At 42.2% G+C, this 72089-nt stretch overlaps 1 protein-coding gene and 1 pseudogene across 1 annotated transcript; one reads left to right on the top strand and one right to left on the bottom strand.

Annotated features, from left to right (window-relative positions):
* Positions 1–2755: 2755 nt before the first annotated feature.
* Positions 2756–2950, bottom strand: LOC129400712 (small nucleolar RNA SNORA51; annotated as a pseudogene).
* Positions 2951–17415: 14465 nt separating this feature from the next.
* On the top strand, positions 17416–71015 carry KLHL15 (kelch like family member 15). Its single transcript, XM_004612241.2, has 3 exons — positions 17416–17543; positions 49040–49751; positions 65771–71015. The coding sequence occupies exons 2-3, from the start codon at positions 49047–49049 to the stop codon at positions 66878–66880; spliced, it is 1815 nt and encodes a 604-aa protein (XP_004612298.1). The 5' UTR covers positions 17416–17543; positions 49040–49046; the 3' UTR covers positions 66881–71015.
* The last annotated feature ends 1074 nt before the right edge of the window (positions 71016–72089 follow it).

Genomic DNA, 72089 nt, shown 5'->3' with positions numbered 1-72089 from the left:
ATCTCCATTGTGAGACTTGTTGTTACTATTTTGAGCATATCAAATATGCCACCGGTAGCTTGCCAGGCTCTGCCGTGCCAGTGGGATACTCTCGGTAGCTTGCCAGGCTCTCTGAGAGGGATGGAGGAATCAAACCTTGTTGGCCACATGCAAGGCAAATGCCCTACCTGCTGTGCTATCACTCCAGTCCATCAGGAAAAATGAAATCATGAAATTTGCCTATAAATGGATGGACATGGAGAGTATCATGCTGAGTAAAATGAGTCAGAAGGAGAGGGACAGACATAGAATTAATAGAATGACTGCATTCATTTGTGATATATATATGTATATATTTGAAAACTAATATCTATGGGGCTGGAGTGATAGCACAGCAGGTAGGGCATTTGCTTTGCACACGGCCCACCCAGGTTCGATTCCTCTGCCCCTCTCGGAGAGCCCGGCAAGCTACCGAGAGTATCCAGCCCGCACGGCAGAGCCTGGCAAAAACAGTAACAAGTCTCACGATGGAGACGTTACTGGTGCCCGCTTAAGCAAATCGATGAGCAACGGGATGACAGTGACCGTGAATATCTATGGGGCCCAGGAAAACAGGGGCTAAAGGACTGGTCAATGTTTGGAATCAACCGCAAATGTGTGTGGAGCGGAGGGTATGTAAGAGAAGGGTCCAGGATGACCGTAATAGCTGGAAATGATCACACTGGACAAAAACTGAGTGTTAAAAGTAGGTAAAAAAAAATAAAAGTAGGTAAAGGGATATTCCTGATCACCTTTCAAAATTTGTAATTGCAAACCACAATGCCCAAAAGGGAAAGCGCAAGAGCGAGAGTGAGAGACAGACAGACAGAGAAGAAAAGCACCTGCCATAGAGGCAGGTGGGGGGTGATGGGAGGGAACCTGGGGACACTGGTGCTGGGAAATGTACACTGGTGGAAGGACGGGTGTTGGAATACTGTATGACTGAAATCTAATCATGAACAGCTTTGTAAGGGTCTATCTCACAGTGATTCAACAACAACAACAAAAATTAACCCCCCCCCCAAAACCCATATATAGCCTTGAAAAATTTTAAGTTTTTCAAACTTTAATCTCATCAGCAATACTAGATCATTGATGTGTTTTGTGTGAACTAAATTAAGTTACACAGAAAATAAGCATCGGATACACTGAAATGTCTTGACCTTCATGTTTTTGTTTTTGTTTTTGGACTACAAACAGCTGTGCTTGAGGGTTACTGCCAGTGACACGTGGGGGACCATACACTGATTCCCAGCTCTTGCCTACATTTTAAATTTTTAGCAAGTACATGCAGAAGCCTCCTCTCTCAGGCCCATGTTATTGCCTGAGCCCATGTCTTGCTGGCTTGTCTCTCTGTCTCATCGGGGCAGCCTTGCTCTTCCAGGGCCCTGTTTACGTATCCCCTTGCTTGTCTCTAGGTCTCTTTGCTTGCCTTTGTCCACTCTAGAGAAGCCCATGTTCTCTCCTGAACACTTACTTCCTCTCTGTCTCTCTCCTTACATCTTTAAATATAAGATTTGCTGGATTGAAACTCTCTTGCTTGGCAGTGGGATGGGTGCTAGAACATTATATGTCTAAAAGTCAATATAAAGTGATTAACCACCACCAAACCAGGCAGAATCCCGCGCGGCAGAGCCTGACTAGCTACCCATGGCGTATTTGATATGCCCAAAACAGTAAAACTAATGGGCCTCATTCCCCTGACCCTGAACGTGACAAGGACGAAGGAGACGTTACTGGTGCCCACTTGAGCAAATTGATGAGCAACGGGACAACAGTGATACAGTGATACAGTGGACCACCACAGATTGACTTGTATTGATTTATTTTATGATAATTTGATTTGCCATTCTTTTAAGTTTTTTTTGACCAAGTAATATGAAATAAGTTTGTTAAATGCTTGCCAAGGAGGCAAAAAAATAAGCCTCATTTATGACAGGGCAGATAGGATAATTACCACAATAAGGTCCAAGTTCAAAATAAAATTTAATGCAAAATGTTTTAGGTACCAGAGTTGAAAACTTAGTTCTGTAAATGAGACTAGGCAGTAGACTACATTGTATTAAATAATTTGAATTTTTTTTGCCTTTTCAAGTTTTTATTTTTATACATTTTTTTGTATTAAAAAGAAAAGCATAATTACCACAAAGTACAAAGGACTAAAGCAGGACTAGGATAATGGATGAATCACTTCAGCCTGGAAAGCAGGTCCTCAATAATATTAATGTTATAATACAAGCTCATTCAACTATTTTACATTTCTTTTTTTGTCTTTTTGAACAGGATATTCTAGCATGAAAAGGTACAAGTTCTATGAGCAAGCGGCCCCCTCTTTTCTCCTGCGCACATGGGCTGCACGCTGCTGTCCTCTGTCCCGTCAGCAGCTGGCCACAGGGACAGGCCAGCCTAGGACCCTCCAGGAGACACGTGGGTCCCACTCACCACTCCCTGCCCAGGTTTTTGGCAAAATCCCACCCTCCCCAAGTTAGTCTCCTGGGCCCCACCCCACTTCCAGGGCCTTGAGCAGCTTTACTTTCTTCTGCAAAATCATCAGGAAAGGGGGAGGGGGAGCTACAATGGAACAAAACAGAACAGAACAACTCTGAGAGAGGGGTGGGGGTCTGAGCTTGAATTTTCTTATTTACAGAGGTTTAAATCATATAGCAATTAATCACTACAAATGAACTTCTGTTGATTTATCTTCTGATAATTCCAATTGCCATTTCTTTTTTTTTCTCCATGTCCCCCATTCACAATGTAGACCAGGCAAAGGGCCTGGGTGGGGGTGTACATGGGGCGGGATTGCTATGCTTGCTCTTTCTATACCAGTAACGTCTCATTCGTCCCTGTCACGGTCAGGGTCAGGGGAATGAGGCCCATTACTTTTACTGTTGGTGTAAAGAACACGGCCTGTGGTAAGCACCAGGAGACCCATTTGCCATTTCTTTAAGTTTTGTTGGAGCAAGCAATCTGAAATAAATTTGGTACATGCCTGCCAAAGGGGCCGGCTGAGGGATGGCAGGGGCCCTGGCGACACTGGTGGTGGAACTGGTGTTGGAACATTGTATGTCTGAAACAATTCCATTGTGAACAGCTCTGTAAATCATAGTGTCTTGATGAAAAATAAATATATATTAAAAATTCATAATAAAGCTCAACTATCAATAACTATAAAAACATTTTCAAGTGTGTGTAAAGTTGATGAATTTTATTAAGTTTTTTATTATTTTTTGGTTTGGGGGCCACATCCAGCACTGCTCAGGGCTTACTCCTGGTTCTGTGCTCAGGGATCACTCCTGGCTCTGTGCTCAGGGATCACTCCCGGCTGGGGATCAAACCCAGCTTGACCGCATGCAAGGCAAGTGCTCTACCCACTGTACTATCGTTCCAGGCCCTGATGAGACTTGTTTTTTTTTTGGGGGGGGGTCACACCTGACGACACACAGGGGTAACTCCTGGCTCTGCACTCAGGAATTACTCCTGGCGGTGCTCAGGGGACCATATGGGATGCTGGGAATCGAACCTGGGTCAGCCCCGTGCAAGGCAAACGCCCTACCCGCTGTGCTATCACTCCAGCCCCGAGACTTTTAATCTTAAGCCAGGAAGGTCAGAGCAAGCAGATCTGAATCTTTGAGGTGAGCAACAAGTTGTTTCTGATCCCAATTCCGGAACTCAAGGAGTAGAACTGTTTGTGGCTGAGCAACCATTCTGCATGTCAGAGAGCCTTGTCACCAGCTTCTCCCAGCTTTGTCGCCTTAGCCATTAAACGTCAAATGGGAGTCGCAGGTCTCCCTTTCCAGATGGGGTGAGGGAGGACCCTGTGCAATATAAAAATACCGTTTTACTTTATGGAATTAAAAATCACTGCCAAAAGCTGCAGAGATTGTTTAGTGGAGTAGCAAATGTTTTGCATGCTGGAGGCCTGGGTTTGATTCCCAGCACCTCATGAGGTTTCCCCAAGCACCACGATAAACAACTTGAAGAGTCTGAAATAGCTCCTCAGCACTTCTGAATTTAGCCCAAATTCCCAAACCCTGCTGCCTTCCAGATAAGATGATGCTTTGGGAGCCTAGAAGAATAGTGCAGCAGGCCAGGATCTTCCCTTGCTCACACTTATCCAGATCTGATCTCCGTGTGGAACCTGGAGTGATCCCTGAGCACAGAGCCACAAATAAACGCTGAGCATAGCCGAGTGTTGCCCCAAAGCCCCTAAAAATAGTAAAGTAATACTTGTGCGTCAACTAATACCTGGAAAAGGGCAGATGTAAAATGAAAAGGAGCAGAAAAAAAGGACCACCCCCCCCAAGAAAACCATTTCATTTTATAATCTGAATACTTCTTTCTCAGTCTCCCTCCCTCCCTCGGTCCCTCCAGTCCCTCCATGCCTCCCTCCCTCCCTCCCTCCCTCCCCCCTCCTCTTTCTCTCTGCTTTTGGGCCACACCCATCAGTGTAGGGTTTACTCCTGGTTATTTGCTTAAGGATCACTTCTGGAGGGCTCTGAAACCATATGGGGTGTTGGGGATTTAACCCGGAAGAATCACACGCAAGGCAAGCACCCTACCCTCTGTACTATTGCTTTGTCTCTGAAAATAAGTCTTTATTATGAGAATTATTAGTAAATGTTTCTCCCAATCTGTATATTGTCTTTTTATTTTAAAAGCATTTTGATTACTTTCTATTTATTATTTATTGGTGGGGGGGCCTTTGGGCCATACCCAGTGATGCTCAGGGACGTGTCCTGGCTCTGTGCTCAGAAGTGACCCTTGGCAAGTGCTCTGGGATCATATATGGTACTGGGGATTCAAATGAGGGTCAGTGGGATGCAAGGTAAGTGTCTTAACCCTTGTGATCTCTTTCGGATCCTATTTACTTTCTATTTATTTTTCTTAAACTAATGTTAATGCTTTTTATGTACAAAGTTATGCACCTCCACCAACATCAATGTGCCTAAAACCATTTTCTATTTTTGTTTGTTTGTGGGCCACAGCTAGTGGTGCTTAGGGCTTACTTCTGGCTCTGTGCTCAGGAATCACTCCTGGTGGGGTTCAGGGGGACCATATTGGGTTCCTGGACTCAAATCCGGATCAGCCACATGTAAGGCAAGTGCCCTATCTGCTGTACTATACTTCTGGCCCAACCATCCTCTTTTTAATGAAGTCTCCAAAGAGCAAACATTTTTAAAAAATATTGTTGATTTATTTTTAGCAACTTGGCAGTGTGCTTTTATTTCTCTTGGACCTTTTTTGGAGGGCTGTGAGGGACACAGCAGCGGTGCTCAGGGTTACTCTTGCCTCTGCACTCAGTAATTATTTCCGGCAGTGTTCAGGGCACATATGGGATGCCGGCTTTGAACCCAGGTAGGGTGAGTGCAAGGCAAGCGCCTTACTCGTTGTACTCTCTCACCAAGCCCAAAAGTGTTCTTTGTTTTTTGTTTGTTTGTTTGTTTTGGACCACACCAGACCGTGGTCAGGATTTTTAAAAATAGTTTATTTACGGGAGCAGAAGAGCGAGAAAGAGACACTCCTGTACTGTGGCAAGAGAATGCGGGTTTCTCCGGAGTGAAGTGGGTGATATGCAAGGCGCGGCGCCCCCTCCCCCTCGTTGAGACACAGACATGCCATTGAGAGCATGTGTACAAGTCCCTCTGTCAGACATGTTTTCTTTCTTTTCTTTTTCTTTTTTTTTCTTTTGGGCGGGGGGCGGTTACTCCTGGCTCTGCACTCAGGAATTACTCCTGGTGATGGTTGGGGGACTATATAGGATATCAGGGATGGAGCCTGGGTCGGCCCTGTGCAAGGTAAACGACCTCCCTGCTGTACTATCACTCCATCCCCCCCCCCCCCCCCGCAGGATTTGCTTATGTCTCTGTTCTTAAGGGACCACCTAGGGTGCTAGAGATTGTGGCTGGGTCCGCAGAATCCAAGGACCCCAGAGCTTTTTTTTCATTTCTTTTTGGGTTACATCCGGCAATGCACAGGGGTTACTCCTGATTCTGCTCCAAGGAATCACTCCTGACAGTCTTGGGGGACCATATCGGATACCGGATATGGAACTCTGCTCGGCCTCCCCCTACCTGCTGTACTATCACTCCGGCCCAACATTTTTAAGTTTAATGAAGCCTTTACATTTATTGTCTCATGAATCATGCATTTTGTGTTATGTTTAAGCACACTGCCTCACAAAGATCTGCTCTTATATTTTCTTCCTAAAGGTTTATAGTTTTAGCTCTTCTACTTAGGTCTATTTTGGCTTTATTTTGTGTGCAGTGTGAGGTTAGAGTTTAATGCTTTTTTTTTTTTTTAGCAAATGGATATTCAGTTTTTCCAGCAATATTTGTTTGGTTTTTGTTTGGGGCGGGGGCGGGGGGGTTCTAAGGAGAAGTGAGTTTTGTGCCACACCTGGGGCTACTCAGGCTCTGTGCTCAGGGGCTGTTCTCAGAGAGGCCGGGGAGACCATCATGCAGTGCTGGGGATCAAACCAGGATGGGCTCTGTGCAGGTCAAGAACCTTAACCTACTATTCTTTTTCTTGCCCCAGCACTGTTTGTTGAAAGACAGTTTTTTTCCATATTGAATTGCCTTGACACCTTTGTAAAAATAAATTGACCAATGACCAAAGAGATAGTACAGAGATTAATGCATTTGCGTTGCATGTGGCTGGCCCTGGTTTGATCCCCAGCACTGCATATGGTCCCTTGAACACTGCTAGGAGTGATCCCTGAGAGCAGACCCAGGAGTAAGCCCTGAACATGGCCAGGTACGACTCCCCAAAACATAAATGAATAATAAAAATTGACCAGAATTTGACCACAAAACGGTTCTATTTCTGGACCCTCAGTTCTGTTCCATTGATTTAATGTTTATTTTTATGCCAGTAATGTTTTTATTCCTGCATTTTTATTAACACTTTCATTATTGTTATTGCCTCTGGGGATAGAATCCAGGCCCTCACACATGCTAACCTCTTGTTCTTTCACTGAGATATGTATGTCATGAGTCCCCCAGGATTTTTGGGAACCGGAAAGTATACCTTCCTTAATTATAATTTTTCAAACTTGTTCTGGCACTTCTAAAGTCTTTACATTACTATCTAAATTTTAGGATAATTTTGTCAATTGGTAAAACAGTCTGTTGGGGGTTTTGATAGGGTTTGTTTTGAATCTATCAGTTTGAGCAGAATCACCATCCTGACTTCTTGCGACTTTTGATATTGAGGGCATCCTTCCTCACCTATGCTAAGCTTCCTAATTCTTCTCCCATGACAGTTGCTGCCTTTTCTCCCTAGTCATTGGTCAGCTTGAAGCTGATTTGTAAATTCAGCCTGGCCTGGCCTTTATTGTTCATGTGGGATCCCTTTACTTCCGTTCACCCACCTCCCTCTCCAAGCTGAAACAGCCTAAACTGAATGACCTACAGTTCCTTTCTGCCCTGTATCGAAAAAGACATTTTGTCCTGAGAGAGTTATGTGATTGCTGCATTTTTTTAAAAAAAAAACAACTTCATTTTAGAACCAATAAATAACCTCAGAGCCCAGATTCAATCCTGTCTCTATCCCCAACCACAGACCCCAAACCTTAAAGCTGTGTTTCTTGCAAGGGTGAATACTGAAGGCTTTTTCACGTCTTTCATGGAGCAAACACATATAGCAGCTCTTCACTGTTCCTCCTCACCTCAACGCTGGCATTCACACTGCATGTGTGTGTGTGCGTGTGCGTGTGCATGTGTGTGTGTGTGTTTGCCTGCACACCTTCTGAAATGCAGTGCTTATGAATATGAGGCTTGTATGTTGAGACTTCTAAAGTATAGTGTTGCTTTCATTGCTTTCTAAAGAACATAAAAATGATTAGCCCTGGTGGGAACTTTTCTTTTTTTAAAACAATTTTCATTTACAAAGGGGCATTGTTTACTTTGCATTTCAAAAGTAAAAGTAAAAGCATTAACATTTTGCATTATTTTAATCTTTTGTTGATAGAAGACTCTGAAAAACTAACAATACTTTTCTATCTGGCTAAATATTCCACATTCTGTTTCATATTTATCTCGAGGGTTACTCCTTGTTCAGCTCTTTGACATCTTCTCCAGGACAACACTGGAATCTCTCAGCACTCAGTCCTTGCTCTACTTACTTATGGAAAATCTCATAAACACTTCATGAACTCATTCTTTTTTTTTTTTTTTTTTTTTGCTTTTTGGGTCACACCCGGCGATACACAGGGGTTACTCCTCGCTCATGGACTCAGGAATCACTCATGGCAGTGCTCAGGGGACCCTATGGGATGCTGGGAATCGAACCCGGGTCAACTGTATGCAAGGCAAACGCCCTCCCCGCTGTGCTATCGCTCCAGCCCCCTCATGAACTCATTCTTTTCTTAACAAAGCATAATGCGATTTTTCAGTTACTTAAAATGTGTTTTTTTGGGGGGGTCACACCTGGTGATGCACAGGAGTTACTCCTAACTCTGCACTCAGGAATTACCCCTGGCGGTGCTCAGAGAACCATATGGGAAGCTGGGAATTGAACACGGGTCCGCCGCGTGCAAGGCAAATGTGTTCTTAATCGAAAACAAGGGCCAGAGATTACAGCGGGCAAGGTACTTGTCTTGCACAAGGCTGACCCAGGTTTGATCCCCACATTTGGTGCCCACAGCACTGCCAAGAATGATCCGTGAGCACAGAGACAGGAGTAAATCCTGACTACAGTTGGGTATAGCATCTCCCAGCAAAATAAAAATAAACAAGGCCAAGAGCAATAGTACAGGGGTAGGGTATTTGCCTTGCAAGCAGCTGACCTGGGTTCAATCCCCAACACCCCCATTTGTCCCCTACAGAGCCAGGTATAAGCCCTGAGGACCACCAGGTGTGGCCCCCAAACAAAAAACTAAGTAATTTTTAGAAGTTTTATTATCAGGGGAGTGGGTAAGTAATTTGGGCACTTGCCTTGCAGGGTACAGCCGTGAGTTATAACCCTTGCACTATGTGATCCTTTAAGATTATGGGGGAGTCGTGGATGCGGGGAAAAATGGACACTCTTTCAATGTTGGTGGGAATGATGACTAGTCCAGCCTTTTTGGAAAACAATTTGGACAGTCCTTAAATAACTAGAAATTGAGTTTCCATATGACCCCGCAATACCACTTCTGGGAATATATCCTCAGGATGCAAAAAAGCAGAGTAGAAATGACATCTGTACCTGTTCATTGCAGCTCTGTTCACAATAGCCAAAATCTGGAAACAACCCAAGTGCCCTAGAACAGATGACTAGTTAAAGAAACTTTGGTACATCTACACAATGCAATACTATGCAGCTGTTAGGAGAGGTGAAGTCATGAATTTTGCCTATAAATGGATAGACATGGAGCATATCATGCTAAGTGAAATGAGTCAGAAATAGAGGGACAGTCATAGAAGGACTGCACTCATTTGTGGAGTATAGAATGACATCACATGAGGCTGACACCAAAGGACAGTAGACACAAGGGTCAGGAGGATTGCCCCATAGCTGGAAGCCTGCTTCATAAGCAGAGGGAAGAAGGCAGATGGAATAGAGAAGGGATCACTAAGAAAATGATGGCTGGAGGAATCAGTCGGGATGGGAGATGTGTGCCGAAAGTAGATAATGGACCAAACATGTTGACCTCTCAGTGTTTGTGTTGCAAGCCATAATGCCCAAAAGTAGAGAGAGAGTATGGGGAATATTGTCTGCCATGGAGGCAGGGGGGTGGGTGAGAAAGGGGGGTTATACCAGGGATATTGGTGATAGAGAATGTGCACTGGTGGAGGGATGGGTGTTTGATCATTGTGAGACTGTAACCCAAACATGAAAGTTTGTAACTATCTCACGGTGATTCAATAAAAAAATTTTTAAAAAAGATTATGGGGAGTGACCCGCAAGCACTGAACCAGGAGTAGGCCCCAAGCATAGCCAGGTGCATCCTCCAAGTAAATAACATTAAAATGTGTTCGTCTGTTTTCATTTTCTTTTTTTTTTTTGTTTTTTTTTTTTTTTTGCTTTTTGGGTCACACCCGGCGTTGTACAGGGGTCACTCCTGGCTCATGCACTCAGGAATCACCCCTGGCGGCGCTCAGGGGACCATATGGGATGCTGGGATTCGAACCGGGGTCGGCCTTGTACAAGGCAAATGCCCTACCCGCTGTGCTATCACTCCAGCCCCCTGTTTTCATTTTCAAAGGGACTATTGTCAACACAGTATTTCAAGGTAAATATTTGTTAGAATGTGGACATTTATTGCAACTTTCATTGGTGGTGGGTGTTCAGCCACTTACACTGCCTGCCTATCCAGCTTGGAGATTCCCCACTGTTGTCTCTTGATTTAATTCTCCACCCTGACATGGCCCAAGGTTCTGTTCTTTATTTTTTTGCTTTGGGTCACAAAACTTTTGAGTCACAACCAGAGATGCATAGGGGTTACTCCTGGCTTTTCACTCAGGAATTACTCTTGGCGGTACTCGGGGACTATATGGGATGTTGGGAATCGAACTGGGTCTGCCGTGTACAAGGCAAACACCCTACTCGCTGTACTATAGCTCCAGCCCCTACTTTTTTTTAAAGACCTGGCTCTTGTACAATCTTTCTCCCTAATTCTCTTCAATAAGCTTGTTCTTCTGGAAGTGTCCCTAATTCAAGAAATGACAATTCTTTTTTTTTTCTTTTTGGATCACACCCGGTGATGCACAGGGGTTACTCCTGGCTCTGCACTCAGGAATTACTCCTGGCGGTGCTCAGGGGACCATATGGGATGCTGGGAATCGAACCCGGGTCAGCCGCGTGCAAGGCAAACGCCCTACCCGCTGTGCTATTGCTCCAGCCCCAAGAGAAATGACAATTCATTCTTCAGTCACTCAAGTCAGAAATCTTGGGGACAGTGACTCCTCTTTCTCCTTTGTTCCTACCCAGAACATTGTGTTCACTCTGCCTTCAGGATGTTTGAAGAAATCTGTCTACTTCTGATTTCGACACTATAGCACTCATTCTGTTGTTGGAGCAGTCTCATCACAGCTCTCTGCTTTCACACTCTTTAGTTTCTGTTTTCTTTTAAAATGTTTGTTTGGTTGGTTTTGGTATTCACCGGTCGTTCTCAGCTCCATTCTTGGGGGTCATTTCCAGAGATGCTTGGAGGAATCCTTGATGCTGGGAATCAGACCTGGGCCTCCCACATGTGAAGCATTTGCTCAACACCTTGAGCCACCTCTCTGACCCCAGCATTATATAGGATTAAGGTGTAGGACATAGAGACTTAGGTTGTGAAACAGTTACATTAAGTTCAGCTAATATTTATCACACAGATACAAGAAAAATGTCTTTGCTTGTGATTAATGATATATTATTCCCTTTTTTCTCTTTTTTTGGGGGGGGCACATCCAGTAGTGTTCAGGGCTTACTCCTGGCCCTGTGCTCAAGGATCATTCCTGGTGGACTTGGGAGGCCTTATGGGAAGGCAGGGATCAAACACAGGTTGGCCACATGCAAGGTCAATGCTCTACCCACTGTTTTATTGTTTCAGCCCCCTTGTTTTTGTTTTTGTGTCATATCTAGCTGTGGTTAGGGCTTATATTTGGTTTTGTGCTTAGGGATCACTCCTGGAGATGCTCAGGGGACCATAAGGATTTCCAGGGATCAACCCCAGGCTGGTCAATTGCAAGGTGGCATCTTACCCTCTATAATGTCTCTCTATACTATCTTAATGATATGTTATTTATACAGCTACTAGAGTATTAATAATATTATCATGTTCTCAAAAGTTCCCAGTTGGTCCTAAATTTTCAAAGGCTCAGGCGCTTACAATGGACTGTAAGGGTTTGTGTAGTCTCATCTCTTATGTTCTTTAAGTCAAATCTGAGGCTGGGTACAGTGCAAAAGACTGGAGGACAGGGTCGGAACAATAGAGTGGGTATGGCACTTGCCTTGCATGTGGCCAACCCAGATTCCATCCCTGGCACCACATATGGTCTCCCAAGCACTGGCAGGAGTGATCCCTGAACGCAGAGCCAGGAGTAAGCCCTGAAGCCCCAGGCACAGGCTGATGTAGCCCAAACACCAGAGAGAGAGAGAGAGAGAGAGAGAGAGAGAGAGAGAGAGAGAGAGAGAGAGAGAGAGAGAGAGAGAGAGAGAGAGAGAGAGCAGAGAACATGCCTAAAAGGCATAAAGCCCTGGGTTTGATTCCTGGCACTGTGTGACTTCCTGGGCCCCACTTGGTTTAACCCTTGTGGCCTAAGCATCACTAAGGAGGCCCAAATCCTAAAAACAAAAAAACTAAACTGACATCTCACACCCTGACCATATCAATTAAAATCAGGACGGTCTTTCTCCTATCCTTATACTAAAATCTTTACCTGGTTTTATTATCTCTCATAACACTCACCATGTTCTAACAAGTCATATGATTGGCTTGCTTATTCCGTTGATTAGCTTATTTAAGAAGGAAAGGATTTGTGTATGTTTCAGTTACTGAGATCTCCTGATCCTCCAGAACAGGACTTGGCATGTAGTAGGCACTCATTAATATTTATAGCATGAATAAGTAAATTAGTGGAGGTTACAAGTGAACAATTTACAGACTTCAGTGGGAATGCAAATGAGAGAGTGGTGGTCATTTAAGATGTTAGTATAATAGCATGGTGCAGGAAAGAGTGGAGAAGGGAGGCAAGAGGCTACACAGGATTCAGCCCTGACTGCCACCATCTATACTCAGCTAATTTTTGCTCTTTTTGCTTTCCCCTTGCTTCCTGCACTGTAACCCGACTAACTTATTGGTGGTTTTCTAAATAAAGGTGCTTTGTGGTCTCTCCCAGACCTGGAATGCACTGCCCTGAGTGTGTCCTTTACTCTCCCCAGTTTTTCCTCTTCCTTCCTTCGGACTCTCCTTGAAGGTCTTTCCTTTGTAAGGGCCTTGCTTGACCCCCATCTCCACCTAGATTCCATCCCACTCTTATGCCTGCTCACATGTTATCTAAGCCTGTCTAAATACATGGGGGATGCAGAATCCAAGCTTGAATGTTTCTGAGCCCTTGATCACTGGCAGCAGGCAGAAGGCAGTGATTTTAACAAGCCCTACCAGAGAATTGCTTGCTGGGGGCTTTCAGCATTGAAAACAAAAAGCATTTGGTTGCTAGAAAAATCATATTGTGTGTCCTCTTGGCCAAAGAGCTATGCTATCAACTAGTTTTCCTTGACATCATTCCCCACATTTTTATTGTGAAATAATGCTAATGTTTAAAACTGCGCATTCTGTTCAGGGGAAAGTATCCTTTCAAGTTTGTGTTTGTTTGTGACTGTTGTAGGCTTGTTTTGCACATACATCCCTCTGCCTGGGATGTTTAGGATTTGGTGTTCTTTATCCTCTAGCTGAGCTCAGGGGATGTGTTTAGAAGGGCTCATGAAATGGGGGAGGAGAGGAGCTGGGAAACAAATTGTGCTGTTTAGGAAAGGTTCCCACCAAATGACAGCAGATCTGACTTAGAGATGATCAGTTAGGATGTCTCTGTGTAGGGATTTCTAGAATCTGTGACCTGTTTCAGAAGATTTAGGTTTCCTTGCCATAGATTTAGTTTTTAGTTTTTGCTTATTGGGGAAGTGGGGGGAGAGAGAGAGGGGAGAGAGAGAGAGACAGAGAGAGACAGAGACAGAGACACAGAGAGACAGAGAGACAGAGAGACAGAGAGAGTCAAAATCTAAATTAGAAAGTGACAGAAGAGAAACTCAGAGCATCCAGTCTAAGTGACAGGTGATGAGCCATGACCAAGATATGAAAGCATTAACCATGACTCCTCTGACATTCATTAAGACACTGATTTCGAGTTTGGCAACATGAGGGCTCAAGTTACAGGTATTAGCCATGAAATAGAAATGTACTTGAAAGGTTGGAAAATTTGGGGACCCTCAGATTTTATTTTGAAAGTTTCAGCTGGGTTCGGGAACAAGCTTCTTTTTTTAAAAAAACTTATTTATTTAGGGGCTGGAGTGATAGCACAGCGGGTAGGGCGTTTGCCTTGCACGCGGCTGACCCGGGTTCAAACCCAGCATCCCATATGGTCCCCTGAGCACCGCCAGGGGTGATTCCTGAGTGCATGAGCCAGGAGTGACCCCTGTGCATTGCTGGGTGTGACCCAAAAAGCAAAAAAAAAAAAAAAAAAAAAAAACAAACCAAAAACCTTATTTATTTAAACCTTAACTAGGTTTAAAATTGGCCTTGTGGACTTGTGCTAACATTTTTACTTGGTTTTATCATTTCTCATAACACTCGTTGCATTCTAATAAGCCATACAATTGGCTTGTTTATTTCACTGGTTAGCTAATTTATCTATAAATAAATATACAATATACGTTATCCTGCACCATGTCTTCCTAAGATAACAGCAATCATGCTGTGTCCTTTAGAATGTGTCCATATACAAGTCCTGGTGTGGGCCTCCAGAAGTTTATACTGATTTGGGGGATGCTGAGGTGGAGTAGATCCCACAAAATACTTTTAACACCTTGAAAGGTTATAGAGCAGCAGGCAAAAAAAGTTTTCAAACAGAAAGAGAATGCATACACAGCTTTAACTAGAGTTTGCTGAAGGCATTTCTTTTGTTTGGGAAAGTGATTTGCAAGATAATCACTGCAAAACCCTGGAGTTCTGTATTGCCTCAATTGATTCAAAACTAGAAAAGAGAAAGAGAGGGGTGTGTGTGGTGGGGGAGGGGGAAGTGGAGGAGGGTATGTAGTATCCTAAATTCCCAGACTCCCTGGGTAGGAACTTCCTTCCTGCTAGCGTCCTCCCCTCCCTGGCCTTGGGAGAGCTTGCCCAGCCCATTGCTAACCACAGGATTTAAGGGCTGATCTCGAATACTTAGGCTAGAGGGCTAGGAAAACACCACCTCTATTTGCCTCCCAGGGTTTTACCAGTGTGAAAAGATGCCTTCAAGGTATTTAGGAGCTCCCATTACTTTCCAGTAATTGGTGGGAAAAAGAATTGAAGATAGTAATTATCTGGAGGCGTGAGTTTATTTAAATGACCTGTTTTTACTTTTCTTGGTCTTGGAGAAGCAAAATAACTCTTACAGCACTAAATCTATTAATTTTTTTTAAATGGGAGTGAAAAGAACATCACAAATTAAAGTTAACTTTTTCAGAAGTGGAATCTACTTAATATAAAGATTGGTGAAAAGTCGGTTTTGAAACTGTAAAAAAGTACTGTAAGAAAAGCTGTTTTTGTCCAAAATGAAATGTCACATGCCACTAGCTATCATAAGAAATGGTATGATAGAGTGATTCATTACATCACTCATTGCATTTATTTCTACTGCACAGAAACACCGGCCACATTTCATTTCCTGATTGATTTAAGAACCCATCTCTGGAAAGGTTAGTGCCACACCGTGTAATGTATAGCTTAAAATGCATGTTAACCCATGTACTGAAATCAAAATTCAGCACATTTAGATGTCCAGGAATAACAAAACCCGAATGCTAAAAGTTTGAACGCATGCCATGTTCAAGTTGATGTTTTTAGAGGTTTTTTTTAAAAGCTTGATTTATAGGAACCAGAAAAGGAAAGCTTATTTCTCCCATTTTCAAAAGATTAAGGTGATCCTCTGTATTTTCCCACGAAGTAGTCTACTTCAGCAAAACATTACACCGTGTACTGTTTTGGCCTCTTGGGAAACATGACATGTTCAACTTTGCTAGAAAGAGATAATGATCGCTTTTCGCGACACATCTCACTAGAAGTTCATAGGGATATTGGTCTAAAGAGAAAATGGCGGCAGGGGGTGGGGTGGGGATGGGGGTGGGGGTACTGGTGGCGGTGGGTGTGCGGAGAGGAGCAATCCCTTAGTTTAGGATGAGAAATGGGCAATGCATGACTTCATTTAAGGTTAGAGTCCCACCGGTCTCCAATTGTGAATTTCTATCGTGTGCACTTTTCCCACAAAGAGGTTTCGCAGTACATTGACTAAATAGTCCTCTAGTGTAGTTTTATATTCTTCCACCAAAAAAGCAGTGGCTAGAATCGTATTGTCGATTTGTCAAAAACGAGCCCACCCCGCAAATCACTGCCGCGGGAGTGCTCGTCCTTGCGCTCTTATTTGACGCAAAGAGAAAGCGAAGCGGTTTAGACCGGGCATTTCTCGGTGCGGTGCAGACATGCCGTTTTCTATGAATTTCTCCCCACCCTCTGGGAGACGGATTTCTGAAACGTAACCGTTGTGCAATAATACCCAGGGCTATGACGCAATAATCCCCTGCAAGTTACCTTGCACAAATGATGTCATTTGGCGCTCATTTAGACACTTTTATCCTACAGGTAGCTAGAGCAAAGCTCCGTCTCCGCGTCGTCCCAGTTTCCCGCCCCCAAGGTGGGTGGAAAGAAAAAAAAAAGAGGTATTTCCCCCCTCCCCCCTGCCCCCCGGCTTCTTAACAATTTGTAGAGAATGGGCGCGTCGCAGGGGCTCGCGCCCACCGTTCCCGCAGTTAGAGACCTGCTGGCGGGGCCCCGCGCCGGCCGGCGCTGAGCCCCGACGGCGACGCCGCACAGGGAGCCGCGGCGGGCCGGGCCCCGCGGCCCCCGCGCCAGGTTGCCTCAGTCCCTTGGCGGGGCCCGCTGGCGCGGCCAGACAGAACGTGGGGCCCCGCGGGCGTGGGGCGGCCCTGCCCCCACCCCGCTCCCACACCCGCTCCCGCTCCCCCGGCGCCGGAAGTGACGCGGCGGGCTGAAAGATGGCGGCACTGGCGCTCAACCAGGGGGAAGGTAAACACCCTCTGGGCCGCCGGCCTCGGGCCGGCCCCCGGGAGGCGCCGGCGGGGGCCGCGGGGGCCCGTGTGGGCCCGCGCCCCGGCCGCCGGCTTCCCGGCCGTCGACGCCCCCCTGCCCGCGTGGCCCGCTTCCGCGGCGCGCCCGCGGCGCACGGAGCCCCCTGCTGGCCGGCCCCTCCTCCCTGGGCGGGCCCCGGGCGGCTCCCGCGGCCCACAGGGGGCGCGCGGCCCGGAGCGGCCCCTGGCTCGTGGCCCCGCAGGCTCCGCCCCCTCGCCCGCCCCTTTCCCGCCTTCCTCCACCCCCGGCGTGGGTGATCCCGAGGCTCGGCGCGCTTGGGGCACAAGCCCGGAGACGCCGTCGTCGACGCCGCCCGCGCCGGCGCTTTGGCCGCTGCCCGCGCCCCCCTCGGCCCTGTCCCCCGCGCGCCGTCGGAGTAGGTATCCCGGCGCGGAGCTGCCGCGGGCGCCGCCAGCCTCCCGGCGTCTGCCAGGCCGGGCCGGGCCCCGACGCCGCGCCGCCTCGCCCGGCTGTCTCGGCTCGCGGCTCAGCGCTGTCTTCTCTCCCCAGGACCCGCTGTGAGGGGCCCGCCGGCTCCGACGCTCGCCCCTCGCCGCAGCTGCCCGGCGCGGCCCGGGAGCGGCCGCCAGTAGCTTCACACCCGAGGAAGCCTGCGGAGTTGCCGTTCCGGCGCCCGCCCGCCCATCGCCCGGCCCGGCGGCCCGCCTGTCCCCCATGCAGACTGCCGTCCACTAGAGCTGGACAGACCCCCGAGGTACGTAACCGCCCCTGGCCCTCCGGCCTGCGGGCACCCGGGAGCCGGCCGCGGCCCCGCGCCCGGCACGGATTCGCCCGCCTTTGCTGCCCCAGACCCGACTGCAACCCTCGCTTGACGCCAGGACCTAATTTTGCTCGGAGTGCACTTAGATTGTTGGAGATGAAATTTTTGCCGGGGCGGGGGGCGGCGGGAGGAAGAAGCATAATTCAGCCATTTTTTGCAGCGCTTAGCTGCAGGTACCATGATTATTCCCCCCCGAACCCGTCCCTTCCCTTTCCCAAATGCTGTTTATGCCCCGAAATCGCCGCTGCGAAATGCGGGGAATCAAAAAACGTGGAAGCGGAAGATCGGTGCTCGGGCGGGTGGGTACCCGAGAAAATCCCTCTCGGCGAGCCTGGGGCTGGCGGATCTCGGAGATCGGGTCGGCAATAGCCACATCCCCGGGTAGTGAGTGAGGACTACATGAGGTCATACGTGAAAATCATCTCGAGCGGTAAAGTGGTGGGAAATCGCAAGGCGAGCCTTTTTCAATTCTCTCCGCCGGAGCGGTTAACGCTGTCGTGGCTAACTGTTGCTGCCTCTTTGATTCCTATATTTTAAGTCTACGGAATAAGTGTGGAATAGCGAAGCCAGAGGCTCGAGATCAGCTAGAGAGAGAACAGGCACGTTGCTTGGCCTTCTTCCTCCGAACTGCTAACTGCTTATTTAAATAACGGTATTCTTTAATTCAAATTTTACGTTACTGGACTCCTTTGCTTTTCAGTTTTTTTAGGCCGCTTAAGGCTCCCTCCCCACACCCACCGCAAACTCGGAATATTTGTTTAACACATTACATTTGAGCTTGTATTTCCTACTTTCTAAATATTCTCCTAATTGATACTTTACTGAGTTAATCTGCTGAATTGATCATTTAGAAAATGCTTTGAAGACCAATTCCCTCATTTTAATGCCTCCCCGCCCCACATCTAGGGAACAAGATGCCTAAATCTGTACAGACTAATTTGAAAATGTTTTTTGAACAGCTGAGACATGCATCCATATTTCTGTAATTCTTAGTAGAGACATGAGTAGGAAATTTCAACTTTTTCATAATGAAGTAATATTTACGTGGTTTAATCCTCATTTTAAATTATTACAACATATTACGTACTTAGAGCCAGGTTTCTAGTCTTGAATGATGTCAGTTGGCTTCTTTAATGCTGTTGAACTTGGGGAAATAATGAAATAATAAATAATAGAATAGAAAATAATTATTAAGGTATAAAAATTGAACTTTGTGACAATTTTTGATTCATACATTTAGCAGATGAGCATGGAACCATTCTTCCCGCAGTAAAAATGTATGGTTTGGTTTTAAAAGATGGTCCCATGTGAAAGGAAAGACAAGTATTTAAAAATATTTTTAGCTTAATAAATGGTTTTCTGAAGTTTTCCTGGTATAGGTTATTAAATTTATAATCTGGTACCAGTTGTCTTTCCTACTCTTTTCTATTTTGTAAAGAAGATAGATAAGACAGGCAGGATTAAATTAGCAAAAGTCAGAGCCTGGTCTGAGAGCTTTTCATTTTTTAAAATTTATTTTTGGCTTTTTGGGTCACACTGGGAAATACTCAGGGGTTATTCCTGGCGCTACACTCAGGAATCATCCTGGCGGTGCTCAGGGGACCATATGGGATGCCAAGGATTGAACCCGGGTTGACTGTTACAAGGCAAAAGCCCTCCCTGCTGTCTTATTGCTCTGGCCCTATGCGAGGTTTTACTCATTGAATTTAATCAAGAAAAAATATTGGCGAATAACTGTTCTATCGGGAATTTCAGGATTTGACATCTTTACCTTGATTTGGGTTATCTGGGGTTAAAATCCTAGAACGGAGCTGACAGGCTTGTAGGGATGAATTTAGAGGGGTCATCTGGTATAAGTCTAGATTTGGACAATTTCGAGGGGAACATGAATAGTCATGTCAATAATTTTAATGATCATTTTTTACCTAGAAGTTGTTAAATAGCAAATTTTAAAGGAGAAAACTTGCTTGTTTTAGTTCCACCTGCCCCCCGCACCCTCCCGCATTTGAACAGTGGGGCATGCGTTTTATTTTGTGCGGGTTGCGTGGGGTACCCCGAATGCTTGTAGCTGGTGTTCTGCAAAGGCTTCCCTTCTGGTGCTGGGAGGGCGTGAGCCCCTATCCAAGCACGGATTGCTCACATTTGGTATGCTAGCGGGTGGTGGCTTTGGGTTGACAAGAAATGAAAAGCAGCGGGACCAAGTGTGGAAGGTGGCAGTTTCACTGGAAAAGCTCTGGTATCTAGTGGTAGCCAACCCACGGCTTACTAAGAGTACTGTCCTTGACCATCTTATCTTGCATCTGAGGTTTGAGTTTTCATCACGTTAATCACAGACGGATACAGAACGTGGAAGGCTGTGGGCATATAATTGAATTAAAAAAACTCCCTAAGTGCGTATTAGATATCAAACAGTTCTAGGTTATGGGGATAGCATAGTCAGTGAAAGGAAACCCCCCTTTAAATATGCTAAGGAAAAGAAGTTGCCACCATTTAATAATGCAAGATAGAATACTAAACAGAAAAAGAAAACGAGGGATTAGCAGGTTCTTGGCACCCAGTGCGGCTTTTTGCGCTTTATTCATTTAATTTTTATTACTCTTATTTTATTCGGTGGCGCTGGCTGGAGTCCGGCGAGTGCCTCGTGTTAGAGAAGCGTGTTCGCAGACGCGGAGCCACAGCTCCGACTGGTGGGGCCGGGTTTGGTTTTTGGTTTGGCTGCTGCTGTTTGAGGAGTGGCGGAGATAAGAGCAGAGTAATCGGGATTGAAAGTGGCCTGTCTGTAGACTTGCACACTGCGCTACATCGGAGCCCGCCGTTTTGTATCGGTTTGGCGGGGAGATGTAGCAAAAGTGCCGCCATTTCGCAGACACTTCCGGAACGCGCCTTTTCTTTTGTATGGGTTTGCGTGGGCGGCTCTGCGCATGCGCACTGGCTTACTTCCTGGCGTCCATTTTCTCGAAGAGCGGAGAGAGACGGAGGCAGACGGGGAGTAAAGACCCGAAGGCGGCCACTTATATTTCAGCAAGGAAAACTCCCGCTGGTACAGCGGCCTTGAGGTGGGTGTGTGGCTAGTTTGGGGGGTGGTTATTGGGGTGGGGGCCGGTTGCAAAGGGGAGAGTAACAGCGATAACGCCATTTTAAGAACCTTGAAAAGGCGCAAGTAGTTGGTTTTTTCTACAGGTGTATGTTGCTGCTAGTTGAAAGGCAGAATGCGTTTTCAAAATTCGAAACTTTATGAGATGTAGCAAAAGTCCCGCCATTTCGCAGACACTTCCGGAACGCGCCTTTTCTTTCATATGGGTTTGCGTGGGCGGCCCTGCGCATGCGCACTGGCTTACTTCCTGGCGCCCATTTTCTTGATGAGCGGAGAGAGACACGGAGGGAGCCGGGGAGTAAAGACCCGAAGGCGGCCACTTATATTTCAGCAAGGAAAACTCCCGCTGGTACAGCGGCCTTGAGGTGGGTGTGTGACTGGTTTGGGGGGTGGTGTATTGGGGTGGCGGCCGGTTGCAAAGCGGGAGTAACAGTGATAACGCCATTTTAAGAACCTTGAAGAGGCGCAAGTAGTTGGTTTTTGCTACGGGTGTATGTTGCTGCTAGTTGAAAGACAGAACGCGTTTTCAAAATTCGAAATTTTATGTGGACTAAGAAAAATCGCACAAGGTAGATCCTCAGATTTACCGTTACCTTTTTAGGACTGGCATGATCTTGGAACAGGGCTGGCTTGGAGTCTAAGCCAAGGATGGATGATCTAAGAGGGTCATCTGGTATACGACTGAAATTGGGCATCTAGGGGAGCACGAATAGTCATGCCAATAAATTTAATGGTCATTTTTTTAAAAAGAAGTTATTAACTAGAAAATTAGAGGGAGAAAACTTGTTTTGGTGCCCCGTTTTTGAACAGTGGGGCTACATTTTAATTTTGCGTGGGGTCCCAAGAATACCTGTAGCTGTTGTTCGGCAAAGCTTTTCCGCTGTGTGTTGGGATGGCTTCAGTCTGTCGGAGCGTGGATTGCTCAACTTTGGTAATGGTGGCGGGTTGTGGGTTAAGGTTAAAAAGAAATTAAAGGCAGCAGGTCAGGTGTGGAAGTGGCAGTTTCACTGAACAGGCTCTGGCGTTTAGCGGTCGTCAACCCACGGCTTAGTAAGAGTACTGTCTTTGAGCATCTTATCTCGCCTCTGAGGTTTGAGTTTTTGTCGTTTTAATCGCAGATGGATACAGAACATGGAAGGCTGTGGGCATATAATTGAATAATTCAACAAATACTTAAGTGCGTTTTAGGTGTCAAACAGTTCTAGGTTCTGTGGATACTGGAGCCATGAAAGGAAATCTCCCCTTTAAATAAACAGGAAAAGAAGCTACTGCCATTTAATAATGCCACATAGGATACTAAACAGAAAAGAAAAAGTAGGGATTATCAGGTTCTTGGCACGCGGTGGGGCTTTTTGCATTTTATCCGTTTTATTTTTATTACTACTATTATATTCTGTGGCGCTGGCTCGAGTCCGGCGAGTGCCTCGTGTTGGAGAAGAGTGTTCGCAGACGCTGAGCCACAGCTCCGACTGGCGGGGCCGGGTTTGATTTTTGGTTTGGCTGCTGCTGTTTGAGGAGTGGCGCAGATGGGGGCAGAGTAATCGGGATTGAAAGTGGCCTGTCTGTAGACTTGCACACTGCGCTACATCGGAGCCCGCCTTTTTGTATCGGTTTGGCGGGGAGATGTAGCAAAAGTCCCGCCATTTCACAGACACTTCCGGAACGCGCCTTTTCTTTCGTATGGGTTTGCGTGGGCGGCCCTGCGCATGCGCACTGGCTTACTTCCTGGCGCCCATTTTCTCGATGAGTGGAGAGAGACACGGAGGGAGCCGGGGAGTAAAGACCCGAAGGCGGCCGTTTATAGTTTCGGCAAAGGAAACTTCCCGCTGGTACAGCGGCCTTGAGGTGAGTGTGTGGCTGATTTAAGGGGTGGTTATTGGGGTGGGGCAGTTGCAAAGGGGAGAGTAACAGCGATGACACCAATTCAGGAACTTTGAAGAGGCGTGGGTAGTTGTATTTTGCTATGGGTGTATTTTGCTCTTTAACGGCAGAACGCTTTTTCAAAATTCGAAATTTCATGTTGACTAAGAAAAATCGCACATGATAGATCCCTAGATATACCGATATCTTTTTAGGGACTGGCATCAGCACAGGCAGCAGAGCTTGGATCATTTCTGGGGAACTCGGGGATCCTATGTGGGGTTGCCACTCGAACCCAGGTTGGCAGCGTGCAAGGCAAGCACCAAAGCCCCTGTACTGTTTCGACCCCAGCTCTAATTATTTCTTTGGCTTTTAAATCACACCTGGTAATGCTCAGTGTTTACCTCTAGTTCTGGCTCAGGACTCAACTCCTGGCATTGTTCGGGAAACAATATAGAATACCAGGTATGGATCCAAGGTCCATTTCGTGCAAGGCAAAAAGTCCTTCCTGCTGTACTACCACTTTGGCCCTATGGAAAGTGTTTTACACATTGAATTTAATCTTCTCTTGAAGATAACATTTTGGTTAATCACTGCTCTACTGGGAATTTCAGGGTTTAACCTTTCTACCTTGATTTGGGTCATCTGGGGCTAAAATCTTGGAACAGGGCTGGCTTGGTGTCCACGGAGATATAAGAGGGTCATCTGGTATAAGATTGGAATGGGCATCTATGAGAAAATAAATAGTCAAGACAATAAATTTAATAGTCACTTTTATTAAAAGTTATTCAATAGAAAATGAGAGAGAAAATTTGTTTTAGTGCCCCCCTTCCCTGTTTTAGAATAGTGGTGCCTGCATTTTAATTTTGCGTGGTGTCCCATGAATACCTGTAGCTTGTATTCTGCAAAACTTCCTCTGTGCGCTGGGGGATTTCAGTCTCTCGAAGTGTGGGTTGCTCAAATTCGGTAATGGTGGCGGGCTGTGGGTTTGGGTTAAAAGAATTTAAAGGCAGCGGGCCAAGTTTAGGATGTAGAACATTCAATTGAACAGACTTTGGTGTCTACCAGTCCTCTACCCTCAACTTAGTAACAGTGCTAGATGAACATCGTATCTCATCTCCAAGTTTTGAGTTTTCATCACCTAAATAACGGAGAACTACAGGACAAAGGCGGCTATGGAGATATAATTGAATGATTCAACAAACACTTAAGTACATATTAGGTATCAAACAGTTCTAGGTTATGGGGATACCACAGTCGATGAAAGGAAACCACCCTTTAAATATGCAAAGGAAAGTAAGCTACTACCATTTAATAATGCCATGTAGGATACTGAACAGAAAAAGAAAAGTAGGGATTATAAGGTTCTTGGCAACCGGAGGGTTCTTTATTGCATTTTATTCGTATTATATTTATTACTATTTTTTTTTTTCGGGTAGCGCTGGATGGAGTCCGGCGAGTGCCTCGTGTTGGAGAAGCGTGTTCGCAGACGCTGAGCCACAGCTCCGACTGGCGGGGCTGGGTTTGGTTTTTGGTTTGGCTGCTGCTGTTTGAGGAGTGGCGCAGATGGGGGCAGAGTAATCGGGATTGAAAGTGGCCTGTCTGTAGACTTGCACACTGCGCTACATCGGAGCCCGCCGTTTTGTATCGGTTTGGCGGGGAGATGTAGCAAAAGTGCCGCCATTTCGCAGACACTTCCGGAACGCGCCTTTTCTTTCCTATGAGTTTGCGTGGGCGGCACTGCGCATGCGCACTGGCTTACTTCCTGGCGCCCATTTTATCGAAGAGCGGAGAGACGGAGGCAGACGGGGAGTAAAGAACCGAAGGCGGCCATTTATATTTCAGCAAGGAAAACTCCCGCTGGTACAGCGGCCTTGAGGTGGGTGTGTGGCTAGTTTGGGGGGTGGTTATTGGGGTGGGGGCCGGTTGCAACGGAGAGAGTAACAGCGATAACGCCATTTTAAGAACCTTGAAGAGGCTCAAGTAGTTGGTTTTTACTACAGGTGTATGTTGCTGCTAGTTGAAAGGCAGAATGGGTTTTCAAAATTCGAAACTTTATGAGATGTAGCAAAAGTCCCGCCATTTCGCAGACACTTCCGGAACGCGCCTTTTCTTTCATATGGGTTTGCGTGGGCGGCCCTGCGCATGCGCACTGGCTTACTTCCTGGCGCCCATTTTCTCGATGAGCGGAGAGAGACACGGAGGGAGCCGGGGAGTAAAGACCCGAAGGCGGCCACTTATATTTCAGCAAGGAAAACTCCCGCTGGTACAGCGGCCTTGAGGTGGGTGTGTGGCTGGTTTGGGGGGTGGTGTATTGGGGTGGCGGCCGGTTGCAAAGGGGGAGTAACAGTGATAACGCCATTTTAAGAACCTTGAAGAGGCGCAAGTAGTTGGTTTTTGCTACGGGTGTATGTTGCTGCTAGTTGAAAGACAGAACGCGTTTTCAAAATTCGAAATTTTATGTGGACTAAGAAAAATCGCACAAGGTAGATCCTTAGATTTACCGTTACCTTTTTAGGACTGGCATGATCTTGGAACAGGGCTGGCTTGGAGTCTAAGCCAAGGATGGATGATCTAAGAGGGTCATCTGGTATACGACTGAAATTGGGCATCTAGGGGAGCACGAATAATCATGCCAATAAATTTAATGGTCATTTTTTTAAAAGTTATTAACTAGAAAATTAGAGGGAGAAAACTTGTTTTGGTGCCCCGTTTTTGAACAGTGGGGCTACATTTTAATTTTGCGTGGGGTCCCAAGAATACCTGTAGGTGGTGTTCGGCAAAGCTTTTCCGCTGTGTGTTGGGATGGCTTCAGTCTGTCGGGGCGTGGATTGCTCAACTTTGGTAATGGTGGCGGGTTGTGGGTTAAGGTTAAAAAGAAATTAAAGGCAGCAGGTCAGGTGTGGAAGTGGCAGTTTCACTGAACAGGCTCTGGCGTTTAGCGGTCGTCAACCCACGGCTTAGTAAGAGGACTGTCTTTTAGCATCTTATCTCGCCTCTGAGGTTTGAGTTTTTGTCGTTTTAATCGCAGATGGATACAGAACATGGAAGGCTGTGGGCATATAATTGAATAATTCAACAAATACTTAAGTGCGTTTTAGGTGTCAAACAGTTCTAGGTTCTGTGGATACTGGAGCCATGAAAGAAATCCCCCCTTTAAATAAACAGGAAAAGAAGCTACCACCATCTAATAATGCCACGTAGGGTACTAAACAGAAAAAGAAAAGTACGATTATCAGGTTCTTGGCAATCGGAGGTGGTTTTTTTTTTTCATTTTATTCGTATTATTTTTATTACTATTATTTTTGTTTTTTGGGTGGCGCTGGCTGGAGTCCGGCGAGTGCCTCGTGTTGGAGAAGCGTGTTCGCAGATGCTGAGCCACAGCTCCGACTGGCCTGGCCGGGTTTGGTTTTTGGTTTGGCTGCTGCTGTTTGAGGAGTGGCGCAGATGGGGGCAGAGTAATCGGGATTGAAAGTGGCCTGTCTGTAGACTTGCACACTGCGCTACATCGGAGCCCGCCTTTTTGTATCGGTTTGGCGGGGAGATTTAGCAAAAGTCCCGCCATTTCGCAGACACACTTCCGGAACGCGCCTTTTCTTTCATATGGGTTTGCGTGGGCGGCCCTGCGCATGCGCACTGGCTTACTTCCTGGCGCCCATTTTCTCGATGAGCGGAGAGAGACATGGAGGGAGTCGGGGAGTAAAGACCCGAAGGCGGCCATTTATAGTTTCGGCAAAGGAAACTTCCCGCTGGTACAGCGGCCTTGAGGTGGGTGTGTGACTTGTTTAGGGGGTGGTTATTGGGGTGGGGGCAGTTGCAAAGGGGAGAGTAACAGCGATAACGCCACTTCAGGAACCTTGAAGAGGGGCTTGTATTTAATTTGTGCTCTGAGTGTGATATTTGATGCTAGTTTAAAAGCAGAACATTTGGTTAGATCCTCAAGTATACTGTTGTTTTGGGTCGCGTCTGTGAGCCCACGCTGTGGTGCTTGGTCAGTTCTCAGAGCGTGGGTTTCCTATGCGGGGCTGCCGATGGAACCTGTTTCTACACCTAGGTGCCTGCAGTGTTTCTGGCCCCAAGTCTTAATTATCAGTATTATTTTTGGCTTTTTGGATCACACCAAGGATGCTCCTGGGTTACTCTTGGCTCTGCGCTCAGGATATACTCCTGACTTGGCTTGGGAACCTTGCGGTATGTGGAGGATGGAACCTGGGTTGGCCACATGCAAGACAATTCCTCCCACTGTATTGATGGACCAGCCCTATCAGAGGTTTTCACACATTAGATTTAATCTTTTGAAGATAATGGTAAATGACTGCTCTACTCGGATTTTCAGGGTTTTCTCTCTACCTTGATTTGGGTTATCTGTTGCTAAAATCTTGGAATGGGGCTGGCTTGTGTTCCACGGATGATCTCAAAAAGGTTATCTGGTAGAAGACTGGAATTGGACGATATCAATGGCAACACGATTAGTCATGGTAATAATTTTAATGGTCATTTTTTTCCTTAGCAGTTGTTAAATAACAAATTTTGAAGAACAAGAAAACTTGGTTATTTTAGTACAGCCCTCCCTTTCTTCTCCCCCCCCCCCCCCCCGCCGCTTTTGAACAGTCGGTCCTGCATATTATTTTGGGAGGGTTTGCATGGTGGTGGTGTCCCAGTATGCCTAGCTGGTGTTCTTCTTAGCCTTACCTTGGAGTGCTGGGAAGGGCTTAGTATGGATTGCTAAAATTTGGCATGCTAATGGGTGGTGGGTTTGGGTTAAAGAGAAATTAATGTCAGTGGGGCCAAATGTGGGAGGCGGTGATTTCACTTGAACAGTCTCAGAGTTCAGTGGTCCCCAACCCACGGCTTAGTAGTAGTACTCTTCGACCATCTTATGTAGTCTCTGAGTTTTGAGTTTTCATCAGTTTAATCACAGACGGCTACATGGTAAGGATGGTCACGGGGTATCATTGAATAATTAAATACTTTAATGTGTATTAGGTATCAAATAGTTTTTTGTTCTGGGGATCAGGAGTCATGAAAGAAAACCTCCCTTATATACACTAAGGAAAGTAAGCTACCACCATTTAATAATGCCATGTAGGATGCTAAGCAGAAAAAGGACAGTAGTGATTTTCAGATTCTTGGCCCTTGGTGGGGCTTTTCACATTTTATCTGTTTTATTTTTATTACTGTACTGGAGCAATAGCACAGCAGGTAGGGCTTTGGCCTTGCACGGGGCTGACCTGCGTTCGATTCCTCTGCCTTTCTGGAGAGCCCGGCAAGCTACCGAGAGTATCCCTCTCACATGGCAGAGCCTGGCAAGCTGCCCGTGGCGTATTGAATATGCCCAAAACATAAGTCTCACAATAGAAACGTTACTGGTGCCTGCCCATAAAATGATAGACAGTGGGAGGACAGTGCTACACTGCAGTGCTATTTTTATTACTACTACTATTTTCGGGTGTCGCTGTCTGAGTGTCTCGTGTTGTAGAAGCGTGTACTCATTCTCTGAGCTGTAGCTTCGACTGGCGGGGCCTGGTTTGGTTTTTGGTTTGGTTGCTGTTATTTGAGGAGTGGTGGAGATGGACGCACAGCAATCAGGATTGAAGTGGTGTTATCTTTTTGTGGAGGGGCATGAGCACACCCAGCAGGGTTTGGATCATTTCTGTGGAACTCAGAGATCATATGTGGGGTTGCAGATTGAATCCAGATCTTCAGTTTGAGTGTCTAAACTCCTATATCATTTTTGCCCCAGCTCTTATTTTTTGGTTATTTTGGATCACATCCTGTGATGCTCAGGGGTTACTGCTGGATTGTCACTCAGGAATTTCTCCGGGCATTGCTTGGAGAACCCTATTGATGCTGAGAATTGAACCCAGTTGGCCACATGCAAGTCAAAAGCCCTCCCTGCTGTATTATTGCTCTGGCCCTATCTGAGTATTATACAGATTGAATTTATACTTATCCGGAAGTTAAAATTTTGGCTAATCACTGCTCTACTGGGAATTTCAGGTTTGAACGCTCTACCTTTAGGTTATGAGACTAAATCTTGGAAAAGTTTTGCTTGGCTTACCTGGATGATTTCAGAAGCATCACTTTTATAAGACTGGAATTGGGCAATATTGGTGGGAACTGTGAATAGTCATGCTGATAATTTTAGTGGTCATTTTTTCTTAGACAATAGGAAATTTTTAAAGGAGCTAAAATAAATAGCAAATTTAAAGACGATGAAACTTTGATGTTTCAAAACCCCAAATCCCCCTTTTGAACAGTGAGGCCTGCATTTTAATTTGTGTGGTTTGTGCAGGGTCCCCAAAGTGTTTGTATTTGGTGTTTTGCAGTCTTTCCTCTGGGTGCTGCAAGGACTTCAGCTCAGGTGGGAGCATGGATTGCTCAAATTTGATATGCTTACAGATGGTGGGTTTGGGTTGAAGAGAAGTGAAGGCCATGGGGCCAAATATGAGAGGTGGCAGTTTCACTGGAAAGTCCCTGGAGCCCAACTGTCCCCAACAGTACTGCCCTTGACCATCTTACCTTGCGTTGAGTTTTAAGTTTTCATCACTTTAATAACAGACGGATACAGGACACTGATGGCTGAGGGGATATAATTGAATGATTAAACAATTATTTCTTATGTGTGCATTAGGTGTCAAACAGTTCTAGGTTTGGGGGATAACAGACAATAAAGGAACCCCCCCCTTAAATATGTAAGGAGGATAAACAACCACCATTTACTAATGCCACATAGGAGATACTAAACAGAAAAGGGAAACTACGGATTATCAGGCTCTTGGCACCCCGTGGGGCTTTTTGCATTTTATCCGTTTTATTTTTATTACTATTCTGTGGCGCTGGCTGGAGTCCGGCGAGTGCCTCGTGTTGGAGAAGAGTGTTCACAGACGCTGAGCCACAACTCCGACTGGCGGGGCCGGGATTGGTTTTTTGTTTGGCTGCTGCTGTTTGAGGAGTGGCGCAGATGGGGACAGAGTAATCGGGATTGAAAGTGGCCTGTCTGTAGACTTGCACACTGCGCTACATCGGAGCCCGCCGTTTTGTATCGGTTTGGCGGGGAGATGTAGCAAAAGTGCCGCCATTTCGCAGACACACTTCCGGAACGCGCCTTTTCTTTTGTATGGGTTTGCGTGGGCGGCTCTGCGCATGCGCACTGGCTTACTTCCTGGCGTCCATTTTCTCGAAGAGCGGAGAGAGACGGAGGCAGACGGGGAGTAAAGACCCAAAGGCGGCCACTTATATTTCAGCAAGGAAAACTCCCGCTGGTACAGCGGCCTTGAGGTGGGTGTGTGGCTAGTTTGGGGGGTGGTTATTGGGGTGGGGGCCGGTTGCAAAGGGGAGAGTAACAGTGATAACGCCATTTTAAGAAACTTGAAGAGGCGCAAGTAGTTGGTTTTTTCTACGGGTGTATGTTGCTGCTAGTTGAAAGGCAGAATGGGTTTTCAAAATTCGAAATTTTATGAGATGTAGCAAAAGTCCCGCCATTTCGCAGACACTTCCGAAACGCGCCTTTTCTTTCATATGGGTTTGCGTGGGCGGCCCTGCGCATGCGCACTGGCTTACTTCCTGGCGCCCATTTTCTTGATGAGCGGAGAGAGACACGGAGGGAGCCGGGGAGTAAAGACCCGAAGGCGGCCACTTATATTTCAGCAAGGAAAACTCCCGCTGGTACAGCGGCCTTGAGGTGGGTGTGTGGCTAGTTTGGGGGGTGGTTATTGGGGTGGGAGCCAGTTGCAAAGGGGAGAGTAACAGCGATAACGCCATTTTAAGAACCTTGAAGAGGCGCAAGTAGTTGGTTTTTGCTACGGTTGTATATTGCTGCTAGTTGAAAGGCAGAATGCGTTTTCAAAATTCGAAATTTTATGAGATGTAGCAAAAGTCCCGCCATTTCGCAGACACTTCCGGAACGCGCCTTTTCTTTCATATGGGTTTGCGTGGGCGGCTCTGCGCATGCGCACTGGCTTACTTCCTGGCGCCCATTTTCTCGATGAGCGGAGAGAGACGGAGGCAGACGGGGAGTAAAGAACCGAAGGCGGCCATTTATATTTCAGCAAGGAAAACTCCCGCTGGTACAGCGGCCTTGAGGTGGGTGTGTGGCTAGTTTGGGGGGTGGTTATTGGGGTGGGGGCCGGTTGCAAAGGGGAGAGTAACAGCGATAACCCCATTTTAAGAACCTTGAAGAGGCGCAAGTAGTTGGTTTTTGCTACGGGTGTATGTTGCTGCTAGTTGAAAGGCAGAATGCGTTTTCAAAATTCGAAATTTTATGAGATGTAGCAAATGTCCCGCCATTTCTTTCATATGGGTTTGCGTGGGCGGCCCTGCGCATGCGCACTGGCTTACTTTCTGGCGCCCATTTTCTCGATTAGCGGAGAGAGACACGGAGGGAGCCGGGGAGTAAAGACCCGAAGGCGGCCTCTTATATTTCAGCAAGGAAAAATACCGCTGGTACAGCGGCCTTGAGGTGGGTGTGTGGCTAGTTTGGGGGGTGGTTATTGGGGTGGGGGCCGGTTGCAAAGGGGAGAGTAACAGCGATAACGCCATTTTAAGAACCTTGAAGAGGCGCAAGTAGTTGGTTTTTGCTACGGGTGTATGTTGCTGCTAGTTGAAAGGCAGAATGCGTTTTCAAAATTCGAAATTTTATGAGATGTAGCAAAAGTCCCGCCATTTCGCAGACACTTCCGGAACGCGCCTTTTCTTTCATATGGGTTTGCGTGGGCGGCCCTGCGCATGCGCACTGGCTTACTTCCTGGCGCCCATTTTCTCGATGAGCGGAGAGAGACACGGAGGGAGTCGGGGAGTATAGACCCGAAGGCGGCCACTTATATTTCAGCAAGGAAAACTCCCGCTGGTACAGCGGCCTTGAGGTGGGTTGTGGCTGGTTTGGGGGGTGGTTATTGGGGTGGGGGCCGGTTGCAAAGGGGAGAGTAACAGTGATAACGCCATTTTAAGAACCTTGAAGAGGCGCAAGTAGTTGGTTTTTGCTACGGGTGTATGTTGCTGCTAGTTGAAAGGCAGAACGCGTTTTCAAAATTCGAAATTTTATGTGAACTAAAAAAAATCGCACAAGGTAGATCCTCAGATTTACCATTACCTTTTTAGGACTGGCATGATCTTGGAACAGGGCTGGCTTGGAGCCTAAGCCAAGGATGGATGATCTAAGAGGGTCATCTGGTATACGACTGAAATTGGGCATCTAGGGGAGCACGAATAGTCATGCCAATAAATTTAATGGTCATTTTTTTAAAAGAAGTTATCATCTAGAAAATTAGAGGGAGAAAACTTCTTTTGGTGTCCCCTGTTTTTGAACAATGGGGCTACATTTTAATTTAGCTGTAGCTGGTGTTCCGTAAAGCTTTTCCGCTGTGTGTTGGGATGGCTTCAGTCTGTCGGAGCGTGGATTGCTCAAATTTGGTAATGGTGGCGGGTTGTTGGTTAAGGTTAAAAAGAAATTAATGGCAGCAGGTCAGGTGTGGAAGTGGCGGTTTCACTGGACAGGCTCTGGCGTTTAGCGGTCGTCAACCCACGGCTTAGTATGAGTACTGTCTTTGAGCATCTTATCTCGCCTCTGAGGTTTGAGTTTTTGTCGGTTTTTGTTTTTTTTTGTTTTTGGGTCACACCCGGCGATGCACAGGGGTTACTCCTGGCTCTTCACTCAGGAATTACCCTGGCAGTGCTCAGGGGACCATATGGGATGCTGGGATTAGAACCGGGGTCGGCCGTGTTCAAGGCATATGCCTTACCCGCTGTGCTATCGCTCCAGACCCAGTTGTCGTTTTAATCGCAGATGGATACAGAACATGGAAGGCTGTGGGCATAGAATTGAATAATTCGACAAATACTTCTTAAGTGTGTTTTAGGTGTCAAACAGTTCTAGGTTCTGGGGATACTGGAGCCATGAAAGGAAATACCCCTTTAAATAAACAGGAAAAGAAGCTACCACCATCTAATAATGCCATGTAGAGTAATAAACAGAAAAAGAAAAGTACGATTATCAGGTTATTGGCAACCGGAGGTGCGTTTTTTTTTTTCATTTTATTCGTCTCATTTTTATTACTATTATATTTGTTTTTTGGGTGGCGCTAGCTGGAGTCCGGCGAGTGCCTGGTGTTGGAGAAGCGTGTTCGCAGACGCTGAGCCACAGCTCTGACTGGCCTGGCCGGGTTTGGTTTTTGGTTTGGCTGCTGCTGTTTGAGGAGTGGCGGAGATGGGGGCAGAGTAATCGGGATTGAAAGTGGCCTGTCTGTAGACTTGCACACTGCGCTACATCGGAGCCCGCCGTTTTGTATTGTTTTGGCGGGGAGATGTAGCAAAAGTGCCGCCATTTCGCAGACACTTCCGGAACGCGCCTTTTCTTTCATATGGGTTTGTGTGGGCGGCCCTGCGCATGCGCACTGGCTTACTTCCTGGCGCCCATTTTCTCGATGAGCGGAGAGAGACACGGAAGGAGCCGGGGAGTCGTCTCTGAGATGAACGTCGAGTAAAGACCCGAAGGCAACCATTTGTATTTCAGCATAGAAAACTTCCTGCTGCATACGTATAGCGGCCTTGAGGTGGGTCTGGCTGGTTTAGGGAATGGTTATTGGGGTGTGGGGCGGTTGCAAAGGGGAGAGTAACAGCGATGACGCCATTTTAGGAATCTTGAAGAGGCGCGGGTAGTTGATTTTTGCTATGTGTGTATGTTGCTGCTATTTTAAAAGTACTAGGCTTTTTCAAATTAGAATATAGACTAAGAAAAAGCAAACAAAATAGGTCTTTTTATTTTATCTTATTTTGCGGGGGCTTGTGAGTACACTTAATGGTGCTCAGGTCAATGCTAGGGAATTCAGAGAGCTCATGGGGTTCGCGCCTAGATCAGCAGCATGCAAGGCAAATGACCAAACTCCTGTACTATCTCTTGCCCCAGCTCCTCTTATATATTATATATTTTTATAAAGTTGCTACAATAATTTATTACCTTTAATATTCAAACAGCAGTCCCACCCATATTACACCTTCCCACCAAATTTTGAATGTTTCCATCCTGAACCCCCAAATCTGCCCTCAAAGCAAAACTTATATAATTTATTTTGTATTCCTTGTTATATGAATAGTCTGCTAAAAATGATAGAAAAACATTTTCTTTTTTTGTTTTTTTTTTTTTTAAATTTTTTTTTGTTTTTTGGGTCACACCCGGAGATGCACAGGGGTAACTCCTGGCTCTGCACTCAGGAATTACTGGTGGCAGTGCTCAGGGGACCATATGGGATGCTAGGAATCAAACCTGGGTTGGCCGCATGCAAGGCAAACGCCCTACCCGCTATGCTATTGCTCCAGCCCCAAAACAGTTTCTTAAATTCTGTTGAGATCGTGTTAGTCCAGGAGTGACTAAGCCCTTCTATAAGAGATCAGTAACATTTTAACGGTTGAGCCTTGTTTGCAAAATTTTATATACATGTATATGTAAATATATTTCCCCTAATATTGTTTGCCTCCTACTTTAAACCCAATCAAGTGTGGTGTGCCACTCTTGGTATATTAGTGGTACAAAGTGTGAGGTGTCCCGTGGCCCCAAATGCAGCCATGTGGTCCAGAAATAGATTCAATTATAGTGAGGCTCATCTTCCCAGATTCTCCTCTTTTTCTTTTCCCCTGGCACTGTACTCAAGAATTATTCCTGGCCTTATTCGGGCAACCATATAGGGTGCTGGGGATTGATCCCAGGTCCACTACATGCAAGGCAAAAATCCCTCCCTTCTTTACTGTCACTTTGGCCCTCTTTTAAATATAGTATCCTTAAAGTCCATTTGGCTAAATCATTAGAACAAATGAGAACAGGTAAAAAATTTATTTTTTGTCTTCCAGTAGGAACACTGAATTTGAGGTCAAAGAGATACCTCAGTAAAGTGGGTAGGGCTCTTGCATTTCACTCAGTGACTATGTTGGATCCTGATCCCTGCCATGGTATTTCCCTGAGCACAGGGCCAGGGGTAGCCCCTGTGCATGGCAGATGTAGCTGAACCCCACCTTCCACCAAACAAGAAGAAAAATTAAAAGTAATGAGTTTGTAACATTTAAATATTTGTAGGAATCCCATATTATAGCATCGGACTTTCTAAAATATTTAGTAGCTTAATTCTTGTGGAAGATTATATGGTTTCTAATAAGGTAAATGTCAGTATGTGACTTAGAAGAATTGGAGTTTTATTCCCCAACAGAGTCTTTTTCCAGGACTGGAGTGATAGTACAGCTCTTTGGTGTTTGTCTTGCATGTGGCCGACCTGGGTTTGATCCCCAGCATCCTATTATGGACCCCCCCCTTACACCACCAGGAGTAATTCCTAAGTGCAGAGCCAGGAGCATAGCTGGGTGTGATCCTAAAAGCCAAAAAAAAAAAAAAACAAACGGAGGTTTTTCCTAGAATTCTCACTGGATACAGTCTCTAAAGGCTCGGGGAGCTATTTTCCATGACATCACTCCTGGTCTACTACTTATAGTGAGGAGTAAGCAGAGGAGCATTAATTTAAAATATTATAAAATAATAGCATTGAAACCGGAGAGGTAGTATAGAAGGCAGTGTGCTCACCATGCACGTGGCCAACCAGGGCTCTGTTCCTGGAATCACATATGGTTTCTTCAGCAGTTCCAGGAGTAATTTTTGAGTGCAGAGCCAGGAGTAATTGCTGAATATTGTCTACTGTGACCCCTAAACAAAATAGCATTGAGGCAAGAGAGGTTTCTTTGTTTTGCAGGGCTGGGGGGCCAGGGGCAGGACACACTCAGTAGTGCTCAAGTCTCCTGGTTTTGGGGTAGGGGGGACCATATATGATCAAACCTGAGTTATTCTCCTGGAAGACCAAGTGTCCTACTCCTCTATTATTTCTCCTGCCTGTGTTTTTTTTTAATACAATATTTCTTGTACTAGGATTACTATAAATGGTAAACATTTGAAAAGTAATTTTATAGAATAATATAGTAGATACTCAACCTGGATGCTTGGATAACCCAAAGTTTTCTTGAAAGCTTACACAACCAGGTCATCTGCAAGTATTAAATTGAAGTTAACTTTAAAACGGTAAAAGTTAAAGCAGCCTTTTCTCCCATATTAAACTGAGTTTAATTTGAGTAATGTAGGCTAAAATGACTGCTAATAAAGTTAATTTAATCTATTTTCAGATTTCTCTATATTTGGTTTTTGAGTCATACCTGTTGATGCTCAAGTGTTACTCCTGGCTCTGCATTCAGAAATTACTCCTGGCAGTACTCTGGGAACCATATGTGATGCCAGGATTGAACCAGAGTTGGCCACATGCAGTAGTGCCCTCCACTGCATTATCTCTCCAACCCTCCCATCCCCTATCAGTTTTCTTTATGATTAAGAAAATAGGTTTGGTTGTTTGGGTTGACAGGCTGGGTGTGAGAGGGTAGGAGAAGGAACCTGGCAACAGTGTTGGAGGGAAGTTGACACTGGTGGTGAGGTTGGTGTTCGAATATTGTATGTCTAAAACCCAACTATAAATAACTCTGTAAATCACGGGTGCTTTAATAAAGTAAAAAGGTTGAGAAAATAGGATGGGGAAGTCGGCTTAAAAGTCTGAACTGCATGCTGTGCTTGCAGGATCCCCCAGCATTCCCTGGTGTGCTCTCCTCCCCAAACTGAGGTTTGCTTTCTATTGTTGAATTTAAATTTTTATAGGTTAACAGAAATTGTGAGTTTTATTTGTAGTACATTTTGTGTAGAATTTTACTTAAGGCTTTATGGCATGAATGTGGAGGTTAATTTTTGAAACATTCAATATAATTTCCTAGAATTTTGCTTTCATAGCAGAAGAGCAGTCTTTTAACTGAAAACAGAGCATTTAATTTCAAAGCATTTAATTTCTTGTCCACTTTTGCTGCCACCAGACTTTGTTGTTGTTGTTGGCCCACACCCAGTAATGCTCAGGGGTTCCTTCTGGCTCTGCTTTTAGGAATTACTCCTGGCAGTGCTCAGGGGACTATATTGGATGCCAGGGATCAAACCTAGGTCAGCTGCCTGCAAGGCAAGCGCTCTACCTGTTGTACTATTGCTCTGGTCCCCAGACTTTGTTTACTGGTCATTTGAGAGTGGGAACTGTTAGAAGTTTCTATGACATAAAGAAAAATAATAGTTTCGAGGTGTGTTTTTTGTTATTTATCTCTTACTACTCACTAGTGTTCAAACTTTTCAGGCATTCATTAGATTCTTTAAAATTATCTAGAGGTTGGAGAGATAGAACCCAGGGCTTAAGGCACTTGCTTTGCATAGTCACCTTGGTTCCATCCTCAACATCACATAGGGTACCTTTAGCCCTGCCAGGAGTGATTCCTGAAGGCAGAGCCAGGAGAAAACCCTAAGCATTGCCATTTGTGGGCAGCTCCCTCCTACATTAGATTCTAGGTCCCATGTAGCTCAGTGGTAGAGTGCATTCCACTCATGTATGAGGTACCCCTGGGTTCAATCTCCAGCACCCCCTCCCCTTTGCAAATTTGGATTCAACCTTTTTTAGGGAGGTGGCCCACACCTGCGGTGCTCAGGAGTTCTTCCTGGCCCTGCACTCAGGAATCACTCCTGTCAGGCTCTGAGGACTATATGGGATTCCAGGGTTCGAACATGGGTTGTCCAGGTGGAAGACAAAGTGCCCTACATGCTATACTATATCTCTGACTCCCCTGAAGAGCTTCTTCAGTAGGGGGCACACATAGCAGTATTAAAGAAACCATACGGTGATATATATCTAATTTGGGGCTCCTGAATAAAATAAAAAGGAGTTATATACCCTGATTTCAGAATACAGGCAACTCTAAAATGGAGGGTGCTATAGAAATTGAAACTGGGAAATATGTATTTTATGTAGTTTTACAATTTTTTGGTTTTTGGGCCACATTCAGCTGTGCTCTCAGGACTTACTCCTAACTTTGCACACAGAGATCACTCCTGGTGGGGCTTGGGGGACCATATAGGATGCATTGGTTTGATCCCAACTCAATTGTGTGCAGGGCAGTACCCTACACACTGTACACACTGTACTATCTCTTCAGCCCAAACTTGTACTTTTATTGAATTTTTAGTAAAAAATAAAAAATTCAGCTGTACATTAATATATATATATAACATTTTCAAGTTAAAAATATATTTTCCAAACAATTAAAAAAATCTTGGCGTAAAGAGGGAGCCATTGTTTAGTGTTTTTGTAAATTTAATGTCTTGCTTAATAAAAATAGATTGTTAGCTTTTGTGTACACACTGTACTGTCTCTTTAGCCCATAATTGTACTTTTATTGAATTTTTAATAAAAATAAAAATTCAGTTTTACATTAATATAAAATTTTCAAATTAAAAATATATTTTCCAAACAATTAAAAAATCTTGGTGTGGAGAGGGAGCCATTGTTTAGTGTTTTTGTAAATTTAATGTCTGGTTCAATAAAAATAGACTTGTTAGCTTTTGTGTTTGATCTGTTATGATGTGGCAGAAGTTATCTCTGGAAAACACTGAATGAAAGTGAAAAGGATAAATGGCTTCAAATTACTACTCTGCAAATATTTTTGACTTTGAAAATTTCTTCTAGGGAACAGGGATGGCAGTTGTCCCTGGACAGCACTAAAGGAATTTTTTTTGGGGGGGGGCAGGGATCGGTGCCGGGATTCCGGGTAGTGTTAAGGATCAAACCTGGAACGCCTGCATGCAAAAGTTGCGCTTCAGCCTTTTGAGCCATCTGCCAATCCTAAAGCAGTAATTTTTATGTGTAGAAAAATCAGGTTTACTTATTTTTTCTTTAGTCTTTGTCAAGTTGAGATGTTCTCTTATATGTAAGTAGCATAACAATGCCTTTTAATTTTAATCTAAATTGGTTCTGCTTTTTTTTGCTTTTGCTTTTTGGGTCACAGCTGGCAATCCACAGGAGTTACTCCTGGCTCTGTCACTGTCATCCTGTTGCTCATCGATTTGTTCGAGCAGGCACCAGTAACGTCTCTCATTGAGAGACTTATTGTTTTTGTTTTTGGCATATCCAATACGCACGGGTAGCTTGCCAGGCTCTGCCTCTCGGGCTCGATACTCCCAGTAGCTTGCCGGGCTCTCTGAGAGGGGCGGAGAAATGGAACTCGTGTCGGCCGTGTGAAAGGCAAAAGCCCTACTCGCTGTGCTATTGCTCCAGCCCCAGTTCTGCTGCTTTTTTTTTCTTGCTTTTTGGGTCACACCTGGCGATGCACAGGGGTTACTCCTGGCTCTGCACTCAGGAATCACCCCTGGCGGTGCTCAGGGGACCGTATGGGATGCTGGGAATTGAACCCAGGTCGGCCGCTTGCAAGGCAAGTGCCCTACCTGCTGTGCTATTGCTCCAGCCCTACCCCAGTTCTGCTTTTGATAGCAAAGGTGGGGTACCTAGTTTGCCCTGGATATTAATTATAGAAATAAGGAGGACAATGAAGGAAAGTGGTCTAGGGGGAATGCAAGAAGAGACAGACTGGAATTAACAGGGGCAGTGGGCAGGGGCTTCTGGCACATTGGTGGTGTAGAGTGAAATGTATGTATGTCCATGCCAAAGAGTCAACAACACTAAGCATGAGACCCAGCTACAACAACCATTTTTTTTATAAATTATTTATTTTTAATTAGTAAGTCAACGTGAGGGTACAGTTACAGATTTATACATTTTTGTGCTCACGTTTCCCCCATACAAAGTTCAAGAACCCATCCCTTCACCAGTGCCCATTCTCTACCACCAGTAAACCTAGTATCTCTCCCACCCCACACTGCCACTATGGCAGGGTATTCCCTTTTGATCTCTCTCTCTGATTAGGTGTACAACAACCAATCTTAAAAATGTGCCTATTTTTAAGGAGGAGACAAGTTGGTGTGGTGGGAGGGAACCTAGGGATATTGGAGGAAGTTGACACTGGTGGTAGGATTCCATACACTGGAACATTGTGTGCCTGAACTCAACTATGGATAACTTTGTAAGTCATAATGCCTCAATAAATTTCTTTTTTTTTGCTTTTTGGGTCACACCCGGCGATGCACAGGAGTCATACCTGGCTCTGCACTCAGGAATTGCCCCTGGCGGTGCTCAGAGGACCATTTGGGATGCTAGGAATTGAACCCAGGTCGGCTGGGTGCAAGTCAAAGGCCCTACCCGCTGTGCTGTCACTCCAGTCCCCTTAATAGAAAAATTTTTTAAAATAAAATCGTTGCCTTTAGGTTGAATAAAACCCCTACCACTTGAAATTCTGGAAGCCAAAATGTAGAATATATGTTTAATACAGTTTTTATTTTGTTTTTTGGGTTTTTTTTTTTTTGCTTTTTGGGTCACACCCGGCGATGCTCAGAGGTTACTCCTGGCTCTGCACTCAGGAATCACCCCTGGCGGTGCTCAGGGGACCATATGGGATGCTGGGAATTGAATCCGGGTTGGCAGCGTGCAAGGCAAACGCCCTACCCGCTGTGCTATCGCGCCAGCCCCAATACAGTTTCATTAACCCTGATTTCCTTTAATCTAATAGTCTGTTTGCAATATTGAGCATACAGAATTTTTGTACTTGGGCATTTTGTATGTCAGTAAAAAATAGCTGCAAATGGATATCCTCTCTCCAAGCCCTCATTGATTATAATAAAAGTATTTTTTTAGGTGGGCAGACTGAAAAGTGCTTAGGGCTTTCTCCTGACTCTGTGCTCAGGGCTCACTCCTGGTGGGGCTCGGGGGACCATATGGAGTTCTGGGGCTTGGTTCATTGGCGGCATACAAGGCAAATGCCCTACCCACTGTACTACTTCTCCAGTTTCTGATTTATAGATCTTAAAAATTTTTAGTTTTACAATGATTAGTTTTTAAAATTAATGTTATTCCTTAAAGTGTCAAGTCTTTATTTTGGGAATTCTTATGCATAAGAATTTGTATGGGCTCACCTCTTTTTCTTTTTCTTTGTAGCTTCCGGGGTACAGGGTAGGGATTTGTGAACAAGTTGGGTTTGTTTCGTGTAATTTTTTATGTAAGCTTGGCCTTAAACATTGATATTATAGATATGTGGCGTGTTCAACAGACTATAGTGAAGCTATATATTTTTAAATTTTCTGATGACTCCGTTCTTTTTCAAACTTTAAAAACAGTGAGATTATGGAACTAGAGAGATAGTATAATGGACAGGGCGCTTGCCTTTGTTGCAGCCAATCCAGGTTTGATCCCTAGCACTCCATGTGGTCCCCTGAAAACCTCCAAGAGTAATTCCTTAGTGCAGAGCCAGGAGTAGCCACTGAGTAATCACTGCTGGGTGTGACTGCCCAAAACAAAAAACAGGCCAGTTTAATTTTGATATATTTAGTGTAAATCAGTATGGTAAAATATGGTTTCAAATGTATCCAGTGTGAAAATTTACATAATGAGATATTTTGCATTATTTTTGGCACTAAGAGTTTTTTGTTTGTGTTTTGGGTCACACCCGGTGTTGCTCAGGGGTTATTTCTGACTGCAGTTAAGAGTTACTCCTGGTAGTATTCAGGGATGCCGGGAATCAAACACAGTTTGGGCTGTGTGAAGCACCTTACTTTCTGTACCATCTCTCCAGCCTCTTCATACTAAGTTTTTGAAACCTGATTTTTCTTTGCAGAACGTCTGTTTGAATTAGTCACATTTCAAGAGTTCATTTAGCTCTATGGCTAGTGGCTTCCAGCACACAAATTGAGAGTAGCCATTCTGATTAGGACAGAAAGCCTGTGAAATCAGAAGAGTTACAACATAAAACTTGAATGATTGGTGGGGGAAAAAAGGGAAAACAACTACTTTATAAAATAAGGTCCAGTGTTTTTGACTGCCGATGCCAATACATTTCTTAGTCTTTTACATCTTAGAAACTTGCATTGGCTTAAACCCTAGGGAGGTGTGGGGTCTTACTGAAAGGATTTTGAGGGGTGTTAAGTTCCTGCGGTCTTGTGATAAAAGAGCATTAGGCAAGTGTTGGGTGAGGTCTGGGAGGCCAACATTGATCTCTGGGGGGATGCCTTGTTCAGCACTAGATGTTTAACTTGGCAATAATTTATTTAATCATAGTAACTTTTCAGTAAGATGATAATTACTGTTTTTAATACATAGATGAGAACTGAGGTAGAAAGTTAAATCTTCAGGACACAGGTGGTTAAGCAATAGTATTCTTTTGCTTTCAAAAGTTTTGCTCTTTCTAGTCAGAATATTTTGGTATTTTTGGTTTTGCTTTTTGGGCTTCATCCAGCGGTGCTTCAGGAAATGTGCAGTGCTGGGGATTAAACCTGGGGCTCCACTTCATAGCTCTGAGCTATCTCCTGGGCCTAGAGTTTAGTTTTTTTTTTATTAAACATACTGTAGTCTCTGTGGAGGGCGGGGAGCATACCAGTCAGTACTCAGTGTTTACTGGTGGCTCTGTATTCTGGGATTGCACCTGGTTGGCATTAGGGGACCATATGGGGTGACGGGGACAGAACCTGGGTCAGGGATGTGCAAGACAAATGCATTACCCACTGTACTATCTTTCAGGCCTCCTCATATTGTAGTCTTAAAGCTCTCTCTAATTAGGTATAGGAACTTGATAAAAAAGTTGACCTGTAGACTTTTTTACCCTTGATTTTTGGGTCATACCCGGCAGTGCTCAGGGATACTCTTAGCTCTGCACTCAGAAATTACTCCTGGCAATGCTCAGGGGACCATATGGGATATTGGGAGATCGAACCCACATCTACCACATACAAAGCAACCATCCTACCCATTGTACTATTGCTCTGGCCCTGCTTCTTTTTTCTTTTGCGATGCTTGGGATTAAATCCAGGGCCCTAAAGCACTTGTGAGGCATGTGCTCTACCACTGAGACAAATTTCCAAGCTTTACCTGTAGACTTAGTGTTGTCGTCTGTCAAGTTGACCCAGGTTCTAAGAAACTTGACTAAGAAGGTGAACTGGATTTGAAATTGTGTTGTTAGGTTTTTTTTCTAGAACGATGGTAAAAAAATTCGTTTTTATCATACTTGTTTTCAGTAACATCAAGTGAAGGAGCATCACAATAAGCCCTAAGGTTATGCTGTACTTTAGTTATGACATATGCTGTCTATAAGTATTCTACATGTATTTTTACATGTTTTGCATGAAGTAGGTCCTATTAGTGCAAAGAAGAGAGGCTAAGTAGATTGCTCCAAGGTCACAGCTAATTAGAGGTAGAGTGAGATCCAAACATCTAACTCCAGTCCTATACTCACAACTCACTACTTTCATTTAGAGACTGTCATGTAGTTTAGTTAATATTTTTTCTTACACACTTGTTTCCCACGGAAGTGTTAATTACTGTGATTGCTTTAAAGCTGTTAGTCCTACTGATAGTTGCATTAAGCTTTTTCATAAAGAAAAGATACTTCAGATCTCTAAAGCTCTCACAAATTAGTCTGTCAGTTTGGATCAGATCAACTTCACAAACGCATTGCTAGAAAAATGGCTATGGTTGGGTCTGCAGAGATAGTACAGCATATAGGTCGGGTGCTTGTCTTGCACACAGCCCACCCAGGTTTCTATCCCTGGTACTGCATGGTCTCACAAGCTCAGCCAGGTGAAGCCCTGAGCACAGCCAAAACCAAAAGAAAAACCCTCTATAGTTAACTTACTCTCACATGTGTATTATACCTGTGTAAAATCATATAAAGAGTAGAATAAATGAGTTATGATTTTTTTAATTTTTAAATTTTTTTAAAAAAATTTATTGAATCACTGTGAGATAGTTACAAGCTTTCATGTTTGGGTTATAATCTCACAATGATCAAACACCCATCCCTCCAGTGCACATTCCCCACCACCAATATCCCGGGCATACCCCCCCCTTTCCCACCCTCCCCCTGCCTCTAAGGCAGACAATATTCCCCATACTCTCTTTCTACTTTTGGGCATTATAGCTTGCAACACAGACACTGAGAGGTCATCATGTTTGCTCCATTATCTACTTTCGGCATGCATCTCCCATCCCAACTGGTTCCTCCAGCCATCATTTTCTTAGTGATCCCTTCTCTATTCCATCTGCCTTCTCCCCTGCACTCATGAAGCTGTCTTCCAGCTATGGGGCAATCCCCCTGGCCCTTGTATCTACCGTCCTTAGGCGTCAGCCTCACATGATGGTACCCTACACTCCACAAACGAGTGCAGTCTCTCTATGTCTGTCCCTCTCTTACTGACTCATTTCACTTAGCATGATACTCTCCATGTTTAAGAGTTATGATTGAGTTTTAAGAGATCGTATTGAATGCTCTCATTTTACAAGCGCAGAGAAGACCAAGTTTAAGTAACTTAAAGTATATCTTTTTAAAGTACAATTCTAAAGCTGTGCTAGTCATGTTCTAAAACTATACTTGTTAAGAACGTTGGTTATATATAGGAAAAGCCCACCTAGATAATAAAGGGTGTGAGGAGTTATACTAAGAGTCTAAGGCTGTTTTTCATACCCATAGGGCAGGAATTTAGCTAGACCTAGATAGAAACTTGATGCGGGGGACATTAAGGAGTGCTCTCTGTCCTATTTTGGCTTTATTCTTTCTCTGTTGAGTGACTTTCTCTGGTAATTCAGCCTACATGGCAGAAGTTGGCTGCTCTTTGACATGTTCCAGTTCTGGTCATGTAGAAGGTGCTTGTCTTCGTATCTCATTCAGATTCTTGAGAAAGAGAGTGTCCCTCTTAATTCATACCCTGGAGCCCAGTCTGGTCCTATGTGACTGGGAACAGGATCACAAAGTGGAAAGCCTTTTTGGTAGGAATCTCCCTCAGGCTAGTTACTCAGAAGAGAGCTCGGGGCATCAGGCAGGTGCTGCATTTAAATCTTTACCATCTTTTGACCCATAATTTACCAATCCTCTTCTCCCACTGATCCCCCGCTACTAGTATAACTTGAATCTAGAACACTTCTTTTTAAAAGCATGGTGTTTCTTTTTATTTTTTTTATTAGTCACCATGAGGGTACAGTAACAGATTTACACATTTTCATACTTGAGTTTCCCTCATATAATGTTCGAGCACCCCTTCCTCCACCAGTGTCCATTCTCCGCCACAGTGAACCCAGTATCCCTCCCACCTCCCAATTCCCTCCCCCCTCCCTCCGCCCTCCCCATGGTGTTTCATTTTAAATGATTTCTTTAAATTCACCCTTTCAATAAAAATATAAATATTAGGTAACTGAAATCTTTACAGTTTTTGTATGAGGTGGTAACCTTGACAAAAAGTGAAGTATGTGATATTTTAGGTGTTTGTAGAAGAACAATTGAGTGAAACACAAAGTAGTCTACTCTGAAGTATATGGATATTGATACTCAGCCTCTATCACTAATCTCCATTAAATTTGGCCAGTACATTTTGAAGAGTTGGAGTTCATGGTATCCATGATGATCCTCAGAAATACAATGAAGTGGATCAATTTTTTATCCAGTTTGATTTGCTTTTATAGTTCAAATTTGAAAATTGATAGTGTGATAGTTATTGCCTTCTCTAATCAGAATGTTTTATTGTTCAGACACTACACTTTGGTGTTCCATTTTTTCTCCTGTAGATATTTGTGTATGTATTCCTATTTACTGAAGCTCAATTAAGAAAAAATCTTTAATCTTGAACCTGCTAGTAAAGTAGTTCTGCCAAAATTTTGGATACGGTATCTAAAATATTTTATGTCTTTTTCCCAGATTACATGTAGTCCTTCTTGTATCATATCTTTACAAAACTGAAAGTCTGTAGCTTTTGTATTAAGGAAATACAAATAAAAAATTGATGTTTTTCAGCTAATTAGAGAGAGAAAACAGAAGGGAATGCCTTGCCACAGTGGCAGGGTGGGGTGGGGGGGAGATGGGATTGGGGAGGGTGGGAGGGACACTGGGTTTACGGGTGGTGGAGAATGGGCACTGGTGAAGGGATGGGTTCCCAAACTTTGTATGAGGGAAGTATAAGCACAAAAGTGTATAAATCTGTAACTGTACCCTCACGGTGATTCTCTAATTAAAAATAAATAAATTAAAAAAAAATTGATGTTTTTATCTTGAATGTACTTTAGCCTAGGTAAGTGAACATGTGTAGTATAATCAGTAAGATTTAAGGGTAGGTTTGGTACATGGTAGAAAGGCAAGAAGAATGTGCTTCTTGATAAATGATGGGGTTAATACAGAAAAAAAGCTGTGGAGAGTAGAATTCTGTTATTTAGATATGATTTGAGATACCTTTGGAGCATCAGAGAAAAAGGGGTGTTTGGTATTAGGATATTTGGAGGTTGGAGAGATAACAGAGATAAGGTGATTGCATGTGACCGACCAGGTTTGATTTCCTGCACCACACGAGGTCTCCTGAGCTCATCCAAGAGTGAACCCTAAGAAAAGAGTCAAGAAAGGTCCCTGAACACTTATCAGGTACAGCCAAACCCTCCCTCCCAAGATAAATTAAGAAAAAGACATTTGGACTGAGACCATCAAAGTATTGGTAAAGGTATCAGTAGAAACAGTAATTGTAGATGTCATCATATAAAGACACAGTGAAAACTAATGAGAACAGAATCCTGGCTAACACCAGTATTTAAGAGATAGTTTTTAAAATGAGCCTCATTAGATGATTGAGCAATAAGCAACAAAGAGTATCAGGAAGAGAGCATCATGACGCTGGGGGAGTGATACACCAAAGGGAGTATCTGCAGAAAGATCCTGAGAAATTTGGCTAAGCTGTAACCATTGGGTTTGGGTCTTTTGGGTTTTGAGCCTCACCTCACAGTTCTAGGGGCTGCTTCAGGCTTTGTGCTCAGGGTTCACTCCCAGGCAATGTTTGGGTAATCATCTATTATTAGATGTGGAATCCTGATTGTCTGCAGGCAAAGTGTTTGCTCAGCCCTTTGAGCTTATCTCTCAGCCCCCTAAATATACTTTGTAAAAACAGTAAATTTTTATTGCAGATAGATTGGAAAACCGATTAACAAAGAAGAAAAATTAAGTAAAGCAGTCTAATACTCCTATCTCTATAATAATTTTTAATGATGGTTTGGATACGGTATGTTTTTCTTTCATATTTCTTTTTTTGTGTGTTTGGGCCACAACTGGCAATTCTCAGAATCAATTCTGATTCTGTACTCAGGAATCTCTGCTGGTGGTGCTCTGAGGACCATATAGGATGCCAGGAATTGAACCCAGGTTGCCCTTTTGGAAGGCAAAGGCTTTACTGTACTGTCTCTCAGGCTTCTCATTTATTTCTTACAAAACATTGCTGTTTTATGTACTTTCTAAATTTGGGGACATATCCAGTAGTAGTACCTAATAATATTAGTGACATTAGTAGTAATATTAGTGATACCTAATACCTAGTAGTACCTAATTGCCTAATATTTTGCTGGGACCCTGTGATGGACCATGTGGCAGTTGCTTGCAAGGCAAATGCCCTAATTGCTGTACTATCGTTCTCTGTGGATAACCTCAGACTTGAATAATCACTGAATAAATGAATTAATATGTGGGTAAACTAAATACAGTGTTGTAAATAACATTGATGAGGAAAGAAGTAAAATCTAGTGATAACTCATTACAGTGATGCCTTAATTTCCATTGAAACTGCCTTTTCATTTTAAACTGTACGGAGAGGGGCGTGGGATTCCTGAAAAACAAGTGTCTATACCATACATAATGCCTATCATGGAGGTGTTTTTCCTTTACTAACTAAAGGGGAACCATTGGTGAGATTGGCATTGATTGATGTCCTGAAGGAGGACATAGAACAAGTAACAGCAGTTGCCTTTGATCCCAGTTATTTTATAGAGGAGCTCACCTAAGGGAACAGAAGAATTTTGGGGAGGGGGTCACACCCGGCAATGCACAGGGGTCACTCCTGGCTCATGCACTCAGGAATTACTCCTGGTGGTGCTCAGGGGACCATATGGGATGCAAACGCCCTACCCGCTGTGCTATTGCTCCAGCCCCGGGAACAGAAGAATTTTTAAGAGTGACTTCTGATAGCAGAATACAGGAGAATATGGTGCTCAGATGCTGCTTCTGGCAGTTTAGGACTGTGGGGTGCCAGAGTCCGAACCCAGGTCTTCTGCACACAAAACATGCCCTTAGCCTAATAAGCAAGATAAACTAAAAAAAGGTTGAGTGGCATGTTTTCAGTTAAGATTTCAGATATGGACTGGATAGCTCAGTGTACTGAGCACATGCTGTGTATGCGGTAGACCTAGATTCAATTCTTGGCAGCTCATGGTCCCCTGACCACCATTAGGAGTGATATCCCAGCACCACTGGGTGTAATCTCCAAAGTAAAAGAGATGAAAAATCTCAGACAAAGGCCAAATTATGGATAGTTGCAAGGCCCAGGGATTTGGGAATTGGAAATGTGGGGCGGGTCAGGGAGGAGGTTATAGGAATTGAGAGTAATATCCAACAAGGTTCCACAGAGCACAGTGGGATGGGTTGGGAGGAAATTCAGGCTTGGGGGGACCGGTCATTAGGAAGGAAGCTTGGATATGTGTGAGGAAGAGAGTTTAGGAGAGGACAGATGCTTGGGAAAGGAGTTTTGTGAAAAGGAGAAAATTGCTTTGCTTCATAAACAGTCTAATAGATTGAATTAGTATATTCTGCTTACTTAGGAGATCTAATTATAATTCCACTGTCTTGACTTCATTTCTCTGATATGGAAAAATAAGGTTTAATTTCCTTTAAAATTATTTGTGTTATAAGCATTATATGATGGTTGATGTTTTTTCTCTTAAAAATAAGGTTAATGAGGTAAGTTAAAGGGAAAAGGTAAACTTGAAAATGTGTTGAAATCTATCCAGGGACATCAGTTTTGGTATATAATTCCCTGGACTTTTTATCATTTGAAAAGTGAAAAGTTCATTTAATTTTTGAATTAATTTTTCACATAACAATACCTAGTAACCTTTGTCAGAATTTGTAGGAATGTTGCTATCATTTTTTAGTTGTTACAGAAATCCATTATAGGAATACACTGTATTTAATAACTTTTGAATGCCTTCTGATTTTTAATACAAGGACAAGAAACACCTTGTGTATACAACTTGGCATATTCATCTGATTAATTTCTTTGGATAAGTTTAGGAGTTTTTAAGATCAGCTGTACTTTTGGGGTAAATTTCTTTATTGACTTACTAATATTTGGCTAAGAAATTCATTCTGTGTTCAAAATATAGGGACATGTTTAAATATATTTGTGAACAGCATGAAATGAATGGCTATAGGCATATAATAAGTTAATTATTTACAATTGTTTGATACTTAAGTTTTCCCCAGGAAGGGAGGCAAGAAACATTAACCTGTAAGTCTTTAGTTTTTCTTTTCCCAACGGGCTTTCACATTCAGGACTTACATGTAGTGGAGTTGAGGTCATTAAAGATTGTTTAAATTCTAAGTTAATATCTTCAGAATGCATGAAAATGATTAACAACCCTTTATATATATAATTTTATCATTTATTTTCCACACTTAACGTGTTTTTTTATTACCTATTTTCCAGGTGATTCATGGCAGGGGACGTGGAAGGATTCTGTTCCTCCATCCATGACACCAGTGTCTCTGCTGGGTTCAGAGCACTGTATGAGGAGGGATTGCTTCTCGATGTCACTCTGGTTATTGAAGATCATCAGTTCCAGGCACATAAAGCACTCTTGGCCACCCAGAGTGACTACTTCAGAATTATGTTTACTGCAGATATGAGGGAGCGAGATCAGGACAAAATTCATTTAAAAGGTCTAACTGCTACTGGTTTCAGCCATGTCCTTCAATTTATGTACTATGGAACTATAGAACTGAGTATGAATACCGTTCATGAGATTCTTCAGGCAGCTATGTATGTTCAGCTTATAGAGGTGGTGAAATTTTGCTGTTCATTTTTGTTAGCAAAAATCTGCCTAGAAAATTGTGCAGAAATAATGAGGTTGCTGGATGATTTTGGTGTTAACATCGAAGGAGTAAGGGAGAAGTTGGACACCTTTCTCCTCGACAATTTTGTTCCTCTCATGTCCAGGCCGGACTTCCTCTCTTACCTGAGCTTTGAGAAGCTCATGTCTTATTTGGATAACGACTATCTGAGCAGATTTCCAGAAATAGAGCTGTACGAGGCTGTACAGTCGTGGCTACGACATGATAGAAGACGCTGGCGACACACTGATACCATCATTCAGAACATCAGGTTTTGTTTGATGACTCCCTCCAGTGTTTTTGAGAAGGTTGGTACGTTTGAAAGCAATTAATAAGACTTGTAATTTAGTTAACTCAGAATGTCTTGATAGATAAGATTAATTGACGTGGTCAGGAGCCATAAAGAGAATAGGTTATAATAAGAGTTTGTATCTACATAAAATTTAGTTTTAGTTGTAGTTTATGCATTTAGGTTTTTAAAAACAAATCTTGTGGGTGAAAATCAAACTAGGTAGGTGATAGAGCAGATTCATTTTTCAAGTACTTTTAAAATTGAAGCAGTAATCTCTAATGCAAAATATTACACGTTTGCTTTAGCTTTCATTCTCAAGTAATTAAATCTGAACTAGGTCAGACTAGCTGTTTTTTTAAAAAATTAATAATGTTGAAATTAGTTTTTTAGTTTTGAATGATGTACATTTAATTTTTGTATTCCTCTAAACTATAAGGACCTACAAAATTGCTCTTAGAAACTTCTCCCCTAGCTCTTTCTTCCTCTCTTATTGAATACTAACTAAATTCTTTACTTATTTCACTGAATACTAACTAAATTTAATGTTGAAAAAACATATCTAAAACTGTCATTTCGAAAAAAAATCTAAAACTATCCTTTTGGCATTTCTAAACAATAGACTCTGTTTACGCTGATTAATTACCCCTGTGCACATATACCATATTCTACTATCTTAACAAGTCTTTTCTCCAACAAAACAGCCTTAGCCAATTTTTGTGTTAGCAATTTCATTTTTATATCAGCCTCATTTGTGATCCTTTCTTGCCCAAAGGAGAGAAAGCAGTTTCAGTAATTGCTTAACTTAATTGGTTTCTAATCACATGATTACCTCTGGGGTTCTGTTTACCTCTTGAATCTTTTTTTTTTCTAGAAAGCACACTTAAATCTTTGATCGACACCCTTCATGTTTAAATATTTCCTCAGCTTTAGTTACCAGACCTGGTGATTATATAATATTTGCAAGGGAGGTTGTTTACACCATTGGAAAAAACAAACAAACTTGCACTTTTGAATAACACTCAGCAAACTGGCATGTTTTTCTCCCCTTCAGAATGTTGTGAAATATCATTAACTTCTAAGAGCTAGTCAGTTTCATATCTTCTTATATTAATATGACAAGCAATAGAAAATAGGGCATATATTTCTTAATTTTTTTGTTTAGTGATAAATCAGCCCCTTGTAAACTATAAAATCATTTGTCTCTGGAAATTTTTTCCTCATTAATTTTTCTCTCTTTCCTTGGGGAATCCTGACTTGTCTTTAAATGTAAATGCTTTATCCTACTAAAACAATATCTTGTAACTTCAGTCCAAATCGAAGTACTTACAGAAAAAAGAATTTTCTATGAGAGCAACCATGTAATAGATGACAGCAGTAAGTGACGTTTAGATGTTGAGATAAGATAGCGTTTCTGTATATAAGTGATCAGCCCAAGGTCGTTAGTTGTGAGTGGCTAAGAATTACCATAAGATAATTTTATAAACCGTGTAAATCATGAGTTGTAGGGACTAGGAAATAGCACATGCCTAGCCAGATGTGACCTTCAGGGCTTCCGGGCCATGCCTGGGTAAAGCTCTAGCATTGCAGAGCCATCCTGAACAACACCACATCCTTAGGCCCTTGCAATTGCCGCAGTGAAGTGGCAGAGCATTGAAGGTGGGGCCCCTGGGCCTCCTGAGTTCCCTCCCACCAAAAAAGTTAGTTGTGCCTTCAGATGGACTCTGTTTGCTTGTACAGTGTAGTAGATTACTTCATCTGGTACTGGGAATCTTGTCAGAATAAAATTGTTAAGACTTCCTTCTTGAGTTAATTTCATTGGGAAACTTCCCTGAGGACCTGTTTTATTTTAGTAATAGTGGTAAGATAAGTGAAAGGTAGTCAGTAATTCTTTTTTTTCCAATTGAATTGAATCACCATGAGCTGGTAGTCAGTAATTCTTACAGTGTTAAAGTCAGTGTTTATCACAGGAATCTGTGGCTTTCTAAACGTTGATAATTACTAGGTTAGGCATCTTTGAGGTCTAATTTCTAGAAGTAAAACTTCAGAAATTAAAATTTTGAAAATTGGGCACATCTGTTTTTCCCTGTACTCAGTATATGGCCCAATATTAATAAAATACTGAAAATTTTTATTCACAATTTTCTGTGGTAGACTTGTTATTAAATTCATAGAATTTCTCACTCTTCAAAATAAAAGATTATCTGGGGCCAGAGAAGGTATTTCATCATGTAGGGTTCTTTCCCTACATGCAGATTGCCCAGATTCCTTCACCAGCATTCCCTGAGCACCACAAGGATTAATTCCTGAGTATTACTGGGTGTGGCCTAAAATGCAAAATAAATTACAAGTTAAAGTCAAAATTTTAAAAGCCCCTTTTTTGGGTTTTATTTTGGGGTCACATCTGATGAATACTGGGACCATTTCATAGCACAGTGTTTAGGGTAATTCCAAGTGCTGCGCAGGGGACCAAATAGTGTCGGGGATTGATCCATGAGCTTCCTCACATAACGTATGTACTCAACTCCTCCCCAGCCCCAAACCACTCCCTATGAAATTAGTGTTTGGGGGCCAGGAAGATAGTATAGCCGATAGGGCACTTTCCTTGCATGCATCTGTCTCAGGTTTGATCTCCGGCATTCCATATTGTCCCCCAAGCACAGACAGAAGTAACTCCTGAGTACAGAGCCAAAAGTAACCCATGAAAATCACTGCATTTGTGGCCTAAAAACTAAAAAACAAAAAGAAAATGAGTGTTGGTACTAAAGAGATAACATAGGATGTAAGGCACTAGCTTTGCATATGACCAACGACACTTTGAATCACTGGCATCACATATGGTTCCCCAAGCATTGCCGGATATGGCCCAACTTCCAGCCCCACTCCCCCAAAAGTGTTCATGATTTTAGAACTACACTGATATGATTTATGGTTCAATATGATTTATGATGATTGAAATCTTGAAATACAGTAAGTCTGAAATGAGAATTTAAAATCCAAACTGACAGTGCAAGTTACCTTATGAATTTATATCGTATATTGAAATAATTGGGTGTATTGGGCTAAATAAGATACATTAAAATCAATATTATGTTTTGGGGTGGGGGCTCACACCTTACAGTGCTCAGGGTCTACTCCCAGTTTGGTACTTAGGGGGCAGCTTCTGATGTAAAATCAATTCTACTTTTTAAAAATGTGGCTACTAGAAAGTGAAAATTTGGCTCTCATTTGTGACTCAGATTCTATTTCTGTTGCACAGTACTGCTCTAGAACTTCGGAAAGTGAGCTGAAAATATGCACATAGTCAACAGACTTTCACATGTTTAATCCATCTCTTGAATTTAGGAATATTATGTACAGTTAGTGTAAATGAACTTAACTGTTCCATGGATGTATCTGATGATTTTCTTGACTTGGGAAAAATCAGAAGTAACTGAATAATGGTAAACGAATCCACAACAATTTCAATTTTAATGTTAGTGGCTTCATAAAGAAGGAAAGAGCGGAATTCTACCTCTTCCACAAAACTAGCTCCCTACTGAGTCTAGGGACTTGAATCCTAACCTCGAGCTGTGCTGAAATTTTTGGGTTTATTTCTTTTTGATGTCTTCTCCAAGTTCTCTTCTAGATTTTTCCCCCTGTTGAAATCAACTGTTTTAACTTTAGTTCTCAATATTCTGTAGAAACATAACCAGAGATCAAGGGGGTTAGAGGTGAAAATCATCACAGCATGAGACTAGGGGTTCAGCTGGTTGAACAGGGGCCCACAGGAAGAAAGCAAGGTCAGATGGTAACCCTAAGGGTTGAGAAACATTGCTTCAAAGATAAAATTTTTACACGACATTTTATATGTGGCCAGGCTATTATGCATTGAATGCTCTGCTTGTGCTTTTTCCAGAATAAGTGATACTGCCAAACCAGAATTGGAGTCTTGCTTTCCAGCGTAAGATCTTCTATAGACTTGATAATGCAGGGAGGAAGAAACCCTGAGGTACATGCAGGAAGCATGTTGTTAACCCAGTTTAGCTCATTTAGAAGTTGTAGAGTTTAAATTCTAACGTATTGGCATGAACAAAACATAGCTTAAGAAATTTAATGGCACTGAAAAAAGTATGTGGGGAAACATCTGGAATTTTTACTGTATAATCAAAGCTGAAAATAAATTTAAGGAACTTGTCCTTTTGACATAGTTATTTAAGAATTCTGATAATTTTTTATTTATAGAACTAGAAATTGTTTTAAGTTTTTACATAATGCAAATGTCTCTGCCATTTATTTTACTAACTCTGATCTTTGCCTCTGTTATTTTTGTTTGTGTGCTTTATTTTGTTTGGGGGCCACCTTGCAGTGCTTAGGGCTTAACTCCTGGCTATGCTCTCAAGGATCACTTCTAGTGGTGCTCAAGGAATCACATGAAGAAATTGTACTTTTGGCAAAATATGTCTTAGCTTTTTTTTGTATGAAAACATCTTTAGCAGAATTGTTAAATTATTCATTAAAATACCCATATGTTGATTCTTTAGTACTGTGACATTTTTGATATTTTTGAACCCAGGGCATCTTCAGTTCATGAATATGCATAAGGTAAGATTCAGCATACTGATGAGCCCCTTAAAATAGTTTAATTATAATAAGATCTTTCAGTATTTGAAGTGGAAAGAAAATCTCTTAAATCCTACAAAGAACATATTCATTTTTACAATAGATTTTTCATTGGCTGTTTATATTTTATCTTTGACAATATTTATTAAGGAGGCAGATTATATACTTGTATTTTGTTTTATTCCAAATACACACTGTTTGATAAACTAGCTCGTGGCATTTTAGACTCCTAATGCTGTTAAAATGTAATGTTGCCAAGATCAGGTAAAAACTGGTTTTTACTGATAGCAAGTTTTTGGTTTTCACAAGTCATTGCATTCTATAAATTTGTTACAAGAATATTTACAGCTTAGAGATGATTATTACACTATTTAAAAGGTAGTTTCATTATATATAAATACAGTTCTCTGATCAGTAATAATGCTTCAAGAAGATGATAATACTTTTTAAAATACTTGAGGGGGGGTGGTTTGGGCCACACTTGGCTGCGCACAGGGCTTATTTCTCGCTCTGTGCGCTGGGATCAATCCTCGAGATACTGTGGGACCATATGAGGTGCCAGGGATCAAACCTGGATTGGCAGCATTCAAGGCAAAGTGCCTTACCTGATACACTATCACTCTGGCCCTGAAAACTATAACACTTTAAAGATAATGTCTTTTACTTCATGACCAGAATTTGTGGCTTTAAAAGCTACATTTTAAAATGTGAATAAGCTGTCCTGGAGTAACCTTGAAATGGATAGAATTCGAAGGTCTTGAGTATACCTTGAAGACCTTGCTAGGAATGTAGCAACTCTCAGAACAGGTTTCACAAAAAACTGACAATCTTCCAGGTATTTCCTTACCAACAGAGTTGATTTATATCACATTAGTAATTGGCACATAAAGAAATGTATTCTTTTATTTGAAAAAAATAGTGTCATGCTTGGGTACTGTGATGTTCTGGTTAATTGTGACACAGTCTACTTGGTGATAGTTTCCTGGGCAAGGATGCAACTACATAAAATGTAGGTGTTGTAGGCCTCTCTAGAATTCCGTTGGTTTGGAACTGTTAATTAACAGTTTTGACTAATCTTGCAGTTAACCAGTTAAACATTTGTCCAACAGCTAAATCATTAACTGTATTGTTTCTTTACAGTTTAGTCAGAAAACCCTGAAAAGGGACTGGAGTGATAGTACAGCAGGTAGGGTGTTTGCCTTGCATGTGGCGAGCCAGATTCAATCCTCAGCATTCAGATTCCCCCCACCATTAACATTATAGTGGTATATGAAACAAACAGGGCTGTATTTGACAATAAGTGAATTGTCTTGGTTAAGGGCACACCTCTGTGGGGCTCCGGGGTCATTTCCTGGTATTTCTCAGGACCATGTGCTGCCAGGATCAAATTTGGACCTTCTGTATTCAAAGCATGTACTCCAGCCCCTAATAAACAGTATTGAGATTTTGTTTAAAGATGGCAGCTTGCATTTTAAATGTGAAATAAGAGTAGAATTTCTAAAAACAAAGTTTAGTTTCCCTTCATATATAAAATAATGACATAAGTTTGAATTTTTTTTTTTTTGCTTTTTTTTGGGTCACACCCGGCGATGCACAGGGGTTACTCCTGGTTCTACACTCAGGAATTACTCCTGGCAATGCTCAGGGGACCATATGGGATGCTGGGATTCGAACCTGGGTTGGCCGCGTGCAAGGCAAACGCCCTACCCGCTGTGCTATCACTCCAGCCCCATAAGTTTGAAATTTTGAAATTAACAGATTTTGCTCATAGATTTGCAAGTTGGAAACTAGGTCAATGGGTTAAAGCCTATTTCACTGTCGATGCCTTTGTGTCTCCTTTCCCCTCCAGTCTATCCCTTCTTTTCAGCCCTATCAACTTGGATAATTGTAGTTAATTCCTGTGTTTGTTTTTTCAAAACTACCAAAGATATTTTTCTCCTCACAAGCCTTTTATTACAGATGTAAAGTTCACATTTTATGACTTTGGATTATTGTCACTCCTGGTTCACAGATTCCTGGAGAGTAGTAGCAGTCTGGTGTGTTGACTGTTACCTCTCTGGGAGAGAGAGATCGTCTTGTAGGGTATATTAATAAGCAGGCAGATACCTATTGAAAGTTAAAAAATTCATTTACTTGCTGATTTTACTCTTAAATAAGAGAGATAAAAACAAGCATAGAATTGGAAATTGGAGTAAAAGGAAGGGAAACATGGAATGGGGATAGCTATGTTGACTCATAAGACAAAAAAACAATGAATTTGGGGGAAAGCCAAATGATAAGTAAAAATGGAAAAGATCAGGTGAGATCTATGACTGGAGAAAGAGTTGGGAGTAGGAAAAACTTAAGGCTTTGTAAAATTTTAATCCTCAAATTTAGTATTTACCCAGAAAACGTTATCAGAGAAAGACTTGCTCATCCAGGAGCTAGTTTCAGGATTTTTAAAAAGGTGCTCATGGCTTACTCCTGGCTCTGTGCTTAGGAATGACTCCTGGCAATACTTGGAGGACCATACCGGGGATCAAACCTCGATCACCCACATGCCAGGCAAGCACCTTACCCACTGTATTCTCTCTCAGGCCCCTAGGATATATTTTATATAACTTTTTTTGTACTTTATTTTATACTTATGAATAAAATATTAACAGGGCTGGAGAGTGAGTACAGTTGTTATGGCATTTGCTTTACATGTGTCCCTGGTTTGATCCCTGGCACCATGTTGTTCCTAAGCACCACAAAAGTGGCTCCTGATCACCGCTGGGTGTGCCCCCCTTTAAGAACCTCCAAAGTCTCAAAGGTTTTGAGTTATTTTTTTAAAAAATTCTTTTTTGGGGGGCACACCTGGTGGTGGTGCATAGGTCTTACTCCTGGCTCTGCATGCAGAGATCACTCCTGGCAGGGCTCAGGGGACTGTTTGTGGTGCCAGGGATTGGACCTGGGTCAACTGCATGCAAGGCAAAAATCCCTACCTGCTTCAGTTCAACACCCATATCTTTTGGGAGGCACACCCAGTGGTGCTAAAGGCTACTCCTGATTCTGCACTCAGGGATAACTGTTGGCAGTTGTGGTGGTGTTAAGGAACTATATGTAGTGCTGAGAATCGAACCCAGATTGGCTGTATGTAACACAAAGCACCCTATGCACTACCATCCGCTTTGGCTTAATTTTTTTAAGATTATATCTTCTTTTAGACTTGTACAATGTGTTGGGTTTGGAGCTACACACTGCCATGCTAAGTGCTTACTTCCAGTGTGGTGCTCAGGGATCATTCCCTTTAGGTGCTCAGAGAATCATATGTGGTGCTGGGGATCAAACTGGAATTGGTCACCTGCAAGGCAAGTGCCTTGCCTGCTGTACTATTTGGCCTTAGATGTGTACTTTGAAGGCATGCTCTTTATTACTATCACACTGAAACTGGGAGGAGACTTAGCCAATTAAAATCTTTGGCGCCACTTTTAATTAAGTATTTTTACTTTAAAAAAATTGAAGGGATGGGGCTGGAGCAATAGCACAGCGGGTAGGGCGTTTGCCTTGCACACGGCCGACCTGGGTTCGATTCCCAGCATCCCATATGGTCCCCTGAGCACCGCCAGGGGTAATTCCTGAGTGCAGAGCCAGGAGCAACCCCTGTGCATCGCCAGGTGTGACGCAAAAAAAAAAAATTGAAGGGATATGTGACAAAAATTGCTGAAACTTAACTAGAATATTGTGGTGAGGAATCCTTTCCTTTACTCTCATTTACCCTAAAGAACCTTTGAAGGTTTTAATAAGTATGTAATACTTTTACTTACATAGGTGTGTGAATCCTTAATAAAATAGATCTTTGCTATCGATATTTGAGTAATTTTATTATTGAAGGTATTTGTGCTTAGCATGAAATGATATTTTTTAGCTTTTCCGTGGTCGGTATTTTAGGACAAAGGGATTAATTAAATCAGTAAATCAATATAAAAATTAGTTTTATGCTTAAATTGTGAATATGATTTTATGTACTTTTTAATATGAGAGTAGATGTTTTTGCAATGAAGACTATTCTACGTCTTACTGAATCTCAAAATTACATTAAGTATAGCTGTAGTTCCTCAAAATATCTTTTCTTTTAGTTTTAAAGCCTCATGATAATTATCTTGGTCTTGAATGTTTCTCTTAAAGATTAGATCACGAAGAAGAAATGAGGAAATGGAGAGCCAGGACTCAATCTTCCATTAAAAAAATTGGGTTAGCATGTTCGATGTAGGAAGAGGCCATAGAGGAGTCTGTTATACAACTGACTTCTTTTATAAAGGGTAGGGCCCTGGAGATCTAAACTGGAGGCTTACAGGGACAGTCACTGTCACTGTCATCCTGTTGCTCATCGATTTGTTCGAGCGAGCACTAGTAACATCTCTCATTGAGAGACTTATTGTTACTGTTTTTGGCATATCCAGTACGCACAGGTAGCTTGCCAGGCTCTGCCGTGCGGACAGGGACAATATAAAGCTGATACCTGGGATCTCGAGTTCCAGGATTGTTCCAGCTTTTAGCACCTTTCCTCCCACCCCAACTTTAACTGATGGGTAATCTAATAAGAGCCATTTTGTTTCTTTTGATTTAGTATATGTTGGGAATTTAAGGAATAACAACTAGGGAGTATAGAGATTTTGAGGCACTGCTTGTTTCATCTTGCCAAGCTGTTTGAATACCCAGGGCCACCTATGGTTCTCCATGTATCACCAGGGGTTACCCTTGAGCACTGCCTGGTGCTATTGAGATCTATCAACCCTCCTCCCAGAAGAAACTTTGCAAAAGGCGAAATAGCTATTTTTAAATTGGTTGTTTGATAGTTTGAAATTTTAGATAAGCCTGTTTTTGGTCGGTTTTTTTAAAATTGCAGATTAAAATTCGTTTGGGGGCCATAGCTGGCAGTTTCCAGGGCTTACTCCTGGCTCTGCATTGAGGAATCACTTCTGGCGGGTTCGTTTGCTGCGTGCATGGGAAATGCCTTGCCTTTCCTGTACTGTCTTTCCAGCCCCTTAAGATGGAGAGTTTTGATCAGATAGAAAACTGCAGAAATGCCTGTTGTAATTACAATTGTCAGGGTTAGCTTTAAAAGTCAAGAATTTAGTAAGGTAAATTGCGTAACATTGAAGAAACGTGCTCAGTGATAATGGCTAGATACTTAACATGCTCAATGATTACTTCTTCAATTTAATATAATTAAGAACCACATTTAAAATCAGTTGCTCATGTTTTATTTTTAAGTGCAAGTATGTGTACAGTTATATTTAAAGATTTGAGATGGTCAGTTTTTAAATTGCTTTGGGGGGGCAGCAGGCTTTTTTGGACTACACTAGTGTTTGGGGGCTCTTATTCCTGGCTCTGTTCTCAGGAAGACCTAGTTGATGCCTGGGGGTCCATAGGTCGTGCCTGGGTCAGCCGGATTCTAGGCGAGTGCCTTAACCTCCTATCCCTTGACCCTTAGATTTTTTTTTTTGAGGTAATACATGCTTTCATTTTATATTCAGGATAAAACAGGTGCTCTTATACATCTTTTGAAATTTTGAAACAAGAAAAATGGTATGGAAAGGTTTTTTTCCAGGTTTTATTTTTATTTTCTGTTTTTGGTTTTAGGCCACACCCAGTGGTGCTTGGGTGTAATGCCAGCTCTGTGATACTCCCAGGGTGTCATTCCTGGATGTATTGGCACCACGTGGTGCTGAGGATTGAATCAGAGGAGGCCACCTGCAAGGCGGATGCCTTTACCCTGTACTCTCTCACTCTCTTAAGGTTTAAGTAAGACAGCTTTAAACAAATCTTATAAAAGGATTTAAAAAAAGGTGTTCAGGACATGAAAGAAAAGCGATGTTTTTCAAGTTGCTCTATGAGGAGTCAGTGTTGGAAAAATGTGTGTCTTTTTTTGGTGGGGGGTTACACTCAGGTGTGTTTGAAGGACACTGGTGCTGGTGAAGATGGAAACTGGGACTTCTGAATACAAAGCACAAGATACATCTCTTTGAACCATTTTCCTCATCTTCCCAAATACTGTTTTTGGTTTTTGGCCACACACATTGGTGCTCAGGAGTGACCCCAGGCCATGCTTGGAGATCATATGTGGTGCCAGGGATTTGAACTGGGGTTGGAAAGTTGCAATGCAAAGTCCTTAACCCCTGTACTCTTCTCCTTGGTTCCCAATGTACTTTCTCTAGGAAAAGATGTGCCACATATTTCTTTTTTCTTATTGCTCCTTTCATTGATATATTTTAAGCGATTTCGTTCACATAAAGAACTTTGGTCCTACATTCTTGTCTTAAAGCCTGTTAGATCTAAGTAAGAGGATACTTTCAGTGTGGTTTTAGAGAAAAAACAGGAAGTACTTTTGAGGAAAGGATAAGGTCGATCTAGAACTACTGGCCTTGGGAAAGGGAAGTAAGAGCTAAAGCACATTTTCAATTTTATTTGGGCTTATAGTATGTAGCTATATACCCCCTTTGGGGGGGTGGGTTTGTTTGGGGGCCACTTGGCAGTACTCAGGATTTACTCCTGGTTTTGTACTCAGGGATTACTCCTGCAGGCTTGAGGGATGGGGATTGAGCCCAGGTTGACTGCATGCAAGGCAAGTGCCCTACCCACTGTACTTTCTCTCTGATCCCAAGAATGTATAGCTTTGATTTGGACTTAGTTGAAATGACACATAAAGTCTGCATCCCCAGTTGTAAAGAAGTACAGAGATCCAGTGGGAGAGGACTGAGGATAAGTGTAAAGACTAGGAAATGATTATAAGAAACAGTTGAACTGCCATAGTTGAATCTGTAAGAACCAGAGTTCAAAGATGGTAGGTCATTATAGGCCATTCTTCCTAGCCTTCTTAGGTACAAGGATCCCTTCCCCTGTTCCTTACATGGTATACATGCTCATATCTTCATTATCTTCCTTGTAGGGTACTTAGTGGTTCCTGACAGTTTCTGGCTTTGGGGAAATAATGTGCCCATGTCCCCTTTACTTAATGGGTCCTATGAAAAAGCCAAATACAGAGTTAATGTAGAACTGACAAAAAGGGCTAAGTTCCCCAAGAGCTCATTGGAAATTTATCTTGTATACATAATATATATTTCCCCCACCATCTACTATACATAGTATGTAAAGCAGTCACTAGTTTGCGTAAGACTATCATTATATACTATTTAGATGTGACATCTTACTCATTTTTGGGTTTTGGGTCATACATGGCTGTTCTAAGGGCTTTCTTCTGGCTCCAGGTTCAGGAATCACTCTTGGCCAGTTTAGGGGACCATATGGGGTGCTGGGGATTGAACCCAGGTCTGCTATGTGTAAGGTACATGCCCTGACTGCTGTACAATCTCTCCGGCTTCTAGATTTGATGTTTTAAATGTTTGTGTTCTAGTTTTTATTCTCTTCCAGTAATCAGTGGATATCCATTATTTTGACATTTTTAAATTACAAAGATTTTTCTTATATTAATCTATAATTTTCCCCTCTTTTCACTTACTGGTCCTGAAAATAGCTGAGTTTTTCTGAATCTTTCTTTGGCTGAAGGAATCTTTATTTTCTTGACCACTTTTTTTTCCTTTTTTTTTTTTTGACCACTCTTTATACGATTTGGATTCCTTCTCTGTCTTTGGTCTGCTTTGTTGATGTCGAACTACAGTGAAGCAACTGAACACTTGTGATTTTACCTGGTCGAAGAAGGTGAAATTATCTATTCTTTGTTCAACCTAAAATTTTACTCATGCTTAAGATTGCCATATTACATAGTTTATACTGAAATGAGGATAGTCTTTAAAGCTTTGCATTTGAACTTCAGTGACATATGAAGTGCATATGATTAAAGCTCTGAACTTGCTGCTACTTCATCCTGCCTAATAAATACATTAACATGATTGTTGCTGCAATTTCAGGTGCTTCATGGGTCCCCAATATTTCTCTTGATGAGGTTTTGTTGATTATCTTGCCCAAGTTACAGATTTTCTCATCCTTTTCCTGTGCTATGACATTGTCAAAATTTAATCGGAAGTGGTTTTGGCATTACTTGATTTCGTGTTGCCTCCTTGTGTAGCACTTTGTAAGAGCTGTTTGTTTATTTTCTTTTAAATAATTCAGGATCAGCCTCAGGCTAACCATACTATAGTTTAGGAGTGTGGCTGGTTCTTAGTCTAATCCTATTCTTTATGATTCCACATGGATTACAGAAGGCAATTAAACAGCATTTATCTTGTAAGCCTCTCAGAACCCCAGGACATGATTTGTGAGATTGAATGACTTGAACTTAGAATATCTAGCCTGCTTTCCCCCCCGCCTCCCCGAGCTGTCTTGAATTTAAGTTTCTTATTAATCACTGTATTTGGTTTTTGAAAGACTAAAGCATTTTTAGCTGAGAACAGAAATAAAATAGGGTAAGGCTATTTTCTTTTTGTCTTTGTTAATAATCACACTTTTCCCTATACTTAGCCTCACCAATACCATGTATTCAGTAGCTGGCACTTTGTGAAGTCACAGTTCAATACTGAGAGGTTTTAGCGTGTTTATATTACTAGTTTTTCATTTTCTTTTTGGGTCACAGCCAGTGATGCTCAGGGATTACTCATGGCTCTGCATTCAAGAATTCATTCTGGTGGTGCCCGGGGGTACCATATGGGATGCTTGGGATTGAACCTGGGATGATTGCATGCAAGGCAAGCATCCTATCCGCTATACTGTCTCTCCAGCCCCAGTTCATAATCTTATAGCTCCATTTCACTCTTTATCACACTTGTTTTATTTTCCTGGAGTTTTTTTGCCATCTGTTGCAAGAGGTTTTTTTTTTTAACATCTGAATTCCAGAATGTTCTCTGCAGCACATCAGACTTTTTAGATATTTCCTCCCCCCACCCCACCAGTGTGTTTTGCAATTACGCATTTATCATTATGTTTTTGAGAGCCTCCAAGCTTCTTTGCAGTTTCTGATCTTGGAATAAATCCTAATTTCCTTTTGAAAAACTTGAAATCTGCCTATCCAATATGTGCAGCAGTCTTTCTTTCTTGATCTCCAAATAACACTGCTGCTTTCTCTAAAGCTCCCTTCTTGTGTGTTACCAGTCATGTTTCATCAGTCATTACTGGTAAGGATAAGGTGCAGAAAGAGTCTCCCTTATTTTACACAGACCAAAAGCACAGTCAGCTGCATTGACAGAAGCAGAGGGACAGTTGCACAGATATGTCCCCTGGTCAGTAATAGTAACAGCATTCCCCCCACCCACTGCCACATGATAGGCACCACACTTTCTTTCACTTAGATTATTTTGTCTTATATTTTAGGGTCATAAGGCATTGGTGCTGCTCCTCCTTCCAACATTTCAACTGAGGAAATGGGCTTAAGGTTTTGAGTTTCTGGGGCCAGAGTGATAGTACAGTAGGGTAGGGCATTTGCTTTCCACTCGCTGAGCCTGGCATCTCATGGTCTCCTGAGCACCACCAGAAGAGATTCCTGAGCATAGAGCAAGGAATAACCCCTGAGTATCGCCAGGTTTGGCCCCCAAACAACAACAGAACAAAATCCAAAGAGATGAGTTACTTGCAAAAGACCGCATAGCTTGTGAGTGCCTAAGTTGCATATTTTCTAAATCAGATTCTTAATCACCATACTGGACTGCTGGATGTGGTGCTTAATTACTGTGCTGGACAAGATTCTATTACTTCAAAACCTGTGTAGTTCTTCGACCACTGACTGTGCACAGTGGGTGCTTAACTATTTAATTTGAGGTTTATGTTTCTTGCTGGTTTTCAGGGTATTGCTTTTTAGATCTCAAGACAAAAATGAGTGAGTCACATTATTAGGCAATTTATAGAAGAAATTAATAGACAGTGAAAATGTGAAATGTTTGTTTTAAAATACTGAAGTATATTTTTAATAAAGTACAGGGTTTAGAGTTATCATTTACTGGGAAAACATCTGTTTATACATACAGTCACGTGCCACTAAATAACATTCAGATCAAGACTGAACTGTATATTTAAAAGTTATCCCTGTAAGATAGCACAGATGTGTTGAGGATGATAGCATGTAAATTTATATGACGTTTTGATGCTTGCACAATAAATTTACCTAAGAAGTCATTTATCAGGAAATAGCAAGATTCATTTTGAAATGCAGTTATTAAAATAAGTTTGTGGTACTTTTTATTTCAAATACTTGCTTAGGATGGTGATAGGGAAAGAGTGGATAAAAGGAAAGCATTCATAAATAGATTTTGACTCCCTCTACAAACTAGTATGACACAGGTTTATTCTGTTTGGTCTAGCTTCCTGTCTCTTTCACAAAGTATTCCTTTAAGCATTATATAAAGTTTAACAGCCCTTACAGATGGACTGTGCAGCTTCATATCTGTCAACTTACACATTTACATTTTGGTAAATATGTTACATCAAATATATTCTAATTTCTTTGAGGAAACAAGCCTTTGAGGGACCATCTTATTTTTTAAAAAATCTCATGGTATTTAGCATATTTAAAGGTGATTAATGAGATCTTATAGTTAGGTAGATCCAACTGTTAAAACAAGAAGAGTTCCAACTCTTAATAAAAGATAAGCTTTTTCTTGTCATCTGAATTAGTACTGTATTATGATATCAGATCATCTTTACTTATTTTTATTGAATTACTGTGAGATAGTTACAAGGTTGTTCATGATTTGGTTTGTCATACAATGCTCCAAAACATATCCCTTCAGCGGTATACATTTCCCACCACCAATATCCCCAGTTTCTCTCCCACTAACCCTTCCCACAGCCTGCCTCTATGGCAGACACTTTTCTTCTCTCTCTTTCTCACAGATTAAGTCAATATTTTGTACATATTCGATGCTTTACTAACTCCTAACAAATTCCCCAAATTATTTAGTCATTTTTTTGGGGTTTTTTTTTTTTTTTTTTGGTTTTTGGGTCACACCTGGCGATGCACAGGGGTTACTCCTGGCTCTGCACTCAGGAATTACTCCTGGCGGTGCTCAGGGTACCATATGGGATGCTGGGATTTGAACCCGGGTTGGCCGCATGCAAGGCAAATGCCCTACCCGCTATGCTATCACTCCAGCCCCAGTTATGTTTATTTTTAATAGTGTTTTTGTGGTTCGGAAAGTGGTTTCTCTCTACTATGAAACCTCTATCTTTATAGCTGCCACTTGTAGCCCAGGACTTGATAAGGGGATTAGTATACTTGATAAGGAGACTTAAGCGGTTTCCTGGAAAATAAATTGTTTGCCTTAAAATGCTTAGAAATATCAGAGCTGATTACAGATATGAAAAGCATAAAAACTTTGTAGAAGATAATAGGAAGGTGTGTGATCTTTAGAAAAAAGTTTTAGTAAAGCTTGCCTAAATCATAAGTTGTCTTACTAGGTTTTGATACTAGTGGTATTTCTCTTTGGTTAAATAATTTTTGTATTGTTTTTAAACTTGCATTCTTAGGTTAAAACATCAGAATTTTACAGATACTCCCGACAGCTGCGCTATGAAGTTGACCAGGCATTGAATTACTTTCAGAATGTTCACCAGCAACCGTTATTGGATATGAAGTCTAGCCGTATTCGATCTGCCAAACCCCAGACTACAGTATTCCGAGGAATGATTGGACATAGTATGGTTAACAGTAAAATACTTCTTTTAAAGAAACCAAGAGTCTGGTGGGAGCTAGAGGGCCCACAAGTTCCTCTGCGCCCAGACTGCCTCGCCATTGTCAATAACTTTGTGTTCTTGTTGGGCGGAGAAGAGCTAGGCCCAGATGGAGAATTCCATGCTTCCTCTAAAGTATTCAGATACGACCCAAGACAAAATTCTTGGCTCCGAATGGCAGACATGTCTGTACCCCGATCAGAATTTGCAGTTGGTGTCATTGGAAAGTTCATTTATGCTGTAGCAGGCAGAACCAGAGATGAGACTTTCTATTCTACTGAGAGATATGACATCACCAATGACCAGTGGGAATTTGTGGATCCTTATCCTGTTAACAAATACGGACATGAAGGGACTGTGCTCAATAACAAGTTGTTTATCACTGGTGGTATCACCTCATCCTCCACCTCCAAACAAGTGTGTGTCTTTGACCCCAGCAAAGAAGGGACCATCGAGCAACGAACCCGGAGAACTCAAGTCGTTACCAACTGCTGGGAGAATAGAAGCAAGATGAATTACGCAAGATGCTTTCACAAAATGATTTCTTACAATGGCAAGCTCTATGTTTTTGGTGGTGTTTGTGTGATCTTGAGGGCCTCTTTTGAATCTCAGGGATGCCCGTCCACCGAAGTGTACAACCCAGAGACTGATCAGTGGACCATATTGGCATCCATGCCAATTGGTAGAAGTGGTCATGGTGTGACTGTGCTGGACAAACAAATAATGGTTCTTGGAGGCCTTTGCTACAATGGTCACTACAGTGATTCCATTCTCACTTTTGATCCTGATGAAAACAAATGGAAGGAAGATGAGTATCCACGAATGCCCTGCAAGCTGGATGGTTTACAAGTCTGCAACCTGCATTTCCCAGAATACATACTGGATGAGGTCAGACGTTGCAATTAAACCGACATCTTTTTCACTCAGAAAAGAAGCCAAACAAAAACATTTGTTTGTGTCGTAGATAAAGCATAAAGAAAAACCTCACCAGTTTTACTATCAAAGCCATTGGTCTTATATCATAAATTTTCATTCTGTGCTAGCATTCTTTTTCTTTTTAGTGACCTCAAATTCATGCAATAAGTTAATCCTAAGCACTAGCTCTTGAATCTACTTCCAGAAGCAGTTTAATAGAATGATCCACTTACCCGGGAAGTTGATTTTATGCTTTAAACATTTCTTTCAGATACCAGTGTAGGAGGTATGCATCTTGTGAGAGAAGACCTGGGATGCAATTTCAGTTCCTATCTCTATCTGAAATCTTTTCGAAGACTTCTTTCAGTGTATTTCAGTCTGTTAGACCTTTTGGTTTTATTAAGTTTCAAACTCATGACCTTTTTGCATGGCTTTTTGCTGAAAATGCAAAAATATAAATTTTCTACAAAGGTAACTTTTTTATATTCAGAACACTATTTCTAAGCTGCCTTCTCTTATCTGCATTGTGTTAGTGAAAGCATATCCATACTTGCATACATCTTATAAATATATAAGGCACATCCCCTTTTATGCGTGGTTAGGATTCTATATTTTTAAGCTAGTGCACTTGCACACACAGTTTGCCATACTTGTTGAATTTTAGATGTAACGTCTTTTCGTGTATTAACATTTTTAGAAAGTTAAAGTAACTGGAGTCCTCATTTGGTATCAGAGTAGCCTGTCTTTAGTCCATACTGATTCAGTAATACTTGAACTCTCTGTATTCCTGAAACATGTATGGATTTATAAAACTAACATTTTGTATTTTATTTCCAAATGTAAACATTAGTGTTCTTTATCGATGTTTGTCTTGTTTTTGAAGATGAAGATGTTTTTCTTTGCAGTTTGTTTAATGTTACCCTGTTCTTAGTGAGATTTGGAGTGGTATATGACAAGCCCTGGCCCTGCAGCGTGCAAGCACTTTTAAAGAGAATTTAGGTAATACCAGACTCCTAGTAAAGGCCCCTTGAAAGTAAGTGCAACCCCTTCTTTACATTCAATACTGCTGCTGCATCTGTTATTGAATGGAAAGTAGCAACTTGTGGAAATTTGAACTCAGTTTTGACATAGAGGTAAGGAATAGAATTATCTTACTGGTCATATCTACTTGTTTATTTAGTACAAAATATTTAGCGGCACTGGGGGTGTAAAATCCTCAGCTTTTTTTTCACAGAAAGCTACTAGCATGGAGAATAACCCAAAAGTTAAGAATGGATCAAAAAGAACTGTTTGAAAAGCATTTATAGTAAGTGTTTTTAGGATTTGCCGCACCTTTCAACTGTTTCAACTTGAAGGAAAAATGTAGTAGACAAAATTAGCAAGAATAATAGGGGAGTGGATCATTCAAATTGGTGCCATTTTCTCCTGAGCAAATAAAAGTCTGTATGTCATACAGACTAGAAAACTACACTGGCAAAACATGCCAGATCTTAGGATATCAGTGCAATATTGCAATGCCTTCTATATGGCTGTTGTATAAATTTTCTAGTTACACTTTTTTAATTTTTTTTTTTTTTTTTTTTGCTGCTGCCACCACTGAACATAAAATGGAAGAGTGAAGTCATGGAAATGTGAAGACTTTTTTTTTGGTTTTGTTTGCAATTAGACAAGTTGTCAAACTAGTCTAATAAAAAGTCCCCAAACTGAAGGCATTTAAGATTTAGTCAGATGCACAGGTAGTTTTTGAACAAGAAAAAGATTGGCATAGGTTTTAGAAATCAAGTTAATAACATTTATTTTGGTATGTGACACTTAAATTTTTATCAGATGTTCCTATCATTTGCTTTCAGTTTCTAAGAATAAGTTTTTTCCCCATGTCAATATGGGTAAAAGTTTTCTACGTTTAAAAAATTATTTTAAATTATTTTACTTTGAAAACTAGGCATTAGTTAGCCATTTCATTCTTTTTCCTAATATATTAGTGGGTATACTTATGTGTGCTTACTTGCTTTAAAGAAAGTGACAATAATGTTTTTGTTATTTGCCTCATTGATACAATTTTGCTGGTAAAGACCGAGATGGGATCTCGGTCCAAGACCTATGAGAGGCTTTATATATACTCCAGTGGTGCTTCTCTTTAATTGCTTAGATATGACTTCCTAGCCCTCATTAGTCTAAGATCTGGGCAAATAAGTGAAATATTCTTGGTCTTCCATTTTCAAGACATATGGCCAAGCTCAAAGTTCATGTTTTAGAAAATTTGTGAAAACTTAACTTGAACTAACTCTGGGTTCAGCTTCACACGTAAGTCATGTCTGACCTGACGTTAGCTGTTATATCAGTTTTGAGCTTTAAAAATAGTTGCTATTGCTTGGGTTCTGAATGTATGAGAAAATTCTTCTGTTTATATGTAGTGCTAGTTTAGGTTATTTTAAATCCATAATTACATTCCCTTTTAAAACTATGGTTTAATTGCTGAAAGAGATTTATTTTTGTTATATTAAACTATGGAAATTTTTTTCATAGAATATTTTCAAGTTTTTCTGTGCTTCATTTGGAACCATTTTTGTTGATAAACATTGTATATGCTCAAAATAGTTCTCTAAAAATTCAAAGAGATCTGAAACAATACAGTTGAACTGTTTTGCTCTTTGTGTTCATTTTTACTTTAAATTTTAAATGCCAGACTTGACAAATATAGCTGATCTTCATTACTTGCATCTAATTAGAAATGTTTGTTCTCTTCCATGTCTTTGACCTTCGAAGTTTTTATTTTAATCTGCTTAAAGAAAATCCTTGCACTACAACCTTTTCATAAAAGTCAAAATTCTCACATTGAAGGTTTTGTATTGGAAGAAATACTACTGGTTTTTGAAAAGCAGTGCTTAATAGAATTAGTTTTCTTGAGACAGCTTTCACTGTGTCCTCATTGCTCTACTCTGTTACTATAATTTGTGAAATATTGACTGAGCCCTTCACTTATCTTTTCTAAAGCAGCACCTTTGGACACCTCATTCTGGGAAGCCTGCTCGTGTCATAGTAAAGGACACACATTTGTGTGAGGAGAAGTGGTAAAAATGGAGAGTTTTGTCTTAATTACATGAAACTAAGCTTTAAAATATTTTATAACAAATTATTTGAGCTGCATAATCTAAACATGTCAGACGTTCAGTGGGACTATTTTTATATATGTATATGTGGTTGTAGGTCATAACATTTCAGTTTATAATATAAATTGTTATTTCAGTTTATAAGCTATATCTCAAAAGACTAGCTCTTTTGAGCATACATAATTTAAAGTTTTAGACTGAAGTAAAACACAACATAGATAATAGTGTAAATTAGATATAATTGAGGGCTATACGGCAGTAAGACTGCTAGTGCCATTTTTCTTGTTTTCCTATTAGACATTTTTGGTTTTGTTTTTGTACTCTGAACATTTTTAGGGATCATGTTTTGTTTAATCAAATTACAGTTGGTTTGGGAATAACTGTCTTCTAAAAAGAGATTTATGGTGAAAACTTCCAAAAAATTAGTTTCTTGAGAGAGTATAAAGTAAATTCCATAAGCATAGATGGGAATAGGTGGACTCATGGAAGTCATATTCTTTCAGTATACCAATATTACTTAAATATTATACAAGTACCATTGAAAAAAATGCCATCAGGTTGGTTTGTTCCCCCTTTATAACGTTGGATTTTCTTTTTACATCTTTGGGAACAACTACATAAAAAACTTATTAATCAGTATATCAGTAAGGATTAGGTGTTTGCTTTCTGAAGGAATGTTCCAGTGAGGTGATTGGAGAGGTTATTTTCTACCTAACTTGTATATGCTCTATACCTCTTGGGCATACTTTGTCTATAGAAAAATATTTTGACCTTTAGGTACATTTTGGGCCAGTAGTCAAATAATCGTAGGGCCAACTTAAAAATCTTAGAATAATTTAAGGTTTGCCTTTTATACCTGTTTTGAAAGCCTTTACATTTTTGTCAGGTAACTTTTCCCAAGCCGTGAATATAATCTATTCAAACATGTTTATGCTATCCATTCTGTTTTTAAATTGAAAAAAATGTTAAAAGTGTTTATGAAGAAAGTTTAAATAAAATATTTTTAATCTTTAAAATATACTTTATCTCTTATTATTTACTATATATAATCCATTGCTTTCAAAGTCATGCATGACTTGTTCAGTAGTATACATTTTGTTTTCCTTCAGTTTGCCAAGGAAGTGCCACAAAAATGTGATTTCTAGTGATACTTTGAGCCACAGATTCAGATGAGAACATTAGATTGAAATTATTTACACTGATATGCAATGGAAATTTCATAAAGAAGCCAAGTAATTAAGACTTCCACTAACAAGAGTTTTGCATAATGGAAACAGTGTTGAGAAGGAGCATTTATAAGCTTAAATCTATGCTGCTTTTTCTTTTCTTTTTTTAGGTTTCCTTTAGCATTTTTGTTACATTATTCTTTGGGGAGGGGTAACACCCAGCAGTGAAGTGCCTTGCCCCCGAACTCTGGTCTGATTCTTTATTTTTTAATTGAATCACAGTCAGATGCAGTTACAAGGTTGTTTGTGATTGGGCTTTTATATAATGTTCCAACACCCATCCCATCACCAGTGTATATTTCTCACCACAATGTCCCCAGTATCTCTCTCTCTCCCCTTCCCTTCCCCTCCCTCTCCTTCTCCCTCCCTGCCTCCCTCCCTCTCTTCCCCTCTCTCCCTCCCTCTACCCCGTGTCTACCCCCCTCCCTCTCTGTCCCTCTACCTCACTCTCCCCCCTTTTGGGCATTATGGTTTGCAATACAGATGCTGAATGGTTATTGTTCTTAGAAGCATTTTCCGAAATTAGGCTGCTAATTCTGAATAAGTTGCTGAATTGGAACCAGAGGCTTTTATATACATCAGGCACATGTGTCTCTAAAATGGAGTGTGAGAAATCTTAGGATCCACTACATCCTGATCCAACTGCCTGGCCAGCCTCTTTGGATTACTATCCACATTTCATTTAGTTGTAACCTTTGTGTCCTAATATTCAGCCTCAAGTTACTTTTCTCCCCTTCACTGTTTGCAAAACCCCACTCAAACCTAAAACCTTTATATCTTTCATGGAATTAATTGCCTCTTGTACACAGGACATTTAGAACTCCTAATTCATTTTGCATCATACTTGGATATGACTATTTTCCT

The sequence above is a fragment of the Sorex araneus genome, chromosome X, assembly GCF_027595985.1.
Source record: "Sorex araneus isolate mSorAra2 chromosome X, mSorAra2.pri, whole genome shotgun sequence".
NCBI classification, from domain to species: Eukaryota; Metazoa; Chordata; class Mammalia; order Eulipotyphla; family Soricidae; genus Sorex; species Sorex araneus.
The sequence above is the reverse complement of the archived record's forward strand: the minus strand, read 5'-3'. Positions and strand labels throughout refer to the sequence as shown.

Coding starts and splice junctions, on each gene's coding strand:
- KLHL15 (XM_004612241.2), top strand. CDS start 49,047: ATGGCAGGGGACGTGGAAGGATTCTGTTCCTCCATCCATGACACCAGT. Junction 49,752..65,770: donor CCTCCAGTGTTTTTGAGAAG/GTTGGTACGTTT, acceptor TTGCATTCTTAG/GTTAAAACATCAGAATTTTA.